Below are 71,633 nucleotides of genomic sequence, written 5' to 3'. Positions count from 1 at the left end.
ATAACTACATAACACTATACTTGTACTTTTACTTTCAGTACTTGAGTAGTACATTTTAAAATAAACTACTTGCAATACTTAAGTACAAAAAATGTTGAATACTTTAGTACTTCTACTTAAGTGTGGTGCTTCAACTTCTACTCAAGTCACTTTTTTGATAGAGCACTTGTACTTTTACTCAAGTATGGGTCTGTAGTACTTTATACATGTCTGATGACAACCAACTGAATATTACTTTCTAGCCCTTCCCATTCCGAGCGCGTTTCAACTGCTACGGTGGCCGAACCCGAAATGAGCTCTTAGTATCTCCATCGTTTACACGCAACTGTTCTAGCCACTCCAATATCAACTTTGGTCTTGTTGCGTTGTCATTTTAATTCTCTTTTTCCCTCCCGGCTGGCATTCGTCACAGTGCCACTGAGTCTAAAAGTGCCAAAGGCGGAGGGACGTCCCTCATTGGCAAATGTAGTTTAAAGATGGAGGCGCTACATGGCGGACGTCAGTCGAGCGACTCGCCCATGTATGTATTCTCAATGATTCTGAATGGCAGACTCTACACTTACGAGAATACTTTGATTAGTTGGTGGAAGTAATGACACATGAATGAGCACATAGTTGTGAAAGAACAAAGTTTTTTTTTGCTAAGAATCAAGTCAAAAAATTACACAATGTAGGTTTAAGTAAAAGTATCATCCGGAAAATGTACTTAAAGTATTAAAAGTAAAAGCACTCAATGCAAGGGTTAGGGTTAAACCCTCACATTTTATAAACTGGAAACGATGAAAACAGTTCTTTGTTGTACCGTCTAATCATTTCAGCTGTACTTGCAGGCTTGTATATTGTTGGGTAGTTTTAATTCATAATAAAACATTGTATTTTACAAACTACGTGGGTTTTGTGTGCAAAAATCTTATTTTGTAAAGTAACTAAAGCCGTCAGATGAAGGTAGTGGAGTAAAAAGTACAATATTTTCCTCTGAAATGTAGCGGAGTAGAAGTAGAAAGTGACATGAAAAGAAAATACCTGAGTAAAGTGCAAGTACCTCAAGTTTGTACTTAAGTACAATACTTGAGTAAATGTACTTAGTTACATTCCACCACTGCTGACAACTGATGCAGACGGATGCCCTGTGTGACTATACAGCATACACCAGCCTCAGAGCGCTGCGCTGTTAAGTCTAGCCAGATAGAAACCTGACGCCGTGTAAAGTGACGGAGGACAGCTGCTGTCCTTGCGCTTCCCTCCCCACCGCTCCACCACCAGGTGCAAACACACCTGGTGGTCCCTCTAAGGAAACCTTTTACTGGCACACGCAGATCTGCCCTGAAAGACAGGCTAGTGCACACAATATGATGACAGATGCACGCACACATTGTTTGGTATGGAATGCCGCGGAAACCACACCTGGCGTCCCAACCCCCACTGTATCAAACAAACATAAATATGTATGCATACACACATATGAGACCAAGGGGTTTGGAAAGAAAATCCATTCACGTTAGAGGATGGATACACGAACCAAGACGGACCGGGCCGGGTTCGGACAGATATTTAGAAATGATGTTCGGGTCGGGCTCGGTCACATCAGCGCGATAAGGCATTGAACATTTTAAATTAAAAAAAGCTTATTATGTAGGTGTGCGCCTGTGTTAACGTGCGCTTGTTGCCCCGTGTGCGCTGATGCGCTCATCTGTTGACATTTGAATGCCTTCCTACAGTTGCTTAAAGGTCCTATGACATGCTGCTTTTTGGATGGTTTTATATAGGCCTTAGTGGTCCTCTAATACTGTATCTGAAGTCTCTTTTATATAGGCCTTAGTGGTCCCCTAATACTGTATCTGAAGTCTCTTTTATATAGGCCTCAGTGGTCCCCTAATACTGTATCTGAAGTCTCTTTTATATAGACCTTAGTGGTCCTCTAATACTGTATCTGAAGTCTCTTTTATATAGGCCTTAGTGGTCCCCCTAATACTGTATCTGAAGTCTCTTTTATATAGGCCTCAGTGGTCCCCTAATACTGTATCTGAAGTCTCTTTTATATAGACCTTAGTGGTCCTCTAATACTGTATCTGAAGTCTCTTTTATATAGGCCTTAGTGGTCCCCTAATACTGTATCTGAAGTCTCTTTTATATAGGCCTCAGTGGTCCCCTAATACTGTATCTGAAGTCTCTTTTATATAGACCTTAGTGGTCCTCTAATACTGTATCTGAAGTCTCTTTTATATAGGCCTTAGTGGTCCCCTAATACTGTATCTGAAGTCTCTTTTATATAGGCCTTAGTGGTCCCCTAATACTGTATCTGAAGTCTCTTTTATATAGACCTCAATGGTCCCCTATTACTGTATCTGAAGTCTCTTTTATATAGGCCTTAGTGGTCCCCTAATACTGTATCTGAAGTCTCTTTTATATAGACCTCAGTGGTCCCCTATTACTGTATCTGAAGTCTCTTTTATATAGGCCTTAGTGGTCCCCTAATACTGTATCTGAAGTCTCTTTTATATAGACCTTAGTGGTCCCCTAATACTGTATCTGAAGTCTCTTTTATATAGGCCTTAGTGGTCCCCCCTGTTAAAGAAGGAAAAGAAAATCGCAATAATCAATACTTCTAGAAGCGCAATAAATGAAAATCCCAATACAAATCGAATCGGCACCCATGCATCGGGAAAGAATCTACTGTAATCAGGACAAAAGCATATCGTCCTCGCCCTGTTTGAGACGCCGTGGAGAAGAATGTGTAGGAATCAAGACGATCGCCGTCGCTAACCGTCGCGACAAAACAAACCTGGCTCCCTACCTGAGTCACTGGGGAGGACCTCCACGCTCCACGCCTCACTTGTGGTCTCCGAGATGGTGGAGCCGTAGGGGTCCAGCAGCACTGAACCCGAGCCAGGAAGACACAGCAGGCTGCCGAGCATGTTCTCCGCAGCTGCCCCTGAAAAGCACAGACGCAGAGTGTTAACCTCCTCTTCCACAGAATGGACCAGCTTCTCTTTTTGGGGGGTCAGGAAAAGTAAGAAGTCACCTCTATAGTCGCAAAGTCATCTAGAAGGCACCTTTTTGCCCTTTACCCAGCCTTTATGTGTTGTTATGGAACTGGTTTTGATTCATATTAGGTAATTAGTTCTACTAAATTATTCAGATATTTGAAATATGAGCAACATGTAAAGTTGAGAGGGCCACTACAGAAATGATGCCTACAACACATTTTTTTAAGTCTACAAAATGCTTTTTTTTTTATGTCTATTTCAACTTCTGAGAGCCCTAAGTGAAAATGAAATCTTCAAATTGCTAGTTGTGACAAACACTTCAAAGCTCAGAGATATTTAATTTAAAAACAACATAAAAAGAGAGGAACGTAGCACATTCACACATATGTAAGCTGGGACCAGCATGTGTTGACCAATCCATAAGGTTTTTGTCTCTCTTCGATCCACGTCAACGATTTAGCGAGTGACTGTTTCTGTACTATATGGCACCAATGCATTGCTCTCACGTGTTAATATCTTAATTAAAAGCGGAGTTCCATCACGTTTACAGTATGCCTTCAGGTCTGACTTTCAAACAACACTGTGAAATGGTCCGAGATAAGCAAAAACACTCGGGGGGAGGAGGAGGAGAAGAGAGCCTCTCTGAATGGTGTGCGGATGGGGCTTCAGAGACATACAGAGACACAGAGAGTTGGAGGTCGCGTGCATTGCATGCTGGGACCCACAGGCACATATACCACTGTGCAAAAGGTCAGAGGTTAATGGTAATATCTCACCCCGCCCCGGCCTCCAGGGCCATGACTTTGAGCCGTTGATTAAGCCGAGCATTACTCACGACCAAATTACCGCTTCGCCCACCCGCCCCTCCCAAAAAGTCCTCAGCACCGCGTCCCTCCATCTCCATTTGAGAAGCCGCGGCTTAACAAGGCGGAAGAATGCGGAGGGAGCTAGCAGGTGTGAGTGGGAGTCAGTGGCCAAGGCTCAGGACCAAAAAGTCGACCTGTGGTAGACGAGCCCCCCGGTATGTCACGCTTCCACTTCATCGCACGCGCGCGCACACACGCCGTGAGAGCGCACGTGTGCCAGCATCCAGGCAACAGTGTGTACTGAAGTTGGCGGGGGCAGGGCTCTCTCTGGCGGCGGGAGAGCTTCTATCCCGCTGTCCGTGTTTACAGTCTTCAAGGTAGGGGCGCAGAGTACTTGTCTTTCAGGTGGATGATTAAATGAGTGGCACAACAAGAAGTGAAACAATTAGAATTTCTGCCTCATTATCATGGTAATCTTATCAGTGGGATAATGAGGTATTAATGGATATTTAATGTGCATCTCATAACCCAATCCCTTGGAGAAAACACATAAGGAAATCGCTGTAAATTCACTTAATGATGGAAAAGTCCCCCAACGCCATATTCCGAGGAATGAAAAATGGTGGATGCAAATGAGAAGGAACCAAGGTCAATAAGACTGCAGGGACTGAGTGAATGTCAGAGAGACAGAAGGAGAGAGAGACAGAAGGGGGGAGAGAGAGAGAGAGAGAGAGAGAGAGAGAGAGAGAGAGAGAGAGAGAGAGAGAGAGAGAGAGAGAGAGAGAGAGAGAGAGAGATAGAGAGATAGATAGATAGATAGATAGATAGATAGATAGATATGGGCACGGGGAAGGCTGTGAAGGAAAAGACAAGAGGCAGAGGAGACCGGAAGATAACATGAAGACTCAAATATTCCATCTACTGTACAGCTGCTTTCACATTAGATGAACCGGTTATTTTTTTTACAACCTGGGTTTTCCTGTCGTTGCTCAACAGAGTGCAGAGGCTGAACTTGCACTCCTCTATCTCCTGAAGATGTTTATCTTATACATCAGCATATTATGATTATGCATGTACTTATTAGATACTGCCACTGCGATAACGCCAGCTAACTTCAGGATATACCCCAGAGACGCGTAGAAAATAACTTGTTTCGCCCCTAGAGTCCACTTTCTATTTTCATGCGTCCACTTCATTATTTTATCAATTAGAGGATGATTGCGTATGCAGTCACATCTTGGGAGTCAGTGGCAGTAGAATGAAGAAGAAAAACAGACAAACAAACCACATGAAATTGGTGAATTTTTTTGCTTCATCCTCAATTACGATTATTATTCAATGAATATATTATTCAGTGTTTTGTTTTTTTTCTTTGATCGCAAAAGTATAAAAAAAAACAGACTGAGCATCGTTTAAAAGTTAACATTTGGCAATGAGGCAGGAAATTGCATTACAGCAATACAGCGCTGAATTTAGAACACATTTCTATACATCCACCTAAAGACAGAACACATAACATTGTATTAAACCATGTGCACCAAAAACAACTAGAAGAATCTGGCCTATGTTATTACTTTCAGCTCAATTAGGTAACATTATTTTATGATGTGCACTTAAAACGCAATTGCCTTCTGATGCCATTTACCACACATACCACAAGGTGATGACATTTCCCTAAATCTACTTCATCAACAGTCAGGAGGACCCCCTAAGTGCAGCAAATCCATCCCATCAAATATGCAATGATCACACAGGCTGTGTAGATCAATCGCCCCGCTTACTGCTGCAGGGAGGGAATGTGTGCAAATACAGGTCAGAGAAGCCATATTCCCAACCTGCTATTTCCTGCAGCCGGTCTTCATCCATGTTGGGGTCAAAGTCACTGCCGAGCACATCGGTGCTCCAGGTTTCGCTGACCGTCTCGGAGATGTCCCGGTCATCTGTCAGACCCATCATGTCTCTGATCTCAAACTTGCGCAGTTTGTCGTCCAGGTTGTCCTGAGTGGTGGCTGAGGGAGACATGAAGGGTGTTAGACAGGGCCTGCTCATGAATAGCAGAATCTGAATCTGTATTGCCGCAGTAAGTTACACCTACGTGGAATATATCTTGGTGAATGGTGCGTACATACACAAACGAATAAGAAATAAACAAATACAGAAACAAGTACATACAAAATAGCTGTTTAGCATAAGAAAAAGGAGGCCGAGTCTTTCATCTCTTTCGTCCGTTTACTTATCTTTAAAAAAAGTGATATTTATATTCAGAAACACACACACACACACACCCTGTTCATGCTCCAGAAGCTGTAGAGCCTCCACCCCGTTGCTCCCCGATGGTCCGGCTCCTAGCTCCGAGACAGACTCTCCCTCCAGGTCCAGAGAAGACACAGAGTTAGAACGATTGGATGGACCTGAGGGGGGGGGGATTGGGGTAATTGGGTCAGCCAGTAATTCAATCAGCTGTCACACAAGTAATTATGACCTTTTGACATTTAAAGTATATTGGAGTGTCAAAGTGAGTTCTATCATTTTCTCTTTTTTCAGTTTGTTTACTAGTAGATGGAGACCAGAGCATGGGAGCGGAGTGTGTGTTCCCTCCGCTCTCCCTTCTCAAAGCCGCTCCACTCAATGTCACTCCGGGTTTAACTCAGATTTCACCCCGCTCCACTCAAATCTAATCTTCACAAAAAAAGCTACGTTGTATTTTAATTTTAGTTTAAAGTGCCCATATTATGCTCATTTTCAGGTTCATAATTGTATTTAGAGGTTGTACCAGAATAGGTTTACATGGTTTAATTATCAAAAAACACCATATTTTTGTCGTACTGCACATTGCTGCAGCTCCTCTTTTCACCCTGTGTGTTGAGCTCTCTGTTTTAGCTACAGAGTGAGACATCCTACTTCTGTACCATCTTTGTTGGGATTCGCACATGCGCAGTAGCTAGGTAAGGATCACTATTGCTAGCTAGCTGTTTCTCCAACTTCGGCCTGTACAAGGCAGGATTAGCCGGGAGACTTCTTCTAAACGAGGGCGCACTTCCAACTTTGCGTGGAATACCTGCAGAACAGGGACATGTAAGTAGTTCTTTTTGGTGAACTAGTGTGTGTTGTAGCAGTGTTTTGACATTGAGAACGAGGGGGCCTTTCGGACATGTAATGTATTAATTTATGTCGTATATGATCATTTGTATATTGAGACTGTTATATATTTACTGTTCGGTTTATTGTTATCGTTTTTTTTTTTTATAAAATCAATCAAAAAGTCCTCCCACTCGCCCTCGACTCACATGCTCTGATGGAGATTAATTCATGACAATGATGCGCTTCCCCCAAAACCAAAAAATACTTTTTACAACTTTTTGCATTGCAAGTTTTCTGATATTACTCAAATGGTTGTTGTTTTTTTGTTTGTTTGTTTGTGTTTAGCTTTATGTGTGATCAGACAGAAGACTGACCCTCTGAGATGCCTTCCAAGTTGTCACTGCAGAGGGAGAAGCGCAGGGTTTTGTCTGGTTTACCATGCAGCTTAGTATCATCAGCATGGCCGTCCCCCTGGGCCCCATCAGCCATCTGCAGGTTCAAGACCTACAGAGCAGTAGAGAGAGGAAGGGCATACGTACAAACACTTATTTTTGGTTGCGAACGCGCTTTGCCATGAGTCATTCTTGCTCCAGGCATTATCTCATCCAAAGACATCAGGAGACGGTTCAATTTAGATCAGGGAGTTAGTTATACGTGATGGTTTCTCATCAATTGCATAACATTGCATAAAACACTGGAAAATGCATGACGCTGGCTCCAAGAAGCCTTACTCCCCTTCAGTGACAGGGGAAAAAAATATGACATTACATTTATCACATCATCATCCTCCTTCCTGCAAATGAGTACATTCATTCCAGTCCCATTACCTCATTCTCTGACATCATCCCAGGGACAGACTGAGGACCAGTTCCTAGTGAAATCACCAGCACCTCCTCTGGCATCAGCTCCTGCAGGGACTCCTGGGAGCTGGCCTCTGCCTCCCCCTCCTGGGCGATGTTGGTACGGCTGCGGCTTCGAGCCGCTGCTGGTTGGTGGGTTGAAGGGGAATTAGTAGGGAAAGCGCTGTCGTTTTCTGATTGTTACATTCAGAGGACACTTAATAACAACATGTATTGCTACGTTTTGAACCCCAAAAATGTTGGGGAATCAGGAAATTCTGTGAGAATGAACAGCTCTAGCCTAAAGCTTGAAACTAGAGAAGCAAGACTCGTCTGTTACGTCACACCAATACGTTGCCTGTGATAAAAGTTGTACTGTAGGCCTGCATGATAAATAGTTATAAAAATCGCGATCTCGATTCACCCGTTTGCGACTTCATTTTTAAATGACTTCGACTTTTTTTCCTCCTTCAATTAATTTATTGAAAGCATTTGACATTGACATGTTTTAATTATGTTAAGACGTGTTCAAGGAGTTCAGATAGAGCCTGTATCAGGGCCATATTTAGTTCACTGTGTTATATGTCACTATTTTTGGTAGCCTACTGTACTTAAATGGCCAATTATGTACTTTATTTTCTTTATTCCTTGAAGCCTCTATGTTTACAGGCTTGTGGTGATGAGCAATGTGCTATAGGTGCCAAAAAAAAAACTCTGTTTGGTACTGCCAATTTGTTTTGTTTTGTCATGATTCAAATGTGCAATAAACATTTTGCAAACGCGAGAATCGTGATATCAATTCTAAGCTAAAAAAATTGTGATTCATATTCCCCCTCCCGAATCGTGCGGGCCTGTTGTACTACCAAATGTGCTAATAGTCACAATGGCTTTATCAGTTTCACACAGAAAATGTCAAAATTACCTTTTGAATGATTTCCAAGTTTTTGCTCATGGAGCTATACAGTACACTGGTGTGACACCAAAGACGAGTTTATCTTTTGCATTTAGATGTTAGGCGGTAGTTTGTTAATAATAAAGGCGTAGCTTTCTTTGAGCATGAAAGTTAAGTTTTTGTTATATATTCCCACTGTTCATTGGTTAAGCTGAAAACAGACACACACACAAGCAAGCGCATAGACAGCTTTGCTGACGATGTCTCTAGAAAACAAAATATGCTTCATCTGCCATATGATTTGAACAAAAATGTTTTAGCAACTCTAGTATATAGAAGTTCTAAAACACTGTACATAGAAATATTAACAAGAAAAATGATTTAAGTTCACTCTTGATCAGAGATGGGGACTCAAGTCGCTCAAACAGCTGACTTCAGACTTGACTTGCGACTCGACCCAAAAGACTTCAGACTTGACTCGGACTCGAGTCCCCATCTATTGTCTTTTATTGGCGCATATATGTTGGGGAAACGTATGACGAGCTGCATGTCCCCTGCCCGTTGCCATAATGTGCGGCGTAACGCATGCGCTATGCCTACGTGCGCGCACTCGCATATCAAAAAATGCATTGACGATGGAGGACATGCTTCGAATTCATAAGATTTAACAATACAGTAACAAATAGTGTTAGGGACAGATCAGATGGCCAGAGACTTGACTTGGACTCGTGGAAAAAGACTTGAGACTTGACTTGGACGAAAAAATGACTTGTGAACGTCTCTGCTCTTGATATCATTTGGTAGGTCTTGCGCTGAAACATGCAACTCTGTGGAGAAATACCATCTGGCTTCTTTTTCACAATGTTGCTGAATTAAAATGGCCGGCCTGACACAACGAAACACTTACGCAACACATGACATTCACACCACTCGAAAGACGGCTCTCTGACATATTTCAGCTCAATGTTTCTGTGGCTGCAGCGCACACACACACACACACACACACACACACACACACACCTGATTCTTCAGCTCCATCAACTGGATATATTTCTAAAAAATGTAAAAGAACAACTATGTACAATTTCACTGGGGTGCTGGATTTGCATGGGATGTCTGGTACTCGCTTCCAATCATCTCAAGAGAATGACATAAAGGCCATCAAGACATTTAACCATATTACACTCATCCTGCGTTTCCTTCTTAATAAAAGTGCGGGGGGGGGGGGTTTTATGAACACTGCTTCCATCAAAGCATTAATAGGTAATGAACCGTTTGAAGGACATGAAAAAGGGTGCTGGTCATAGCACACAGTCTTCAATAACGACACGTTATCTCAGTTGAGAAGAGATCTGAAACACTAACCGTCTTTCAATTCATTTTCAAACACAGGGGGCCAATACAATCACTCACTCGCCTTGCTATTGTCAATTGAATTGCTTTTGCCCTTACTTTCTCAGAGATGAGTGGATGCCATATGTGCTATTGAGTTCACAACTACGCCGTCACAGAGCTACCGTCATTGTGGGGAGTAACTACACTAGTGTCTTCTTTATTTTTGACCACAACTCAGGCACAGACAAGAGGGACGCTACCTGGTAGTGAAAAGCCATAATCCGCTGAATGAGGAAGCAAAAGGGCGGAAAACAAAATGAGTGGATAAAACATTTTAGCTCCAATTATGAGCCAAAGCACTGCGCAAGGCAAAGCAAGCAGGGTGAGAGCACACGGACAACAGCAGTGCTAGGTATAGGGCTGGGTACCCAATTTGATACTTTTTTTTTTTTTTTTAGGCACCGACCGTACTGGCTCTGAAGTGTCAAGTATCGAAAAAAATGCCTCGTCATTTAACACCCAATTTTAATACCTAAGGAGTAAATCTCATCAGCGTCAGTGAGCCAATAAGAACACAGCGTGCTTCTACAAAGATCTCGTAACGCTGGTGATTGGCTGTCTGACGTTACACGTCGTAGAGACACGCAGGAAAAACTCTACGTTACGCACAGAGACTGGGCTCACGTAGTAGGAGCTGAAAAATAAATCTAAAGATTTGTGCCGTATTGGGTTATGTTGTCATTTCTTTTTGCTTTTCTAAAATTGGTATCCAAAAAAAGTATCGTTTAGGAACCGGTATCGAACGCACGGTATTGCAGGGTCTCTGCAGGTTTCACCAAGTCAAATATAAGACTTTTTAAGACCTTTATGAATGAAATTGAAGACCTATATCACAACATCAAAGTAATACGGAATGCAGGGTCACAAAAGTACTTGCAAAGTAAATAAATGTATTCAAATTGAAGGGGGAAAAAAGCGACACAGAGTAATAATAATCTGTACATATACAGCAAATATTATTTGGACTAGCGAAAGTAAGAACAACAAAGCAACAAAAAAAAAAACATTTCAGTGAGCATTAGAGGTAGCGTTACATGGACGTAGGAAAATTAATGATTTAAGACCCAGATCACAATACTTGTGTCTTTTTTTTTTTTTTTAAGACCCCGCGGAAACCCTGTATTGGTATCGGTACCGGTATTGAATATTTTTTTAACGCTACCCAGCCCTAGCTAGGTAACATTGGGCGAGCCGGGGTAGGGGGGGGGAATTGTTACTGTTCAGCTAGGAGCATGGACTGGATGGGAGTTATCTAGCACGCAACTTGGTGAAACAACAGCTGCATGGGTTAGGTTGTCTCCAGCTCTAACACGAGCGACAGGCTACCCACCAAAAGGGGTTACTAATGGAATGTGAGCAGACAGAGCGGTGGTGGTGGGGTCCCAGGACGTTATAGCGGCTAAGTGTTGTCCTGGTCGTTCAATGGCAGCACGGGAGGAGAAAGGAGAAGGACAAAGTAGGGAGTTGGAGAAAGAATGCAGAGTACATCTCAGAATGTTTCAAAGTATTTCAAGTAACAAGTCAAGCTTGTGTGTGTGTGTAAATGTCATATTGTCAGAGTAGCAAAGCACAAGTGGTTCATTTCTAATTAAGGGGGTGTTGCTACAGCATCATTTGTCTTGAGAATGCTAATGAAGGGAGTCTATGCATCTTTTTCCATCCATTCCAATTAAAATGAGTTCATTTATATTTGGTAATTTAATTGGTTGTCATTTCTGTAATTGAGCCTCAATCCAGGCCGCGCTAATTATCTTTATAACAAGCTGAGAAGACGCTCATTAGCTTCCTATAAAACGCAGGCCTTTTCACTAGTCATCACCACTCGGCGCTACTTGTTTATTTGCTTCTCATTAGGCAAAATATTACACTTCTGTCTTCTAGTTCTTGTTTCAAATTGTGATATTCCTATAAAGCAAAATATCCTTTAGATGCTGACATCTGAAAATTACAAGAGGTTGCATCACTTTGAGCACATAGATACATATTCTTTTTCTAAAAAGTGACAGGGAGACAGCGGCTTAGAGGCCGTGGAGGCAGGTACCTATGGGGAGCCTGTTCTTCTTGTTGGCAGGAGTGGTAGCCGGGGAGAGCTGGGGGGTGTTGGAAGGGGTGAGCTCCAGACTGTTGCTCTTCACAGTTCGAGACTGGGGCACGTTGGCCAGCAGGGTCTCCAGAGCCATGTGCTCCTCCTCCCGAAGGTGGTCCCCTGCCATCACATTCCGCACAAAGTCCACCTACGTATGCAGGAATTGGGACACGTTTACTCTCGAGACCATCACAATAAATCAATCATTAGACGTCAACAGTTTTTTTTCCTCAGGGAGGGTGTGAGATGACAAGTTTGCACTCGCCAAAGTCTGCGTGAACCCTAAACTGTTCCCGGTACAAACTGTATGATTACACATGGCTTCATAAGAGTCCAATGACAAAAGGTATTCTGTAATGAATGGAGGGAAAGAATCAACACAAAAGCCACACATCAGTCCCTCCAGAAAAACGTGATTATGCGATCGCATAATTCAATGCATAATCAGCCAAAGTCCACATATTTATGCGGGGGCCGCATTTATTTCAAATACGCCGCAATTTCATAATCCACGCATTGTGGTTGCAAAAAAGTCACATATACAGTCATGTGAACAAATTAGGACACCCATGCTAAAGTTGACTAAAAAGAGGAATAAAAAAAGAATCTTTTGGAAATTGATCTTAATGCCTTAATTACAAAAATGAGGAAAAATCCAATCTTTAAGGACACCAATTTTCTTTGTGAATGAATAATGTATCGTAAATAAATAAATGTTCTTCCTTAAAATACAGGGGGCATAAGTAAGTACACCCCTATGTTAAACTCCCATAGAGGCAGGCAGATTTTTATTATTAAAGGCCAGTTATGTCATGGATCCAGGATACTATGCATCCTGATAAAGTTCGCTTGGCCATGTCAATCTCTAGGTATGGTGAAGGGTATGTGATGATGTTGGGGGGGGGGCTATTTTAATTCCAAAGGCCAAGGGAACTTTATCAGGATGCATAGTATCCTGGATCCATGAAATAACCTTTAATAGGCCTTTAATAATAAAAATCTGCCTGCCTCTATGGGAATTTAACATAGGGGTGTACTTACTTATGCCCCCTGTATTTTAAGGAAGAACATTTATTTATTTACGATACATTATTCATTCACAAAGAAAATTGGTGTCCTTAAAGGTTGGATTTTTCCTCATTTTTTTAATTAAGGCATTACGATCAATTTCCTAAAAATTTTTTTATTCCTCTTTTCAGTCAACTTTAGCATGGGTGTCCTAATTTGTTCACATGACTATCTTAGCAGAAAGTTGAAAAATGTTGCGTTTACTTCACACAAGAGCAGCCATTTTCCCCTGTTGCTATGGGAACGTTATGAAGTGACGTAATTACGCGACGTGAACATCATCGAAAAGCTGCAAACGCCGCGATGAAACCACAGTTTTTGCAAGTTCCTGCAATTTCATCGCATAAAAATCCCGCATGTTCCATCTCATAATCAAGGATTTTTGCCAGCAACAATCACAAATAAACTCCGCATTTTTCTGGAAGGACTGACACATGGCTATTACACACAAATAAACCAAAAAGGCACAAAGCTGAAGTAACACTAAAGTCATGAGGTAAGTTAATACATAAGCTTTTCCTCTTGCCACATTTCTGCTTTTGTTTGCGACTGACTCATCTGACTAGCTGGCTAGTCTATTTTTTACCTGTGTGTAGGTTGCTTTGGCACGTTACCTAGAAAAACTGCGTTTGTCACACATCTATTAAAAGCTTTCACATACCGCCATTGGCATTCAAGTGAAAGTGACTCCCTTTAGTAGTTCCCTTTTTAAAATGTGATCTACATAGTCCTAATTGAAACTAGTAATGTACTCGTAAACACCGCAAAATGTACTGTGACAATAGGTTAAGAACAACAGAGTACACAATTACTCAAACTTTAAAAAAAATGGTATGCTTATGTCACATCTGGATATCAATTGCAAAAGAGCCTACCAGCATGAGCAGCTGATTATGTGTAATATAGACCGCAGTCCTACTGAGGCCTTCTAGAAGGTTCATTGAGGACATGGGTGGGGTCTCGACTGCTCTTCCCCCAAGCACCACATCCAGAAAGGCGGCTACACAACTCTGCAGACAGAGGGGAAGAAGTGTCAGTTAGTACGAGGAGAAATATGTTGCGCTTGGGCTAGAAGTAACTACACAATGGTTCACACACACACACACACACCTTATCAAATTTGGACAAACTGCTTTTCCGCCTTGGGTCTGCATCATCGTCGGCCATGGCCAACTGCTGCAAAAGCTGCCCAACCTGTGTAACAAAGAAATATGCAATTTCAATTTCGATACCGGGGGGGGGGGGGGGGGGGACTGACAACCTCAGCCCATCAGTTAGTGAATAGGGCATAGTGAACACAGTGGTGCCTGCCTGTAACAGAGGAAGTCTAATGTTAACCCATACCGTGACAGCTTTCACCTCGCCGTTATATACGCTGTCTGCGTGGAGTTCTGAAAAGTTTAAACACACTTGCAACCGCTTTGCCGGCATTGCCGTGACTCACCGTGACTTCAACTAAGTCAACGTTGTTTCGCTCCGTCGGCACCACAGCTCTGCGTGTGTGTGTGTGTGTGTGTCGGCAGTCGGAGCGCTGCTCTCTGTCAAGATGCAGGGACGTCAGATAAGCTCGCGCTAATGTGCTCTCGCGTACCAAAATTTGGCACCGTTTGATTTAAAGTGAACCTGTCCTCGGTAGTACCGACGTGCCAATAGTTAAGGCGGCAGGCGTGTCTTGCTAAGGCGGCCGCCTAAACTGCAAAGTGCTGCGGGAAAACCTGCAACTATGTGACGCAAACTGTAGTCAAGCCTCTCAAAACATGCACACACACACACACACATGTTCGGTGTGTTCCGTGCCGTCGGCCTTCATTTTGGCTGATTTGACATGTATAATCGGCGGGGCGGCCACTGCCGGCAGTCTGACTCAAATGACCCATCTGATTGGTGGAGTGCTAACCCGGAAACGGGGAGCAGAATGAGCGTGACTAGAGTCTCTCAAAATCTGACGAAAATCTTTTAAACTGACCTTTGTTGATCTGAAATGAAGACAGATTCAGTAACTGCACGGCCTATTTCTCTCTTAAAATGTTTTCAGAAACCCGTTTCGGTGAACTATTTTAGTACAATATGAGATCGTATTCTTAACGAGCCGCCATGACAGTCTGTCTTTGAATTTCCGGAGAAACCAGACCCACGTGACGCGTTCGTCCAATCAGCTGCCGGTTTTCATTTTTGGGCGACAATACAGATTAGCGCCGCCTGCAGTTCTGGAGACGTATTACGTCTCGTCGCATTGGTGTGTTCCGAGGCATTTTTTGACGAACTCGGGGAGACTGATCAGTCCGCCTTTTCTGCCGAGGGTCGGCCGTCTGGTCAGTGTGTCTGCAGCTTTAGGTATTGAAATTTGGTATTTTTCAATAACAGATACTATGGAGGCAATTCGGTCGATGCCTAAAAATATCAAAGTAGGGTACCCAGCCCTACTGCAGAATGATTCCCACATGTATGATGTGTAAACAGAAAGCACGCTGTGCCACCCACCTGCATTAGATTGAAGCGGGCTACTTCGTTGATGGGTGCGTCTGAGATGATACCATACTGCTCGGGGTTGACTATGGCTGGGCAGATGAAGCAGGTGAGCAGCAGGTCTGTACACATGGTGCGCACCTCGCCCACCTCGAGACGCTCCACGCACGACAAAGTCTTGTACATCTGCGACACGATCCAGCGCAGGCTGTGGGGGAAGCAGTAGGTGTTCTGCTTCAGGTAGCCGATGAACTTGTTGACCAGAGCGACCAGCTTGGCTTCGTTGGCCTCAACGGCGGCCTGCACCCTTTGCTTGTATCCCTCGGAGCCCTTCTCTCCGAAGCGTTCCTGCTGGGCCGGAGTGAGGCGCTCCGTCACCTTGGCAGGGTCCGTCTCCAGGTGGTCCTCGTCTTCCACCAGCAGCTGCATAATGGGTTCGTGGAGGGTGGCGGTGAGGAAGAGCTTGGCCGAGTACAGGCCCTCGGTGAAGAGCTTGAAAAGGACGCTGAAGGCGCAGGTCCCCCGTCGCAGTAGGCGCCGAGGGTTGTCACTCTCCTTCAGCTCAAACTCCACCAGGTATCGCAGCACCTGGGAGTTGGCAAGACAGAAAGTCGCACCAAGACAAAAGAGAGGCTATTCAGTTATTTTGCAAATGTGCACCAGTGGTGGAAGAAACATTCTTAGGCTTAGGAGGCAGTTTGGGCTTTAGCAGAAAGGGGGGGGGGGGGGACTGAGAAGTTGTCGATGTTCAAATTCTTTGGCTAAGTCCTGGATCTTCACAATCCTACCTACAGCACCTTTAAGTACAATTACTAAATACCACACAGTAAAAATACTCCGTTACAAATGAAAGTCTTGCATTGAAAATGTTACCCACAGTAAGTAAAAGCATGCAAGTATCATCAGGAAAATGTACTTAAAGTATTAAAAGTACTCAATGCAAGGGTTAGGGTTAAACCCTCACATTTTACAAACGATGAAAACAGTTCTGTCAATCAACTTAGTGTTTAATCGTCTAATCATTTCAGCTGTGTCTATATTGTTGGGTAGTTTCATTTATAATAAAACCTCACATTTTATAAACTACATGTGTTTTGTGTGCAAAAATAATGAATTTGTAAAGTAACTAAAGCTGTCAGATGAATGTAGTGGAGTAAAAAGTACAATATTTCCCTCTGAAATGTAGCAAAGTAGAAAGTGGCATGAAAAGAAACGACTCAAGAATTCGTACTTAAGTACACTACTTGATTAAATGTACTTAGTTACATTCCACCACTGTGTGTAACACTTGAGACAGGTAGGGCCACTGACCTGTAGCAGGTAGCTTTCATCCTCCTGCATAATACAGTTGCCATAAAGTGCGGTGAAGACGGTATGTGTGACCGCCTGGGTGTTCTCCTGGTTCAGCCTCTCTCCTGCCACCAGACAGGAAGCCACCAGTCTGGGGTTCTCCCATAACCTGGCCAAGAACTCGCCATAGATCGTCTCCTGGAAGCCCAGAGTCTTGTAGCCATCGACAAACTGTGTGTCTTCCAGCATTTTGGCATGTTGGCAGCATTCAGCCGGAGAGGCCTCCGCACTGTACAGACAGAGTTTTTTCATTGGTAAATAAATATCAGACGTATAAAATCATTCGGCTTTTTCCTAAGTGGTAGAAGACACATTGTCCAACTTGTTCTGACTGACGTATCCACCTTTAGACAAGCAAGTACAAGCATTAGCTCACAAGCTCAAAGATCAAGGGGATGCTCTGGCTCCGCAGACTCCTAACTGACAACTGATCTAAACTGTAGTGACAGGGTCAAGTGCACACGCAAACACCATACAGCATCAAACTTGTTCTCGGGTTGGTATCGTAGCACTTGTAGCAGCACAATAGAATTTACACTTAGAAAATGCTCAGCACGTCCTCAAAATTGTGAAACATGTTTTAGCATTTGAATATAATAATAAAGAAAAATCTTTTGCAATAACCAGTGTTTTACTATTTCCTGACAACATACTGTATATTGCTCTCCGTCATTCATTCAAAACTGCTTTCTGTTGACAAGAGTAAAATAAGATACAATAATAATAATTGACAGGCATGCTTAACAAAAAAATTGGTCTGCATTTACATAGCGCTTTCTACCTTACCGGACAAAATGCTTTACAATTTGCTTCTCGTTCACCCAGACAGACACACACTGTGTTAATAAGTGAGTTAGATGGTGGTAGACACATACATACATACAGAAAAATACTTAGCACATAACGTGAGACAGGTGTGTCAGAGGGGGAACGAATAAGTCAAAAGTTCCCCCGCACACTGTCTAACTTGCAAAGATAGATAGATGGTGTTACATACTGAGAAGCCATCTTTTATAGGTGGTGACTGTTTGTGAGTGACACATTTGTTAACCATGGAGAGAGCCAGGCTACTGTAGCCGTTAGCCCCCTGACTTATGCTCAGCAAGGCTAACCACATGCTGGCTCCAGCTCTGTACATCATGCACAGACATGACATTAAAATCCATCTTCTCCCTTCTGAAAAGAAATCAAATACCCTAACCCTATTTCCAAAAAAGTTGGGAGAAAAAAAAAAAAAGGCCAGAGTGGATCGTGACGGTAGGTCTGACCTGGTGAGAATAAGACGGTCGAGGTTGATCCTCTGCTGCTTGGCGATCCACGCGGCCCGGTACAGCCTCTCGGCTGTCTTCAGCACATCACTGTTGAGCCTCTGGATCAGCTGCTTCTCTGATGCCACGTACAGCCGCTCCTGCTTCAGGTGGTGGGCCAGAGTGTGGATGTCTGGCTTCACCATCTTCCCCAGCTCACACAGGCAGAGAGGTCAGCGACTGGAGCACAGGGGGGACAAAACTGGACGGAAACAGGCGAGCGAGGTCAATGTGTGGAGACGGAAACTAAACAAAAGCTCAAATAACCTTTAATCAAATGTTCAGCCAAAGTCAAAACAAAAAAGTTTCTTAAGTCAGCTGTGTTAAAGATCAATGTACTTGTCATGGATAGCGCTACTGTGACTCTGGAGATTCATGGCTTTTCTCGGTTTTATATCATTGTATATTGAATATTTTGGGGGGTTTTGGATTATTGGTCAAGATATGACAGCCATCTGCTACTTCAAATTTGACCAGCCTTTTTTAATTCTGTTTCCCTAAATCCCCAACGTTACGGAAGTGGAATTATTAAATTGCTGTCATACCCCGTTGACAGCTTTAATACAGTGAACTGGGGAGGATTTTTTTTCCGCAGGCACATCAATCAAAGAGGAAAAAAACTGCATTTCTTCCAGCCCTGTTATTGCTGTCAGTTTTTCAGAATGTCATTGTTGTGACTTTATGGCATGGGACTGGTTATGATGCTGTAGGACAGTCTAGCATGTGTACCTCAATGAACACACTCCAATGAACACCCAAGGAAGTAAGCATTCAGAATTTATGGATGACATCTATTGTGTAGTAGTTTAACTTACCATGTGCAAATAGTATCAGTATTCATTGTTTTCCCTAGGTTTGTGGAAGACTTAGGTGCACATATTTGGCTAGAAGTTTAGGGGTCTTCCCTAAAGAAAAGGTTACATTTAAAAAAAAAAAACTATTCAATTTCACATCCTTTTGGACCATTATTATTACCATATCGGTGTTTAAAACATTGGAAAAGCTAGAGCCAGATAATAAATAACTTTCAAAAAGCTTAAAGTAGAGCTGGGCAATACATCGATATTATATCGATATTGTGATATGAGACTAGATATCGTCTTAGATTTTGGATATCGTAATATGGCATAAGTGTTGTATTTTCCTGGTTTTAAAGGCTGCATTACAGTAAAGTGATGTCATTTTCTGAACTTACCAGACTGTTGTAACTGTAATATTATTTGCCTTTACCCACGTAGTCTTTATATCCACATTACTGATGATTATTTATCAAAAATCTCATTGTATAAATATTTTGTGAAAGCACCAATAGTCGCTACAGTATCTTTGCGTTATCAATATCGAGGTATTTGGTCAAAAATATCGTGATATTTGATTTTCTCCACATCGCCCAGCCTTAGCTTAAAGACAAAACTTGCTAAAGTCGTCCACCGGGGACCGACTACACTCATTCAATCTGAAAAAAGTCATTCAGTTAAATTCACTTGGCTTAGGTGGTGCCCAAATCGGCTTGGGTGCTGGGCCTAAGCCATATAATAGTAGGGAAAACTCTGGTATTCATGATTTGAGCTATGCTGCATTCATAAGAAACTGTATTTAGGAGGAGAAGTGAGAACTGGTTCACTTTCTGTAAAGGACTGGCTGAACGCTAACTCACACATGATGCTTGTGTCATGCAAAGGCAAGGGATCATTTACATTCTATGCGCTTCACACGCTGTCCCAGCGACAACAACAAAAGCACGTGTTTCCCAAGCTTCAGGAGACGCTACATAGCAGAATATGCAAATCACGCTTCCTTTTTCCAGATACACACAGCCAAAACATACCAACCAAGCTGAGTGCATGAAATCTGAATGATTTCTTGGTGAATCCTTTGCACAAAAGCGTCTTTGTGGCAGACTGCAAACATAGCAAACAGGGATTTAACTGTGGAGTTACGGCTCTGGGAGGAGAATGAGACTAGACTGGAGAAAACTGCCTCAGAGCGGGTAGGACTGCAAGGCACTGTCATTGTTCGCCAGCTAACAGACAACCACAACGTTGGAGTTGATGTGTCTGACAAATCAGATTGGTTATGCAGATTTAAACACATAATGATAGGCTTCCCAACTCCCTTGGCAAACCAAGAATAAATAGTGATTACTGGTCTCCAATTACTGCGATAGATCATAATTTTAAGTTCAAAAACCCATTTTAGTGAAATAACGCCTCTAATATAAAAAAAATAAATAAAAAAAACATTCAGTATGTTATTTTGTGTGTTTGGGGTGGGAAAAAAAGGTCTTCACAAGGCACAGCTGCTCCATATCACGTGAGAAACATGATGGCCGCCTGCCTGGACCCAGTCCATCAACACAAAAATAACAGACAGACAATGTCATGAGCAATTCATCATTTATCAGTAAAAAAAAAAATAAATAGCAAACATTTGCTAATAACAGATAAACACATTCAAATTAGTGGCTTCGTCATTTCACATCATTAGAAATTGAATTATTTCGGTTTGCTTGTAATGTCCCCTTATTTAGCATGTATAAGTAGTATTTATAATACACTATAATGTTTACTATACACTATAGTGTAATTGCAAGCAGATATAACTTTGTTTGTTAATGTATTTTGTCGTCGACTATAACTCATCCTGCGGGCCCCAATGAGTGGATCCAGGTGTACAGATATGACACTTACTGAATCACAGTTGTAATAGTATGAAATATGTCTTCATAGGAGGTTATAATTGCTGATAAATACTGCACATTAATAAACTTAAACGTGTCATTATAGTTTCTAACAAAGTTCTACATTATATTCTTATAAACAGTGTTGGAAATTAGCACCAGCCACTAGACAAATGCTGGTAAAATATGCAAGTGGTTGCTGGATTTGCTTCACTCACCAGCCAAAAAAAAGAAGCTTATCTACTGACCTGCTGGTAAATTTTGGAAACGACCAAAAACGTTAAAGCTGCAGTGGGTAGAAAGCGAAAATAAATAGCAGAATTTGAAGTAGAGTGAGACCTCCTCCTGCAGCTCTGCCTCTCACAGGCTATGCGTGTGCAAAACAGCCAATAGGAACGCACTCTGTCTCTGAAATGACCTGTGATTGGCCAAAGTCTCCCGTCACGGGCTAGATTTTGCAAAGCCTGAAAACAGAGCCAAGAGGCGGTGCATAAGTCTTGTTTTCCCTCAGACCACTTGAATTGCAATATGCTGAAAGATTAGTATGGATTTTTTGCCCAAGAATGAAAAAATAAATTGCCTACCACAGCTTTAATTTCCAACCCTGGTTATAAACCATTTATTAAATGTATGGCGCTTATAAATGCTAAAGGGGGGCTTAAAGTGTAGCAGTTTTGGCCCAATCTGAAAATGTGTAGTCCTGCTTTAAAGGTCATGAGGGTGTGACAATGAATGGTGGCGACATCTGTTTGGTTTTAACTGGGGCTGCAACTAATGATTATTTTCATTATCGGATAATCTGCAGATCATTTTTTCCTATTAAATCGACTAAAATCTACAAAGTGTCCGAAATTTGTGAAAAAATGCCAATGACAATTTCCCAGAGCTGATGATCTTCAAACCGCTTTTTGGTCCGACCAATAGTCCAAAAACCTCAAAATATTATTTCTATCCTACCACCACAGACAATTAATCAATGATTATTAAAAGTAGTTGCCGGTAAAGTATTACTTGAAATCGTACAGAAGGGGGCCACACTATAACCAACCTCTTGGTGGGGGCTTTAAGTTATTGTTACCTGATCTAGGCCTAGGCCTACACTTAGGACTTTCTAGATTAACAGATCCGGATATCTTAAAGTGCCCATATTATGAAAACACTTTTTCTGGGATTTGGGGTGTTATTTTGTGTCTCCGGTGCTTAATATGGGCACTTTAAAAGGCAAATACGAAAGGAACATTTTTCTTTCGGGTTTCCATTTTACATCCGCTTTTTTAGTGGAATTCATTGACAGGTAACTGGCTGATGAGGACACTCAGGGTGCACTTCCATGTATAGACTCATGTCCTTGATTAAGCACATTCCTCACATTCTTGGAAGGAGGTGAAAAAACAACCAGGCTATTAAGTGGCTAGCAGAGAGGTTAGCTGCCATTTGTCACGGCCTCCTGTGCCGTCAGCTCCAATACAATCCACTGCATAAAGCCACCTGGTGAGTCAGTCATGGAGAGCACTGAGGAACTCTAAAGCAGAAGTGAAACCAAACAGACAGTGTGAGGGAAAGCATAATCTGCAACTTTCGGAGTTGTGTGAGAGTGATCAGAATTGTGGCAGGATAGCCAGTGAATACAGTTAACACGAGTGACGAGATGACCAACCGTTCAACCATAACATCAGTGTAAGCACTTAACTATCACAACAAGGTAGCATAAGACACGAGAGGCAGGGCAAAGACAAGACAAGTGATTTAAAATGCAAGGCCCAACCACATTAAGTTCTCTTTTCTTTTTTTTTTTTAACCCTTGCGTTGACTTTCAATTTTTGTTTTATATCAGAAAATATGGGACGTAGAAATAAGCGCTGGAAATGTGTAGAAGAAAAATTTAACAATTTAAAACGTTGGAAAAAGCGAAAACAAACTGAAAAAATGGCGTCAAAAACGTCGGGGAAAAAAAGTGTTTTTTTCAAGGTTGACGGGAAGACAACACAAGCACAGAACACTACTTTGTGAAGTAAACATATCATAGCACCAGACTAAAGGTATTTGAAACACAGCCCACTACACACACAGAGCAAAGTGCTTTTTATAGATATTCACAGGTCTTCACTTTCTACAAAAGGTATTCATGTTTCTGAACCAACATCCTCTTCACACTTCCCTTTCAGGTCATTTCTTTCAATTCTCAGCAAGCAGATACTGTACAATAAGTACACGAGGTTTAAGAGAGACCTTTCCCACCATCCGGGCTGGGTACTGAACCTCAATGAGCGTTTGGTCCGATTCTTAGAGTTGGTTAGTTGGGGAGGCATTTACTCTCTCACTGCTCCCACCCACATTTACCCTGCTAGGCTGGGGTTCAAAAAAGCAACCTTCTGGCCACAACGTCTCTACAACTTCTCTAGCCTTGAGGCTACCACTGGTCCGTAGGAATGTGTGACAATGTCCACTGTAGGGATCGACCAATACTGCTTTTTCAAGGCTGATACCGATACCGATTATTAGCGGTTATACCATGGTCTGTGTGAATACTCGATTCTGATTGGCTGCAGGGTGTCCATAAAAAAGTGTTATAGGACACCTACTAGAAAGAGTTCCGGTGAAACTGACTGTTTACTGTTCTAAATGAAGGCGCTACATTGAAACAAAAAGGAAATGTGAATCTGTTATTTCCAACACTGTGAGGTGCTTCAGTGCCTCGTCCTCTGAACACCACAGGATGGCGCTAACACACAAGCTGCAAGAAGTACGTTTTAGTGCCCCTCTGAACTGACTTTGTTTCACAGCGAATAACGTTATCTCACGTCCCGTTCGCTGTTCAGGTCGCTACTTCAGGCTGCGGCCGACAGCAACGTTACACATCGCCGATAGAATTGTTCGTAAAAGTCGTTGTATTGTTTTGGGGACAATGACAAGGCTGGTAGCTAGCTTGTCTTGTTGTTCAACATACTGTCAAACTGTCAAAATTATTTGACGCTGCGCATCGGACAGTTCACGCCTCGCCGTCGTCCATTAATACCCGACAATGGACACCTCGTCGGGCATTAACCCTAAACTTGATAAAACCGATAACCGATATTTGGAACTGAATATACTGTGAAAATGAAAATCTTTAAGTCAAAATTAAGATTTTGAAATGTTACCAAATCGAACACAAACTTTGTCTAAATGCTTTAAGCAATTATTTAATAAATTAGAAACGATCAACATAATACACAGTAAAAGAGAGTCAGATAGTGTTGCGGGCGGGACATTAAGTCAGACTCAGTGGTGAGTGGAACCGAAGCAGAGGGACAGACACAGAGCTGTAGCAGAGACAAAGTAGACCACTTTTTAAATGTATTAACTTTACCGGTTATCAGGCAAATAAAACGCTGACACAGATCATCTGCAAACAAAAACGAGCCGATAATTGGTCTAGCCCTAGTCCACCGCCTCTGACACAACAAGCCGTAGTGGAGGCAAAAGAAGAAAAACACATTGTCCTGCATTGGGACACACAAAACGTGTCCCAATGCAGGGGCAGTCTTCCTAAATCCATGTTTCTACACCAAATACAGTATGAGGGGCAGATGAGACCTGTTTCATGTGGCTCCACCTCCATATTCAGTTGAGAAAACAGTGTTTAAGCTGGAATTCATAAATAAACTCTTTGTCTTTGTGATCAGCTTGGATATGGAGTTAATCACAGGATGCTACATGGAGCCATTATGGATAAACAGTATTTGTCATTAACATGGACCACCGTTTTCCCAGACGTCCGTCATGTGCTGAAGTTTAATGTCACGACTTGTCCTGTAGACTCGGGTATCATGAAACTTACCTCGGTTTACCACAGGTGCTGTCGCTTTCTGTTGTCTTGAGGGCAACTTCCTACTATTAAAGACGTTTTTGACTTTGCCGGTTGATGAGGTGCACTAGAGTGAACCCTTAGATTTTGGTCTCAGTCAGGATAGACCTTCTCAACTGAGCCAGAGGTGCAAGTCCAGCCTAGCTTTCAGGCCCTCGGACGGACACCGTGAAGGTGGGTCGAACCATGTCTTGTTGCCCAAGACGTTTAATCTACATTACTGAGTGAAATGGCTTCGAGGAAATGATGAATACTCTGGACACGCACATTTGAACCCAACCTAAATCCTTCAAGCTGCATTGTGTAAGAATTTCTCCCATCTAGCGGTGAAATTGTATACGACAACCAACTGAATATTACTTTCTAGCCCTTCCCATAACGAGCGCGTTTCAACTGCTACGGTGGCCGAACCCGAAATGAGCTCTTAGTATCTCCATCGTTTACACGCAGCTGTTCTAGCCACTCCAATATCAACTTTGGTCTTGTTGCGTTGTCGTTTTAATTCTCTTTTTCCCTCCCGGCTGGCATTCGTCACGGTGCCACTGAGTCTAAAAGTGCGAAAGGCGGCGGTACGTCCCTCTTTGGCTAATGTAGTTTAAAGATGGAGGCGCTACATGGCGGACGTCAGTCGAGCGACTCGCCCGTATGTATTCTCAATGATTCTGAATGGCAGACTCTACACTTACGAGAATACTTTGATTAGTTGGTGGAAGTAATGACACATGAATGAGCACATATTTGTGAAAGAACAAAAGGGTTTTTTGCTAAGAATCAAGTCAAAATATTACACAATGTAGGTTTAAAATGTACATCAGCAGTCTGACAAAGTGAAGCAAACACAGATATACACACACACACACACACACACAAGCTCTGCAGTTCAACATCCTCCTAATTTCAATACTCCAAATTGCAGTCATCTCCTTCAGTGACCGCAGATTGTAACACATGTAACATGTGACACATATAAACCAAGCATCAGGTTAACACCAGAGCTGCAAAGATTAATCGATTAATCGATTAGTTGTCAACTCTTAAATTAATCGCCAACTATTTTGATAATCGATCGGTCAGTTTGAGTAATTTTTTCAAGACAAAAGTAAAAATTCTTCTTCCAGCTTCTTAAATGTGAATAATTTCTAGTTTCTTCTCTCCTCTGTGACAGTAAACTGAATATCTTTGAGTTTTGGATAAAACAAGACATTTGAGGACGTCATCTTGGGCTTTTGGGATCCACATTTTTCTCCATTTTCGGACATTTTAGAGACCAAACAACTAATCAACAGATTAATCGGCTATGAAAAGAATTGTTAGTTGCAGCCCTAGTTAACACCACTAGAGAAAAGGAGACAGATGGGGGTATTAAAAGGGGTATCTTAAAGAATATTAATATTGTCATCTGCATCAACTGAAATATTTTGCGGTTGTCGGTTTTCTGCAAAGCTTTCAGTAGCGCGCATCCTGCCAAGTAAAGATGGACCTACTTCTAAGTAATGAATCACTTGGTCACACTTGAACTTAAAAGTCATTCCACTCTCAAACCATACAGTGGGCTGATCCCACTAAAGCAGAAGAAATTCCTGCTGACTGAGCCTCAATCTGAGCTGATTAAGACTTATTAATCATACAACAAAGTGAGTTACTGAAACTGATTTCTGAAGCTATAATGTGAAGGCATGATTTGCGGTGTAATGTGGCATTTGGCACTGGGTAAAAATTGTGTTAAGTCTATTTGGATACAGTTAGGATAATTCAGGAAAATGGTATACTATGACCCCAGGTATTGTCAAAGAGGGAGGCAGTGACTGTATATTTGAGTTGTAATTAATTATTATTTTACATAATTTTTCATCTAAGCCACAAGTTCACTGAGCCTTCTGGCCTTTTATTAGCATGTTTTGTCTGGTAAGGAGTATAAACACAAAAGTGTTCAATTTGATGATATAAAATAGAGAAAAGCAGCAAAATCTCACATTTGAAGTGGTAACCAGCAAATGTTTAGTATTTTAACTAACAAAGAGACTTGACTAATTTAAATCTATGACTAATTATTGCAGTAATATTGGACAAAAAGAGGAGATAATTACCTCTGTGATACAAAGAGTTAACAGTAATATCCCGTCTTTAAACATTAATGATGTTAAATGGCTGTCCCACAGTCTTACAAGCCTCAACGTTATAAACACGGTGTGAGTGGTTATGCTATTAGGCTACAACTTTAGCTAAACATCCTTTTCACAGGCTTAATTGGTGGGTGTGGGCACATTTGCCACAAAAAGCTGAAACATGTTCATGTGCTGACGTTAAGATGCAAATGTATGGTGCCCTTTATTTGATGGTGTAAGGTTACTAGCCAACTGAGATTTAGCCAACAAATCGACATGGGTTAGGTTAAGTTAATGTCTCTTACCGCTTGCTATAGCTAGGTAACCTTGGCTTAGATAACAGTCAACAATCTAAGAAACATATCATATAAACCACGTAACTAACGTTAGGTCAGCTAAATGTTGTGAAGGAAACGGACACCCAAGACACCCAAGTGTTAGCTAACGTTAGCTACATTGGTTAACGTTACAAGTGAGGACGGGCTTGTGTTTGCACTAGCTAATTAGCTAGCTAGAGAAGGAGCACGGGCAGCAAACTGAGCTGGCTAACTCTAGCAGTAGCCTGCTAACGTTAACCAAGTTAAACTCGGCTAACGTTTGCTAGTCAAGCAGGGTAAGCTAGCCATAAGCTAGTTAGCTACGTTAGCCTAGCTTTAGGCTGCAAGCTCCTGGGTGACCAAATGTGATCAACAGAACATGCTAACATAAATTCAGCAACTTACTTACTGTAATTAGCGTGTACTGGTTGTTCACTATTTCTCCAAACACAGCCGATCATGAGATTTCTCGAATCAGAGGAGTTGTTTGTTGGCGGTTGGCCGTCTCACACTGCTGGCTGCTGCAGGAGCGAACAGTGCTGTCATTTGCTGTCATCACGAGGAGACATGCGCAATCCGCATGCGCAAAGCCTTGTTAAAGGACGCTTTCCCACTAACTAAGACACAGGCCTCCGTGTACACATCATGTTATGTATGTAATAGTTTGGTGCAATTTCTGACAAAGTAGTTTTAAATCAGAAATATATACACTTATAACCCAATCTTTTGTGGATTTCTGTTTCACACGCTGTATGTCCTGTCTTACTGGATCATAACAACATTTTCACATCAGTTAATATCCTAAATTCAGGTTTTTTCTGCTAACTGTTGCCTTTGGGTTTAAAGCAGATTAGTGTGTACACACTTGTTGAAATAACAAATTGTATTTTTTTTTCGTCATGGTTGTATAGCAATGTTTCTTCATATTCTCTCCAAAATGTCAGTCTAGGCTACTTAGTGAGAAATAATGGTATTTCAAATACTGCAAATACCTGAGTATTATCTGTCTGGATCCAGTGTCACACGAATAACCTAATTTTGTAGCACTAAATTTAATTTTTTTATTTGTAGAAAACAAAATTTCTAGGCCTAGCTAGTTATAACACTTGTATCTCTATTCCTGCATTTTAGGTTTTTATTTTTGTGTACGATGCAGTGCCATGGTAATGCATTTTTAAATGTTCTGCATAAATAAAGATGGTTTAATATGGTTACTGTACTCTGCTGGATTTAGCTGATGCAGAGAGCCAATATGAGACCATTACAGGATTACAGGACACGATTTAAGCTGGTTAAAGTATAGGTTCACATTTTTTTCATGTGTCCTTTTGAACATTGAAATTGGCTTTACTAGCTGTAATCATGTATCATGCGTCCAGTTCTATATTGACCGTAAAGAGATTCTCATCCAATGTAAGTAACGGTGGATAAGCTCCTCAGTAGTAGAAGTAATACATGCATTCTACCACTAGGTGGTGGTCTAATAACATAGAAGAATGATTGCAGGAAAATCCTTGAGTAAGCAACTTGTTGCAGTGACACATATTAGACATGTTGCAGCACATTTATAGTGAAATAAATAAATAAAAGAAACAGAAAGAAAGGATAAGGGAATCTGCCAGCATCAGCCAATTTGAAACTCAAACGAGTTCCTCAACACAATAGGCCAATGAATCAGGATATAGAGGGATGTGCTTGGGAGCCCACCATAAGCTTTTATTTAGCAGTAACTAATGTTTGGCCATACCAAGTCTTCATCAGAGGGAATTTATTAATGTAGATTTACATGTTGTTTGTGGAAACCTTATTTGCTGCTTCTTTTTAAAAAGCTGGAAGTATAAGTCTTAAACCTGTATTTACTGCAAAGGATGATGACTACGTACGTGGTTACACTGAGGAAATAATTTAATTTGTATTATGTAATACACTCTTGTATTAACGCTGACAGACTGTCAATATCAATATATTCAGGAGCATCAAAATAATAAGACTCAATTTGTAGGATTTCAACCGACCAGCATTTTGTGTTTTGTTATAGTTTTTGCACTTAATCCAAAGCTAAATAGTTATTTTTTATTCTTATGTAATGTACATAATCCATTTCTACCTTTTTAAGGTAGGGGGTTGATTGGTATATTTTTTCTTGTGAATACTCCTGCATGTGTGTCATAAAACAATGTAAGAAATCTTAAGTATCCTAGCTGAAGAGTGAATGGGACACGGCGGCTGATGTCTACATGTTGATCCATATTCCAGCAATTCTATTGACGGTCTAATTGTACCTTGTAAATGCCTAATAAGGAGTACTATGGAAGAGAGATGCAAAGCCACAAAGTCACTCGTTAAATTCCATTTATTATATATTCATATATGGGTTATAAACATCACAAAATAGAAAGTTGAGGAAGGTCTTGCACAAAGATATATATATATATATATATATATATATATATATATATATATATATATATATATATATATATATAAAATCAAGTAAAAGAGCTATCTCAGATTAGTCAATAATAGCCATGGAAACTAGCAGACATAGCATCACATCTGGGTTCAGGGCTGCAGCTGTGTTAGGAACATTCTCATTTTATAATTTATGTTTTAGTGCAAACAAAGTCTTTACAGCTCTTGGCTCCAGGGAATTATTCAATATTAATAACAAAATAGGATTTTACAATACAGATTTTAAGGTTGCTCTTTTATTGCATATTGTTTAAGAACATACTGTGGTATTGGTTATGATAAGGTCTCAGGTCATGATGCTTAAATTATCTAATATTCAATATATATTATATATATATATATATATATACCTCTTACATTTCTAAGCATCAAATGGTACTTCACTAACATAATAAATTTAATTATACGCAATATCCATATTAAAATACCTAAATATAAATAACATGCATTGAGCAAAATAATTGTTCTTTTACAGTGGTAGTTCAAACAACCTTAGTCAAGAGCTGTGAAGCCTTTAGAAAGAGATAAACCTATACATTGCTTTGTGTCAGATGCTTCTTTATTTTCGACTGAAGGCCACTTTCAAACAAAGCAATTTACACAAGAATGACATCAAGTCTTATCACAAGATTAAATAAGTTCCAACTAAAAAACTTAAAATAAACCTAATGAAGTGGGAAACAAATAGCTGGTTTGATTGTACTTCTTCGTCCATCAAACAATAATTAATATGACAATAATAATAAACACAACTACAGTATACTTAGGAAATAACGTACTAATAAACAGTTGTAATATTACAACCACTGGTATAATATAAATCTCTGATATAACATTTGTTGGTGAAATCAAAAATGGATGAATGTTACAATATAACACCTGGCTGTGCCTACTATTATGGGGTGGCAATGAGATGTGTGTACTTCATAAATATTGTGTGCTTCATACGTTGTCTGCAGAAACTGCACAGATCATACATGTTCACATCTTAAACACCTGGATAACTTGTGCCTTGTCGACATGCAGGCTAATAACTCTTCTGAGTGCAACAGGATCAAAACAAGCCAAAAAAAACACTTAGGGCAACCTTTAGGAGTGAGTGTGTGTGTGTGTGTGTGTGTGTGTGTGTGTGTGTGTGTGTGTCATTGTGTGTGTGGCGACAGAGAGAAATAAGAGGAGAGAGACACAAAGAGAGATTGGTCACATACAGTATACGCACATTATTTCCATATCAACGCTCAATTTGCTAAACCACGCCATGTATTTACAGTATGTACATTTAGTGTTGCTGACATCATTATCATTTAGTGCTGTACTATATTATATCATCCAAGAGATGAGGGGTACCCACCCAGTCCAGTGTCCTTGGCTCGGACGCAGCCATGATCATGCACATGAACTGTTTCCCTGTTCTCTTATCTATTGGGTAAATTGTAGTTGGCGTGAACCCTTTGTTGCTCTCCACAAACCCACACAGCTGATTATAGATTCTGGGGTACTCGTGACGTAGGAAGACTCCCCTGGTCCTGAGCTCACGCTGGATATTGACGAAGCACACCTCTCTGGCTTTCCTTCCCTCCTCCCCCTCCTTGTCAATGTCCGGTGTGCCTGGAGGCGGAGTGAGGATGAGGGTTTCCATTTCGCTATCCTTCCTGAGTACCTTTTTGTCAGGGCTTGAGGAGGCCAAGGACACCTTTGCATATTTTCGAACTGTTGGTGCTTGGACCCTTGGTGAAGGTCTGTTAGGCACTAGTTCACCGACAGCCACGGATACATTCAGAAGGAAACATTCATTGGGGTCGTACTCATTACCTGCGTGCTGTAGTTCCTTGCAGTATTCACCGAGGTTGTCCCTGAAGCCATCCAGCTCTCTGAGAGACAGGTATGTGGGAGACATGAGGAGGCTCTCCAGCCCAACTTGGAGGAAGTTGTCAGCTGTCTCCGGATTAGCAAAACCCAGAAAGAGAACGCCTCTCCCTCTGGAGAGGAAGCCAGCTTTAGCAACGCGAGAGAAGGCTTTGTGGATCTCGGAATTCTCTCTGCAGAACTTTAGAGTGTGTCGACACACACTGTTCACGCGGCCGTACAGACAGGTATCTTTGTGGATCTCCCAGTCATCCCTGCGACAGTTTCGTGAGCAGTAGAACGTGTAGCAACTGTGGCACGATTTGAAGTACAAGCAGGCGTTGAACATACTCTCAATCCGGTTGCACTTCTTGTTAGAGCACACCATAGTGTCGTCGTCATCGGTGCTGTGGTCTGGAGAACATTCTTCTGCACTCCTTTGTAAAGCGTCAAACCCACTGTCGGGATCTTTGATTGTGTCCGGGCTGGATTTAGAGGACGGAAGCTGTGAGTTCAGACATCCTACGTTTTCAAGTCCAGAAGATCCCCTGTCTTTGTCGTCATCTTCGGTAATGAGTTGTTTCAGCTGGTCTAAAATGTCTACGCTTGACTTTCTGCTCGTGGGTGGTTTGTAATCAATAACCAAATCAGCTAAGAGCTCATCCAGTTGCTCAAGACTCTGCTGGAGGGAGAAGTTGTTGTGTTTCCTCTCTTTGGTTATGTCCGGTGTATTTTGTGGCTGCTTGTGATGCATCACTCTGGGAGACGGTGTCTTTTCCTCGTCCAACGTATCCCAGCTGACAGAGTGCACGTCGCGTCGCTTTCTGTTGCCTGCACATATGTCATTGTCTGTTATGGTTATCTCAGGAGTTACGAACCAGTGCCCGCTCTTGGTATTCCTCCACGGATTGCTTGAGCCCCTCTCTAACGAGCTTTCAGAGAGCGAAAGGGCGGCGTAGCGCCTTGGTGAACTCGACAGGTTAAGTATAACAGGTTGAGATGTAACTTCAGACGATGCTGCTTGCTTTGCTTGGTGAAACAGGTTCTCATAGCTCCGTCCACGAGGCACAGATTGCTCTCTGTCCTGCCGTGGATATAGAATATTGTCCCAAGACTTGGAGTGGTTTCTGACCTCTGCACCTAGTCTACTTGTCTCCGCACAGCTGTTAGTAAACCACGGGGGTAGATTGGGGTCTTGCCTTACTCTCAGTGGTGTGTGCTGGGAGGACTGGTTAGAGTAACCAGATATACTTGAGCGATACCAGTCATCTGATAAGGCCTGCGACATTCGAGGGCGTCGGCGACCCTCCGTATGGTATGGCCTTGGTGGAAAGTACTGCTCCTCAGGAGAGCATGGTTTGGAATAAAACAACTTTGGGTTACTCATATGGTATGGATTGAACCGGCTGTCCTCTCCATAGAAAGATCTAGTCAGTGGGCTTTGAGAAAAGTATGATCCTGCCTCACTGGTGGAGTAAGGCCTACTATATACAGAGTGTGCTGGCTCTCTGTTGGAAAGGTTTTCGGTGTAATACGACCTGACAGGAAGTGTGTGCACCCATCGAGTCCTTGGATCATACTGACTAGTCATTGTACTACCATGGCTGGTCAGACTGGACCGGTCGTCCTGAAAGTATGCTCTAGAATAGGGATGGACTGGATACCGAACAGGGTCCTCTGTATAGAAAAACTTGGTTGGTATGTTAGGATTTGAGTAAGCTCTTTGTTCCTGACTCAGATATGGTGCTGTCGGTGACGGCATTCTGTGCATGTCTAGATGCTGGTATGAGATGGGAGACATGCTGGTGGTATAGTGATATCCTTGTCTAAAATCTCCACTGTAGCATTCGCTCGGAGTGGGCGTTGGTGAGGAGGCAATCTGTCGAGGTACATACAAACCTCTACTGCTACTGGCCTGGGAGTATCTCTGCCAAAGATGCTCAGGCCGAACATTGGGAATCTGCCGAGATGTGTGCTGCAGTACAGCAGCATCTGGTTTAATGTCCACACGGCACCTGACGTGAGGGGTTAGGGCTGGTTTATCTGGTTTATCCTCCTCAAAACAGTCTGAAACATAGAGGGGAGACTGAGGCTGCAGTTTGCTAGGATGCACCTCATTTAAAAAAGCCCTGTTTGAGGAGGAGTAGGGTTCTCGGTTTGTTTCAGAAGTCCTCAAGGTATCTGACGCAACCTGAGGCGCATCCCTCCCCTTCCGGGCTCCTGGAGGAGATACGGAGATGGGCACAGGAGTGAGGGTGGACTTAATTCTTGGAGCGCTTCTAGATCGTGTTCTCTTTTTAGAGTCTGACCACGTAAGGTGGCTGGTTTTGTCCTGGGTGGTGTGCTGCTGGAACAGCCTGGTGTTGAACAGATCGGGAGAGGAAAAGCGAAGGTGCCCCGGTTGATCTAGTCCATTCCACATTAGATCTTTGTTTAATGTCTGATGCTCGGCCCTCTTGTAAGGGTACTCCATTGAGGAAGAGAGGGACTGCGGGGCATCCAGGGACTCAATGAAGTCAAAGCTACGGCAGTGTCTTTTGTTGATGATTTCCGGTTTGTCGATCATTTTCAAGTCACATTGCCGGGAGGAGTGGAGAGAAATGGAGGGGTCGGGGATGGGATTTAGAGTGAAGTCCCGAAATAGAGTCGATGCCAGTATATCAGGGGGATGCGTTCGTGTCATCTTAATGAACCTTTGATGCTCTCCATTCAGTGTGATTCAAGATCAACACAGCCTGTGGAAAGAAAGAGAGAGAGAAAAAAAACAAAGACACTTCAATGCAATTTATATGTATAGACGTGAGGTAAAAGGCAGTAAGTAGTTTACAGCAGTAGTAGGATCAGTTTATGTTTGATTAGTCTGTAAACCAAAATCTCTATACACATTTTTAAATCATCTTAACACTTGTATTTAAAAGCATCTATAAAGCTGAATCGGATGTAAGTGAATCTGTAAAACGACCTGACCCCGATATACAGACGCCTCTGTAATGAGGAGTGTGTTTGAATTTAACAGTAGTAGTTGCTTTACTAACCAAGTTAATGTCATACCAAAAGCCACAATACAACGTTGTATCTGAGCAATGTGAAATTATTTTGAAACCTTGAGATAATGTAGCATATTTGAGAGGGACGTTTGTATCTAATCAAAACCTCGGAAACTGAAAAAAAGACGTGACCTTTAATTTGACACTGTGTGCTAGAAAAGGTTTTATAAATGATCTTACACTGCTAACTAGAAGGTGTCTTTAGTAAAAGAAAATGCAAAAACATAGCTCGCATGATATAAGGCTACACACTGGCTGCGTGGTGTGAACGTGTCAGCTGCGTGGCATGTCCGTTTTTATGTCGGCTCCCATGTTAACAGGTTAGAGCGTGCACGCTGCCTGCGTGACACACGCGTCTCAGGCGCGGCTCGGGCCGCACCGAAAACGCGCGCATGCTAGAAATAGGACCAACGCCTATTTTTCACGCGACACACGAGCGTGTTGGAAACGTTTCCAGGCAAAATAGAATAGGAAAAGATGTTTATATGTCATTTTGACACAAATACATATTAATAAATGACATGTTGATGTTTGAAAGTCTCTATGTTTTGACATAAATGCAGATATAAATGTAATTTAAAGAAACAATAATAAATAATTATCGATTTTCAAATATTGCACCTGTCAATTACATAACAAAATATTCTGTACCCTATTTTGCCGTCAATACTGCCGCCGTTGTCTTTGCTGTAATCAAATCAGTCTATATTTATGTTTAACATGAAGTATACTACTGCTTGAGTGCAGTAAATCAATGGGAAACAGACAGACAAGGCTAGCAGCAGCGCCGCGTCAGACACGTTTATGGTGTGAAAAGACATAGAAAACGCTACGTAGCCGCCACGCAACTGACACACCACGCTCACGCCACGCAGCCAGTGTGTGGCCAGCCTAATACCAAACTGCTGGTATTGATTGTTTTTTAACTTGCTCAAAAGATGAATCATTAACCAGGGTTGTAGATAATAATATTAAAGCTATTTCAAACTATTTCTGATGAAAATATACCGTAATCTGTGACAACTTGCATTGCATTACTGCAGCATGTCTTGGTTTACAGTTACATATTAGAGACCTCACAATGTAAACAAAATTACAATAAAAAGTTAGTTTGAGTTTCAGTAAGTGGCTATCCTTGTTTTTAATTGTTGTTGTTTTTTAAATGCAGTGCTACAAAGCATTTCTGTTTTCCACTGTTTGAATTATTCACATCTTATGAATAAATAATATACCGACAACTGCGGAACCAATCTCAGCTCGAACATCCACAGTATTTTCTTAAGGCCTTTCGGATATTTTTCGTGGACAAAATGATTCAGTTACAATGGATTTCTATGTCACACACACACATGGGCTTCCTTGTTGGCACCGACCCACGAGCTAACCCTGAGTTACCATCTGTTCATCGTGATGAGAGAAGACCGACCAACCATCTCCCCGTCACGTCTCCACAACACACCTAAATACCCCGTCCTTTCACACATGGCCGAAGCGCGACCCTTTTTCCAATTTCTTGTTTCAAAAACATATTATAAGATACCTGTGTGTGTGTATTTTGCTGCTCTTAATAAAAATAAAACACAGCAGCTACAGTTGCATATAAGGATTATTTATTTAATTTATTTAAGATGGATTGCCTAAGTTTAGCATTGTTAGTGTTACACACAGTATCAGCTTTCCCTTATAATTATCATGTTGATTTGTCCATTTACATGCAGTATAGTAAATACCTTTTGGATTCCTGTTATAGTGTTTCACCTGCAATGCGTTGTAGTTTGGGAGCAAATTTCCCCACCTTTTAAATTCTGAAAATAATGTTTCCTAAAAGTCTGCTGTTTATTAAAAAAAAGACACACTGTACTATTATCAGCTGTTGTATCACTGTTGGGACTAATGGTCACTAATGTCTAATTGATGGTTGAATGTCATACTATCTGGGACTAATTTTGTGTCAGTTGTGCCAATATAGCAAGAATAAATTCATTATTAATATCGTATCGGTGAAGAATATGTAAACGAAGATGAGCTGCATACTTAAGTTAAAACTACATGCCACTAAAAAAAAAAAAAAAAGTTCCTTAAATCCATCTTACTTTCAATCTTCCTATACTCTAAATTAATGAGGTGAGGTGTCAGCAGGATGGGAAGGGCCTTAATGACACTTCATTTTATTACACAGCATAAAAAAAAATAGGCCCAATAGGGTGCAGGATGTGAAGAGTGAACATTCAGTGAGTAGTTCACTTCCACAATCTATCTGGCTCAAACAGCTACCCAGCTTTAATACATCAGTGGATATGAACAATAGCTCCCCATTTCGTTGTATCAAATTATGTTGTTAAATGAGATATGAATGGGTTTGCAAGGATACGGTGAAAATAGCCCTGCAAAGCTGCTGTACAAGCCTCGATAGGAATGCTTCAGTTTATAAATGCCACAAGAGATTAATAAAATACCAGAATTAATGATGTGGGTCTACAATAGGCCACTGTAACATCACTACTGACCACCGCAGGCACACTTTTAAATATCTGTGGAAAGTGTTAATGTGTTAATGATCTAGGACTGAAGTTAAGACAAAACAGCACATTTGTTTTTAAAATTAGACTACAGGACAAGAAGCTGAGACTAACTAAAGGCATGCATTCTTCCCTCTGCTTCCTCATGGTCTGAGGCTGTTCTGGAATAGATGGACTACACTTTCTTGCACAAACTGTATAAAACCACATGCCACATACTGTCTCCATGGCTACAGCACTCAGCCAAGAAACCATGAAACACTCTTGGAGTTGCACACCAGGGCACAATTTCAGTCTGGAAAAAAGAACACTGCCAACATTACGAATTGCTTTAATATTGTCTGAGTGGGCAAAATATGTGACACACAAGTGCGGCTTTATATTGACCCTATTACAGGAAGCACCAATGATATTGATAATAGCTTACTTATAGAGCCAACGGCTGTATTCCTGTGCTATATTTTGTTGTAGGAGGTTATTCTGCATGCGGTTTCATATTATTTGGGCTTCTATTCATTTCCCTGCCAGTTTGTGACTAAAACTTCGCCTATTCTGCCATTTTGCAGGCTTTTCCAGACAATAACAAATGTGATGGAGATTCGCCTGAAACCTCCCGATGGGGCCACGCCGAGGCACATTCAGCCTTGAAGCGTTACCAAATCGCCTAACGTTACTTGCTGTAACGCACTTCGACCCCCGCCCCCCGCCCCCCTTTTATTTTGGTGCTGCGGCACTATATCGGCCCTCCATCCACCGTAGCTGACCGACCTAACGCCTTTGAGCCCGGAATGGCATCATTTGCGGAGAAAGAAAGAAGCAGGTTCAAACCAGGACAGAGCCCACCGGAAAAGGGGGGATATGAGTTCGCACCGAAAAGGGGGGGGGGGGGGTATGAGTTTGGCCAAGTTTGGAAATTAAAGGTTTTGCGAGTGAACGAAGGGCCTTACCGTCTCGCCAGAGAGTAGTTGGGATGCGGTGAACATGGTGAAGAGGCAGCCTGTCCTCCGCGAGACCGTGCAGCTTCAGCCGTAGCCTACCGCACCTGCCGCGAGCCGAGGACTTGTCCTTCCCGCTGCCTTTACATGTTGTCTACTTCACCCGGCGATGCTCTCTTGTGTGTTTTTGTTTGTGTGTGTGTGTGTGTGTGTGTGTGTGTGTGTGTGTGTGTGTGTGATAGAGGGGAAGGAGGAGGTGTGTCTGAGCCTGCGCTTGTGCGCGTGCCTCGGGAGGCGTGGTTGTGCGTGTTTTTATGAGGAGCGAGGGAGGAGGGGTCGGGCTTGTTGGAGGAGGCTGGGGTGGGTGTTCAGTCTCGGAGCAGCAATGCGGTCCCTCCGTTCTTTTTGAAACATGGAGCCCTAAGGACAACGGGAGCGTGCCTATGTTCCCACATTTCTAAGATTTTTTTTTCACTGAAAATTAGACCCTATGTTCCCGCAGCCCTATGTTCCCACATTTCTAAGATTGTTTTCAAAATTAGGCCCTATGTTCTCACAGTTCACAGATTTCTAAGATATCTTTTTCCAAAATTAAGCCCCATTTTCCCACATTTACTTTTTCATAAATTTATATCAGATTTTAGCCCCCTTTCTCCCAATTTGGTAGCCAATTACACCCAACCTATTATCCAGTAGCAATGGACTACAGATAGAATGTAACCCTAAGCCTAACATAGGGCTGTGGGAACATAGGGCCTAATTTTCAGTGGATAAAAAAATTCTTAGAAATGTGGGAACGTAGGGCTGTTGGACCATTGGGCTGTGAAACATAGGGCTGACCCCAAGACAACTGCATGGACATTTCTGGTTTTTCCCCTGGTTGTTTGGTCTTCTTCATGCAGTGTAAGGTGCTTTGCAATCAGCTTCATCACAAGGCAAAGCCATTCTGGCATTTACATTTTTAGAAAGTTTGCAGACAGATACAAAAAAAAAAGAATTGGGCCTCTCCTACACTTGACTGGTTACTCTGGTCTTCCTCCACACTGTTGCACACTTGGTCTTATAATACATCAATGGTTGCATATCATGCATTATAGCCTACATGGTGTGAGAAAAATCAGTCTTGTGCCAGTATACTGTAATTTTCCAGGACTTTACTGTGATGGAAGTAGGGTCTAGTGTCTGTGTCATGTAAGGCTGCAACTAAGTCCTTATCCACTTATTTTCTTCATTAATCGATAAATCGTAAGGTCTATTTAATATCAGAAAATTGTGAAAATGGCTGTTATTATTTCCCATATTTAGTTTAAAGTCACATCTTCAATTGCCTTGTTTTATTCTACCAACAGCACACAACCCAAAGACATTCATACATCTATCATGTATGTACTAAGAAAAGCATCAAATACGCTAGTTGCTCTAATTGTGATTGCCTGTTTATCAAAACTTGACTTGTAAGGCCTAGGGTTGCTCCTCTGATAATGGCCTGGAGTCTGGACAACAACTCCTCAGACTTACTACATCCAGATTGGCACCTGAAAAAAATCCTTTCTTGTTCTCCATGAAAACCTTCCTTGATCCAACATGATTTTGATACAACACATCGTCTCTGTTGTTTGCAATCTTGCATGATTAAAAATCAGTTGTGCTTCCCCCATCACCACCCCTGTGCCTCACACATCTGCCCCAGAAGTCTCACCTCGCCACAGCCTTCTGCATTGTCTGAATTGATGATGGGGACAGCTGGCTGTGAGCCCCAGCGGGGAGCATGTAACTGCCGCTGGAAAACTGCTGACTGAAGCACTCTCACCGCAGATAGAAATCACTACAGACAAACTCTGCTGATCGGGCTGAAGATCGCAATGATATTTAGCTTTGACAGAGCTCGTTTTGTTACAGGAGAGACAGCTTTACACTGCGTGCACACTGTAGAGGATTGCCAGATTATTTTTTTTTCTTTCTGTTATCTATACTTTTCCTGCATCCTGGTTACAAAACACCATAGTTAACCGAGACTCCATCTGTGACATAGCATGTGTATGAGATGTGATTCAGAATGACAGTACAGTGGATCTCACATTGTGCAGCGTCCAGCATCCTTGAGAGTGGGATCTATCTGAGCATGTCTGACTCACCCTCTCCAACACAGTGCATTGGCATCGGTTTGTGTCAGCTGTTGGTTAGCAGGCATAAGTGTCTGTCAGCTGACTGCTAGCAGGTGTCTTAGGCACCTTGTAGGCTCTGTGGAGAGGAAATCAATGGCTCTCTGTTGATTAGAGGCCCCTCTGACAGGGATCAATCAGGCTTATACCCCAACAAAGTATACAACATTAACGCAGAACTGCACTTCACTCTGCCTCCACTGCTCAAACAGGCTCTCATACTGCATATCAGCCATAATGAGCCATGAGGAAGAATCTGGACATCCTGCTTTGTTCTTACACTGTTCCCGGCTCATGCTGGCACAGTAAACAATCTTCAGTTCTCCAGCTGTCTCCAATTAACTCCATGTAAGATTAAGTGACTCTCTACAAACTTTCTTTCTGATTTTATAAGGGAAGGGAATTACATAAGCGATGCAGGGATGCACACACAGCCAGGCCCCCCATTGCTTACAAGGTCTAGCCCAAAATAGCCAGTGTGGCAGGCTAATACAAAGCAACTCTCAGGTTCAGTTATTTACGAATGTATTGATGTGTCAGAGGAAACAAGGAAAATACATGTTAAATGTTAAGGCAAACGCATTGCAGCTCCACTGTTTCGCAAAGGAATCCCCAGAGAAGCTAGGGATGTTATCCACGATCCCTGCTGTGGTTAATATTTCACACAGCCAGAATTAGACCTTTCTAGATAGACACATGCCTGAACGAGGGTGGTTCCTTCAGAACTAACAGGACATTCCCATGCCTTGTATAAAATATGTAGATACTCTGATTCAGTGGACTCAGAAGGGAGGGAAATGCAGCAGCTGTAAACCTGAAAACTCAGTGGGAGATGCACCCAGTCGTCCCTTAATTCCAAATGAACCATCCTCAGTCCTCAACAAATTAAACCACTCAATCCTCTCCCTCCAACTTTCTTGCCCCAGACTTGATTTACAGTTGTGGCGGTCCATGCAGAGCTAAACATAGAGGATTTAGATGCAGCCAAGTGAAGTATTTGGACGCTTTTTGGGCTCAACGGGGAACTGAAGAATCCACGTTGGCGTAGCTTTGATTTGATTTGATCCCGGTGGATCAGACGAGATTATATTCAGCGGATTTTTAGGCTTTTCCAGAGTGCACTTGAGTTACCGGAGACACTCTTACTCCTCATGTAGCTGATACTGCATGTTGTCAAGGTGGCAAATGTTTGCACAATATATAACTGCTGGAAGGAACTTTGCTCTGCATCTTGAGACTTAAAAGAATAGAATAAAATAATCATTTGAATGTAATTTCCCCATGCTTAATTAGCAAATGATGTTTACTTTGGCTGCACACACACACACACACACACACAAAAAAAGAAGAACACTCCAATCCACTCCAAGTAACACTCATAAACAAATTCATGTACGAGCCAAACCATTTGGGAGCTGTATCCATGGTAACCCACTCTGAGTAGGAGCGAAAGAGACTGAATTGATTTCAAAGGGAGTGAAGTAAAGTGCTGTACGGGATTCTTCCATGGAGACCATAAAAACCTACGTCACGGCGATGAGACGACGGGAGCTGAAAATTGCTCGTAAACCTTCAGCAATCTGCAAATGCACCGCGGGAGGGATTGAGCTGTGCAGCTTCATACCCACTGCACATTTAGTGGAAACGTAGGCTACAATGTCGTTGTCTCTTCTGTTCCAGATTATCTCCAGCAGAGATTTAAAGTTAAAGTTAACATAAGGTTTACCATAAGGAGACCCCCCACCCCCCTCACGGTGAAAATAAGACAGGAAAGAAAGACTCATGTGGGCATCTTATTCTCAGATCCTCCTCTCAGTACATGTAGGTCAATGTAAGAATAGTTTAGATATTATTCACAGCTGCACTGAGCAAACACAAACTCCTCTGTCCCGCTCTCGGGAGTCACAGTAAGACATCCCATGGCGAGTTTTAATTAAATCTTTACTACACACTCCTCTCTCATCCTTCATCATCTGCTGTTTTGGCTGAGGAATCACTCAGTCATGTGTGTGTGAGTTTATTAAAGGGGAAAACACAGTTGGAACCAAGACTCGGGCCTCTCTGCGGGTGCAGCTTCTTTCTCCTGATGCTGTGAATTATTGGGGGTTGTGCGTTGTCACTGCCATATTGTTATGTAACGACGTGGAAACAGAAAGCAGTTATATTCAATCTAGAGGGTTTCATCAGATTCTTTTTTGAAACTGCGATTGAGGTCAGCAGGAGGTTTTATAATGCAGTGCTGTCATTAAGAGTCCCACTAGTCAAGACTGGATAGACAACACTCTTTTGTGCCTCGGTTAGGAAGAACCAATGAGGTCCTTCTGAATATGGATATCTCTCGCTCTCCATCCCACAGCAGGACAATGCAAAGCAGTACTGAGTTGCACTAATTGTGCAAGGCTGTAGGCCATTTATAATAGCTGTAACAGCCACTGTTTCCCATTCAAAGACTACCATCAGATTTCTATATAAAAGGGAACCCTGGATTGACAATAGCTTTTCTTCTTTCCTTCATAAAAGAATAAATAGATACATAGATAGAGATAGAGATAGATAGATAGATAGATAGATAGATAGATAGATAGATAGATAGATAGATAGATAGATAGATAGATACTTTATTGATCCCCAAGGGGAAATTCAAGATCCCAGTTGCTTAAAGACGTCACACACAACATACACATACATCATAAACAGGATGATAAAAAAACAAATCCGCATGAATAATATGGACAATGAAAGTAAAGATACTAAATAAAAAATCCACATGAATGTACTAAGAGATGTATAAGCATGAGATGCTTGCAGTGACAGGGCAGGGACTGACCCTGTGATTCAGTATGCATGGTAAGGTGCTCTATGAGAGTGTGTGTCATGGTGGTAGTGCAAATAAGTCCAATAGTGCACGGATAAAGTCTAGAGACCAGCATTAAATATGGACAATATAAGAGAATGATGTAGACATAGTACTACTATAAAAACTATAGCAGTGCAAGGATAAAAAAAGACAGCATTAAATATGGGCATTATAAGCATTAAATATGGGCATTATAAGCATTAAGCATTAAATATGGGCATTATAAGGGAATAAAGTAGACAGTTGGATAGACACAAATCAACAGCCAATGTTAGAAGTCACGTGTATTCTGCTCAAGTATTTGAAATGCCTGGAATCTTTCTCACACAAATCCTTTGCATCCACTCGTCAAATGATACGTGCAAATCAGTTTTGACAGTTAATGTATGTAATTACGCATTCTGGCTGGCAGTTGCAGCCATCCAGATGCACCTGTGCTCGCAGCTTCTCCGGGCTGTTTAAATGGGTCAGCTCTAGAAATATCCTGGCTTAGAGAAGAAGTCGTGAGTGCCCCTCCCGTAACAGAACAAGACTATTGCTGGAAATACCCTTGAATCCTTTGTTTGTGACCTGCAAAGGCACAGGAGTTGTATTAGAATGATTACACAACACCTCAAGTGTGTGACTATTAGGGGTGGGGGAGGGGGGGGGGAATCGATCATCATATGTATTGTGATATTTTTGCGACGATATTTTAAAATCAATTATTTTTCCTAGAATCAATATTTTATATATATATATATATATATATATATATATTAGTGCTGTCAGTTAAACACATTATTAACGGCGTTAACGCAAACCCACTTTTTACAATTTTTTCATCGCGAGATTAACGTTCTTTTTGGCCTAGCAAACTTTGTAGTTTTTTTTCACATGCTGTTGCAACAACTAGTAACGTTAGAAAAACTACAACACCACACCGGATCTAGCTAGACCGGAAACAAAACAACCAGTACGCTTGTTTGGGCTTGCGAGCCGGCGAAAGAGTAGTACGCTAACGTTATGTTTTGAGTGGATGGCGAGCGCGAGACGCCGAAATGGATGGCAATAAGATTCTGAATGGAAAGTTTACTTTTAAAAAGTTGCCAAATGGTTCCATTGACAAGACCACAGTGATCTGTGTGTTTTATCGTTGTTAACTGAGCTATCATCGCAGCACGCCAGTCTGAAATACCACTTGATGGCCAAGCACACAGCTGATGGCCAAGCACACGGGTGATGGCCAAGTACACAGCTGATGGCCAAGTATACAGCTGATGGCCAAGCACACAGCTGATGGCCAAGTATACAGCTGATGGCCAAGCACACAGCTGATGGCCAAGTAGACAGCTGATGGCCAAGTATACGGCTGATGGCCAAGCACACAGCTGATGGCCAAGTATACAGCTGATGGCCAAGCACACAGCTGATGGCCAAGCACACAGCTGATGGCCAAGCACACGGCTGATGGCCAAGCACACAGCTGATGGCCAAGCACACGGGTGATGGCCAAGTACACAGCTGATGGCCAAGCACACGGCTGATGGCCAAGCACACAGCTGATGGCCAAGTATACAGCTGATGGCCAAGTATACAGCTGATGGCCAAGCACACAGCTGATGCTAATTCTCCGCTCCGTCAAAGCCAGGCGACAAAAGCACAAAGCAAGCTGATCCACTTTTCCATGTTGATAAATAATTAAAATGAGAATAAATAATGGGACAAAAAGAAATCTAGGGACATTTAGAATAGATAAAAATGTGTGATTAATTGCGATTAATTGTGAGTTAACTATGCCATTAATGTGATTATTCGCGATTAAATATTTTAATCGTTTGACAGCACTAATATATATATATTTATATTTTATATTTTTATTATTTTTTTAACCAATGATTCACCTAAATATTTTCTGTTTATGAGGCACAGCTGACGGTGACTACACTATATCTGTTTCCAGCAAAAGCATAAAATATAGAAAATCCATGTTATGTACTTCTTTACAAATGAAATAAATGTCAGACTGACTGACTGACATGTGATGGGCGGTCTTCTTAGAAAACAATTAGTTTTTAGAAATGTCTCATGCTATATAAATTGTCTCCAGAAGTGTATTATTCAACTTTTCTTTTTGTTAAAGAAGGAAAATAAAATCGCAATACTCAATCCTATCGAATCATAATATACTTCTAGAATCACAATAAATGAAAATGGCAATACAGATCGAATCGGCAGCCATGTAAATGAACAATAGCATATCGTCCCAGTCCTGGTGACTACAGTGCAAGAAAATCACAATCTTTGTTGTTTCGTTGTGAATGGATGATGTAGTTTGCCAGCTAGTGACAAACCAACAGCCTGCTGTCCTCTAAAGTCACTTCTTTGCTAGTGGAGGATCAGAATGTAAAGTGGTATGTGTGAAAGAGGATGAGATATACATTTTAGATGTGGAATGTAAAAAAAGTGGAATGTAATTATCTTCCAGAACATGTTCAATATGAATTCATGTCTTTCCTGAACAGATGAGCATCTGAACTGCTAACCAAACGGAGAGAATGGTACGGCCCGCTGGGCAGCTGGATAAGAAGTGCAAGCAAGCAGACAGAGCTTTAAAAAAACCACACTGACCTTTTTGTGAGCGAGCTGCTATATAACATCCTAGCTGCAAATTGGATTTTGCACCCCAGACATTTTTGTCTGCAGTGAAAACGTTCAAGGGGAAAAGAAATTGATCAGTTTGGTGATTAAAATTGAGCTACATAAACCCAACCAGCCCAACTATTTAGACAGGGCAAGTCATTTTTAAAGTTGGATGAGGGAAAGTAAAACATCTCAATTTTAATGTCATTGATTTGTACAATGAAACACAGTCTGTGTTGCAAAATATGATCGGCCTCTCTCAGCTGCAGCTGCTGCATTTAGATCTGCAGCCCTAATGAAAGCTATTATTCAAAGAAGAAAACTATCATGAGTGGTATTCAGGAAGCCGTTTGTTCATAGGTACCAGATTACTTTTGTTTAACAGGAATACACATGCACACATTGGTATTTGTGTTTTCTGATTTGTGATTATGCCTCAGACTCATGTAATTAAAATATGCTTCAGAAGACACAATGAAAATGAGACCTCATTGCCATTTATAACACAGTAAAAGACTAAACTCCAATACAAGTATTCTTACAAGTAATTACTCAATCTCTCTAATCTCATTTCTAAAAAAGAAGAAAAAATACATCATAAATTAAACTGTAGCACTGAACATGTTTTTACTTGGGTGGGTTTTTGATATCTAGCTCATGTTTCTATCTAATTTGAATGCACATATGGTACGTTGCTCTAATTAAAAAGGATTTGCCAAATGAATGTAATGTAATGAAATGAACAGTTCTGATCAAACAGATAGAGACATCAACATGTACGCTCATTACAGCAGTGTAAAATGGATTATATAACCTGATTAATCTGGTGCAGATCTGTAGTCTACAGTAGTCAGACTGCAGGCCAACACCACCTTGTGGTTATACATTAGTAAGACTGCTATTACAACTACTGTGCAAAACACTGTCCGGCTGTGCAAAGTGTACTTAGTTTACAGTTTGCAGCATGCCTTTGATAGCAGGTTTTCTTGCTTAAACAATTAAAGGATTTAGATACTTTTTTTTTAGCTGCTTCCTGACTTCACATTTTAGATATTTATATAAAAGGTGTTACATATAGATACATATAGACATGAGCATGTCAAGCACAACTCCTACCTGTTTAACATGGGCCGTTCCAAAACCAAAATGATATTCTCAATTTCTTGATCTGGATGTCATGTCGGGTCAAGACAGTTTTATTTTTCATAAAATCCTATAACATACAACAATTTTATCCTTAGATCCTCAACTTGGAAAATTTTAAATCTTTGTATAAAAAAAATATATTGAATAGTACAATAATAAAGATTGAAAGTGCAAACAGGAGACACTTTAGGACCGAGATCTTCAACAGGGGGTCCGGGGCCCCTACGGGGTCCTTAGAGTTAGTACAAAAAAATGTACACAGAGAAGATAATCTTACTATAGGTACGTTAGCCACTATGGAGTCACTGTGCCTTCCAGATGTATGTTTAACATTAAAACATGATGCATAAATAATATTCATTTCTTTTCATCCATTCTGCCCAGTTTAATATGCAACTCAATTGTATACAATATATGCGTTAAGGGGTCCCTATACGCGGTCTCTCGTTCAGCTCAGGGGTCCCTGGCCCTAAAACACGTTGAAGACCCCTACTTTAGGAGGATCAACTCTTTCAGGATGGACAGACATGCTAAATGGGCAGACACAATGAAGTCAAGTTTGAACCCAGAAGATTCAGTGTTACTGTTCTATATTCATTCAATGACAAATAATACTGCCATTTTTGGTCATAGACTTTATTAGACATGTGCATGTTTTAATAACATACTCATTTTCACAGAATATAGCTACATTGCATATAACATCAAATATTTTTTTCTCTTACATTTAATTAAATAATCCACCATGATTTACATTGTGCAGTATTTTTTTTTTTTTTTTTCCGGATTAACGAAAACCTCAGCTTTTTGATTTTTGCGATTACATTTATGATCTGGCAGGGATCAACTGACAATCAGTTTTTACTCAAATTTGTAAGGACTGAATCTTTTCACAGCAGTTATACGATGCATTTAGAAAACAATAAAACTAGCTGTAACAAATAAAACGATGTACATTCACAGTCAGATACTGTACATCCACCATAAGTAATGTAATCATTTAAAAAGAAATCTGGGAATATCAAAAACATAAGTACGTCAAACTGCTTCTTTGCATTGCTGTCACAGCTCTCGTGCGTCGCCGTGGCAAACGGTGTATGTCTTAATATGACTGACGGGCCTCTGAGCGACAGTATGACATTTTTCAAAGTTAACCATCCATGCTAATCGTGGTGGCTCGTTTTAATAAATTACACACTTGATAAAATTCTGTTTCACTGTCACTGTAAAATTGACGAAATGAAGCCCTCAATCACCAATATATAACATGACAAGATAGCCCTGCCACATAGGAACGAACGAAGCATGTACAAAATAACAGAAAATAAAAAGGCACACATTTAAGAACAAAAAAAACACACATAATATCAACAAGCACAATAGCAGCGAGGCAATAAAGGTGACAATCTGCATCACTCAGAGCTCTGTACAACACATCTATTTGGTCTGACCAGTTACTGAACGACATTCACACATTGATGCACTATTGAGCACAAGGGGTCACTGTGGCTACACAAAACACAGGCAGCATGGAGAGAATCTGCAGGGGAACCAGGACTGCTTTATACTTTTGGCTTTTGGGTCTTCTCTAAAAAAAAAAGCATGATATTGCCTTACTACTTCGACATTGGAATGGAAAGCACTCCGCGTGGAAGACATATGTGGTGCCTGGAAACAGAATAGTTTTTTTTTCAGTAGTGATCAAGGAAAGGGTTGTCAGTGCGAGGCAGGATATGCAGGAAGTACTAGATTTACTGCAGGGGTGCATCCCACAGTCGACATTCCTATACTTTTACATTGTGTTTTTATTGTACAGCCTCTTGTTACAGACAGTGACACCTGTTGAAACCCGGGAGGCATACTGTATATGGAAGCAGAAAGCTGCACCGTATGATGCAGACTTGGGTTTGGAGTGACTTAAGTGCAAAAAATCACGACGACGCATTGATTGACTAACTGCTAAATCAACCTGACATAATCCACTTCCTTATTGTACATCCACTAAAACCATAGCTGGTTAACAGTCACGAGTTCTTTTTCATGAATTACATTGCTTTGAATATCAATGGAAACTGTCCTAAATCATCATATTTGTCACTAACTGTTTTCCTGAACAGTTGCAAACCCCTGCTTATGCTGTGTCCTACCGTACCGCACCTGTCACAGACACAGCAGCACCCCAGGGTGGGAACACCGAAGTTGTTGCTTTGTCAAATGGCAAGTGAACAAACCTGAAAAAAATATAGACTTCATACAGTCATCAGTCAGTGCCACTGGATTCAAGTATCATTTTGCAGTAGTATTCTCTTGTGTGCAAATGCATCTGAAATAAAAGAGACATTCAACCTCATTAAAATGCATGCTTTTCCTTCATTATTAGTGAACAACCACAATTAAACTGTAATGGAAGACCCTCACCCACATACAAGTGTCACAATCAATTGGACATCCCTGAGACAACTCCATTTGATCTGACCTTCTTGTCTGTGTAAGGCATGCTTTCAAAGGTGGAGAGCTTCAGGGCATTTGTTCTAAAAAAAAAAAAAAAAATGGGAAGAGAAATGGCAGCAACAAGATACTCACGACACCTACTAGGTTACTTGACTAACTAATTCAACTACGTGTGACGACACAGTTACAAGCGCCAATGTCAGGGGGTTGGAAAATGCGACCATTGCCTCCTGTTGACATGCAGCTAAGACATCACCATGAGCGGTCAACAGCTCGAACAGATCTAGCATTAGCTAACACTGGACATCCTATGTGTGCAGCTGTGCTGAGTTAGGGACTGTACAAAAATGTTTCGGAGCGGACGGTGTCAGATAAGGGGGGAGGGTATTGTCATTTTTTTTAATTTTTGCTAAAGGGAGGTTAGTCTAAGTTATTTGGGAGAGCGGCCTTTCATTTTTTTTTTATCTTACCCCATATTTGTATTTTGTCATATTTTATGTTAGTGACATTGATTTTTATAAAAATAGAATAGTTGGTAAATCAAAAAGATGGTTTTCATGTGTGTGATGGAGGTGCATTGTGTCATATACAGAGGATATAATAACAGTATATTTTGCAAGCTCTATATTCAAAAATAGAGAGTGGCTGCATTTTCACTATTTGCCAGAGATATATTATTTTGAACACTGGGGAGGGCCATGCTTCTTTAACAAAATCAAATATTAGACTCAGCACTCCCTCCCCGATCATTTTCGTACAGTCCCTTAATTCATTGGGTTGGTCAGCTAACCAACCAAAATTCAAACATAAAGATCACACAGACATTACGGCACCAACAAACAAGTGAGAGCAGTATTTTGTTGTTTTGTGTCTTATTCTTGTGTCCGTGTGTTCATGCATACACAGGCTTTGTTTTGCGTGTGTTTCGTTTGTGTGACACGATGATTAGATGCTTGAGGCGAGGCAAGGAATGTTTCAGATATCAGTGCCTACATTTACTGTGTGTTCTACTTTTGGTTCATTTTCAAAGGTGTCAACTACTCAGGCAGTGGGTGTCAAGTGTTTACATTTTCATTATCAGGGCCAATGTACATGAATTGGAGACGGCATCCTGTTGGTCCTTGTTCGTTGGGAGAATCTGCCCTTCAGTTTGCCTGTCCATCTTTCTGTCAGTAGGAGGAGAGGAAAGGGGGGCTTCTGCCGTCTCAGTCTGAGAAGAGACTGGCAAAAGATTTGCGTAGATTGCGAATGGTTTCAGCCTTCACCTCATCCTGGCTAAGGCTGGCTCGTGGCGCTGGGGTTTCTGGAATGTTGAAGGTATTGGTAAGAGACTGGGACTTGCTATAAAGAGAGGAAAATGGCAATAGAGGAGAGGAAGAGGCTGTTAAAGTCATGCAGCAAACCCCATGGAATGAAAAGACTGGAGCACGGCAAGAGAGAGAGAGAGAGAGAGAGAGAGAGAGAGAGAGAGAGAGAGAGAAGCAAGAGAGAAAAGGCTCAGTAAAAAATGAGAGAAGCGCATTCCATTCCTTCTCTTTGGTCATTCAGTATTACCTTATCATTTCAGGTTAGCTTTGATATGATATGAATAGTGAATGACTTTTCTGGATGCAAAGAGAGGCATGTATTTTTTTTTTTTTTTTTTTAACAGGGATTGACAACAAGTGTTTTATGTCTCTAATATAAGAGAGCATAATGCAATCTGATTAATATAATCCAAAATTAGAATTTTTATGCGAGTCGTTTGTCCATGAAAGCAATCATCCGGAGAAGGTATTGACAACACACATCTGTACAGTTTCATTCATCGCGCGATTGTTTTGATAATATGTTTCCTGTTTAAAGTATTGGTTCAAATTCATTAAAGTGCTCATATATGCTCATTTAGAGGTTGTACCAGAATAGGTTTATGTGGTTTAATTTTCAAAAAACAGCATATTTTTTCCATATTTTTTCTTTGTAAACCTATAACGTGCACAAAAAAGATATATAACACAATAAAGGAAAGAGAAAAAGCCAAAAAGCTTCATATGAGCACTTTAAATATGTTGTTCCATTTTAAATATTGTGACTGAATGTGAATCAGAATAACAGATCAGTTAAAAATCAAGATAGTTGATATTTCTTTGTCATAAAGGAATGCTTTATATTACAGCACACCGACTGAAGAAGTTTGATATTTAATAACCAATTAATAACCAACTCAGTTTATGAAAGTTAAAAAAAAATAAAGAGTAATTAGCTATATCAACAGTTATTTAGATGATTCTGCCAATGCCTGCTTGAAGTAGAATTTGGACAATGTGGTCACCTGTGTCCTAGAATATGGATTGTGACAGATGTGATAAGTTCATAATGGTTATGAACAACTGCAAGCCAGTTGTTTTCGTGTATCAATCTCCCCAGACAATCTGAAATGCTTCGTGAAACGGCTGCTGAAGTACTGAAAATGTAAGAATCAATAAATCATGCACATCCAAGTGGATCGTTTGTCAATAAAGAGCATGAATAGATTTCCAAGGTTGCATGCATGCAGTCTCAATGCAGGCAAACAGTAAGAAAGGATCAGCTGTAAGGTTTGCTTTATAAAAAAGGACAGGAAGCTGATTCCAAATTTATTTTGGATATTTATCATATGCACTTACTTACTTTAGTTGTGGGGAGCCACCCATGGCCTGGTTGTCCTGACTGGGCTTTTGTGGGGGCGGAGGCTTTTGCTGCAGTGGGGGTCGTCCTCCTGGGCCCCCCTGGCCCTGAGCAGCAGGCCGGGGCTGCTGGGTGGTGGGTCCTCCAGGGCGACCCTGCTGCCCTGGAGCCCTCTGTTGCTGTGCCGCCCCCAGTGACTGCTGCCTGGGGGGCTGGGCTGGCCTCTGCTGAGGTTGGCCTGCCGCAGGTTTCTGGCCAGGGCCTCCTGCAGCTTTCTGCTGCTGGGAGACAGACTGTTGCCTCTGAGCCTGAGGTGAACCTCCCTGGCTCCGCTGAGGAGAGCCCTGGCCAGAAGGAGGTCTCTGGCCTTGAGTGGATCCCTGACCCGGTGGCCGTGGCTGGGCTGCAGGTCCTTGGTTAGCCTTAGCCTGGGCGCTGGGCTCCCCGGTAGCAGGGTTCGCAGCAGATTGCTGCGCCTGTGCAGGAGGTTGGCCTTGAGGCTGTGGGCGCTGCTGAGATGGGGGACTTTGCTGAGGACCACCTACAGAAGAAATACGATACCGTCAACCAAATTCAAATGCTTTTCCAATCGTGGTGGGGCTGAGCCAAAACCTAGGGGGGTCTGCAGGCTACCCCCATGGGAAGATTTTTTTCCCATTGTGATGACCCTCCCACTCTGAGGAGGGTCTGGCTAGTCCACACAGCATTCCGGTATGGGAGAAAAACGTGCTCTGGTTTATTGGCATTTCTTTGAACGAATCACAATTGTCTTGGGCGGTGTTAAGCACGGTGCCGCTGCAAAATAGCCTCTGGAAGGAACTTGTTTTGGTGGAATGTTTATTGGACAAATAGTCTAGCTAGCTGTCCGGATTTACCCTGCAGAGATCTGAGAAAAGGTTAACCATAGTCCTCATAAATCGACCGGAGTTTTAAATGCCAACACAAAGGAAGCCCAAGGCAACGGGTATCCGGCCTAAATGAGTGAAATCCGGCGGAATTTCCGTCGGCAATGGAGCAATCCCGGAAGTGGAACGTCAAAGATATAGACTAGGAAAAATGTCATAAAACTATAACACAACAAATGTTAAGGATGACTAATTTTCACTCCTGCCACCTAAAAACAGCCAGACATTGCCTGATGTAATATTTTTAAGTTACACCATAACATAGGTAGGGTAGGAATGGGGCATGAACAGCATTACTAATCTTGGAACCTATTTTTGTTAAACTATGCTGGAGTAGAATCTGTGGCTGCTCTTATTGCAAATTCAGAATTCCAAACAATGGCAAGTAAATGTGGCCTGCAATACTCTGAATTGATTATTAGGCCAATAGAAGAACATTTACTAAATTAGATTATTAAGATTTCTTTAAAAACTCTTAAAGATTCAGGGATTTTGAAAAAACATAATGTTATTGTTTAACTTAGTTTTTTGTTATTGTGAAAAGGTCAAGTTCTTACCTTGAGGTGAGGGGCGCTGTTGAGCCTGGGGTACTTTTGGCTGTGAGACAGGCTGAGGAGACACTGCTTTCTATAAAACACATGGGAGTTAAAAGGGCAGAGAGTAAATGTGTAGCAAACAAAAAAGGAAGGAAAATTAGCTAAAGATAGAAAATAACATTTAGAGAAGAAATGTTCAAAGGATCCGTGCTTGGCACATTACTATTCATTTTTATGTTGTCTCTTGGATAGCCATAAATATGACACAGATCTCTACTGCTACGCTGATGACACTCAATTATATGTACCCAATAAGTTTGTCTGATAACTGAAAAGTATATGTCAGCTCACTCAATGCACCTGAAAATACTGTAAGACTGAATGCTAAGTATTCCTTGATGGCTACGAGTTCACATAGTCAGATAACCTAAAAATGTAGGCTTCTATCCTTTGAAACAATAATATCTTAATAACTTAATTCTTCAATTTATGTTACATGTCCAGGGTCTTTACTATGCTGTCTTTTGCAATGGATGGTTTCACCAATTGCCTTGGGTTTGGTCAAAGGGGTAATGTTAGAAATCTCACTATATCAAAAACTTCAACCTCATACACTCATTAACTGTATGCCTAAAGCTCGTTGCTTTGATATTGAAAGTCTTGCGACAGGCAACACATACAAATGGCCACATTTGTGTTTTACTATGTTTTACTCATTATAGTATTACAGTATAGTATTATAGTTTGTATATGTATCTGTAACATCTGCTGGAATGTGGAATTGCCTTAAATCACATTGCACTGTGACATTTCTTTTATAGTCTATGGTTTTCGTGGTTGCCCTTTATTCAAGTTTTATGCCAACTATTCCTATTGTATTGTCTGTGCTTTGGTTACATGTCCTCCTTTAAAGTAAGATGTTCTGAGTAACCTTAACTGCACACCCTAAACAAAAACAGACCTGACTCGACATATATTACTAACAAAAGTGTTGGAGATTACTGGAGCAAAAAAAAAAAATATCTGTGGTTTGAGCACCTGTGCTGGCTGCCCTGCTGTGGAAGAGCTTAAAGTGCGTGGAACAGCCTGGTTCATCTTAGAAATCACCAGATCTGCAATCTGAACGCGATCCTCGTCCTGCTGGTCCCCAATCAGTGGCATTGAACAGTCATCAACCTAAAAATCCACATATGATGGATTTAATGGATTTCCCATATGATCACAGACAAACTCTCTGAAAATTCTCTTGATACCATTACACAGCCTTTTAGTACCTCTATAATATAGTCCTTGCCATCTTTACCATGTAGAGCCTCCACAGCACAGATATCCAACCCTCCAAAGATGTCTGCACAAGAGTCCACCCACATTCTGTACCTGTAATGATGTGTAAAACCAGAGCTATATTAGTGCAGTGAGACATTAGAGGAGTCACAGTCTCATCTCCTGTGCATTTATAAGCTCTTACTTGTCTGACATGGCCACCTGTTCGAGCATAGATGAGCCAGTGTTGGTTTTCCAGTTGCCAGAAATTGATGTTCTCCTATTCATCAGAATTAAAAAATCATGTTTAACCATTTCAATTTGTTATAATAATGTGTTGGCTCTTTGGTAGTAGTCTGACACTCACATGTAAGCTTTGTAATTGTTGCCAATCTTCTGGATGCGGACATCATACTTTGCATCAATGAAGGGCTCAGATGTGGCATAAGTCTTGGTCAGCGCCACAACACTGGCAATATCTTGAAAATCATATTGATTGTCCACTTTCACCTGGAGTAGCAACGGTCAAAATATAAATATACAGGCATATATTGGTCCCAGATATATTGAGCTTACATAAAATTGAGTTAACCCTTTAGCACTCCAGTACTACCTTTCCCATTCCTGAGTGAGCATGGCCCATCTTTACCACTACAGGGAAGCGAGGGGAGGTAATCTGCAACAAGAGCATTATCACATACGCAGATTTATTTTTTTTCAAAGTAACTTACATGTAATCATAGCACTCTATTTATTAAAACGCCCATTTTTGAATGCATTTCAGTCAAGCAGAAGTGACACACAGCATCCCTCCTCTTTTTCTGCAGGAGATTCTGATTCATATTGATGACTTGAAAGCCAGCCCAGTACTGTCAGCCTGTGACTGCAGGGGTGGAGATAACTGCTCTGCAGCAACAGACTCAGTGTAACAGTACTGTCTAGAGATGCACTGATTACAACTTTCTAGGCCGATTCCAATTTCCGATTTTCTTTGAGTTAGGCCAGCCGATCCAATTTCATTTTTTCTAACCACTTTACAGCACACACAAATATTTATTTTCTATCTTTCCTTTAATAGAACATTTTGCACAGAACATAGAACATTTTTTTAACAGATAATGGATCAATATAAAATAGAACTATATAAATTATTCCTGGTGTGGGAAATTCACACACATCTAAAGGTCAACGTTAGAACCATTTCCTTCTTTTCACATCCTATATCCAACTAAACAAATGTGATTTTGGTTTTTGGTGTAGTCCCTCCACGCCCTACTTTTTCCTTACAGGTGTTGCATATTGCAAACGTGTTATCTTCTGCACACACGCTGAAGAATTTCCAAACAGCTGACATGTTGCAGGTTAATTCACGCGCTTCACACCGCGAGCGTGTACGCGCGACACACGGCGGAAAAGTTGAGACAAAGGAAAAAGAGACTGTGCTGTCGCATCTGTTGGCAGAGGGATAATCAAAAACTCTGCCTCTACCCGGAATGTAAAAACAAGACACTCCCCAGAAAATTAGATTGGTCTAAGCTGCTGCATGAGACAGAATATTGACATGGAAGTTAATTACCCTGCTGAAATGTGACCGGTGCAGAGAAGGATGACCAGACCTGTGTGTGTGTGTGTGTGTGTGTGTGTGTGTGTGTGTGTGTGTGTGTGTGTGTGTGTGTGTGTGTGTGTGTGTGTGTGTGTGTGTGTGTGTGTGTGTGTGTGTGTGTCTCTTTAAGAGGTTCAGCATTAAGACATACCCATCATCACAAGTGGTAAGGGGGAGGAGAGAGAAAAGAAAAGGAGAGCAGATGGCGGAGAACTCACCATTTCCTTGTGGTTTGGATAGTAAACCTGCTCTATCAGTGGGAACTCCACTGGGCCCAGTTGCTTGCAGAGTCGAGACATCTGAGCGAACTAAAACAGCCACAAATGTTTAGGATGGAGCATTTGTAATCCAAAATAATTTAAAGTGGTCATATTATGCTAATTTTCAGGTTCATAATTGTATTTAGAGGTTGCACCAGAATAGGTTTACATGGTTTAATTTTCAAAAAACACCATATTTTTGTCGTACTGCACATTGCTGCAGCTCCTCTTTTCACCCTGTGTGTTGAGCTCTCTGTTTTAGCTACAGAGTGAGACATCTGACTTCTGTCCAATCTTTGTTGGGAGTCGCACATGCACAGTAGCTAGGTAAGGACTACTAGCCAGTCAGAAGCAGAGTATGAGGGCGTGCCACGCTAGCAGCTAGGCGATCATTATAACGCGTGTTACAAAGTGACCACGTTTGTCTCTGAAGTAAAGGCTGGACTACAACAGAACTGTTTGGAGCAGTTTGTGAACAGTGTTTTCTGTTGGAGATGGTAAGTCCCTTTGGGGTGGACTTTGGGCTTTTTCACTTTTTAAACCTATAACATGCACAAAAAGATATATACCACAATAAAGGAAAGGGGAAAATCCAAAAAGCTTAATATGTGTATACAGTGTATGTCTTTGCGGCCGAATTTAATGTGCAATGTGGTTTCAAATGAATGACACAAATAATACTTACCACCCATGGTTTGTCACAGAAATTGTAGACAGAGTGCAAAGAGTTAACACTTGGCAGCCCAGCATACTGCAGTCCAATCACTATGTTCCGGTGGTCTCCGTTCTTGTCCATGCTGAAGGCATGCTGTCTGATCAGCACAAAGTCTGGCTTTAAGGATCTGGGACAGAAGACATTAGCGAAATATTAAACTGCATCGCAAGACAAACGGAACAGTTATGAGGCAGATTTCGACATAACTTCAAACTTGCAGCAGCACTGTGGATTTTAACTAGAACTACTTTGCAGAGTACTTACTTAGTAACCTTATGCCCATTCCTAATGGCATCAATGTCCACATTGTAGGTACCCGTGGAATTGACCACCAGGCTGATTTCAGAGAATTCTGCCTAAAAGGAAAATGTCAACGTCAACTCAACTCCATACAGAACACTGTAAATGCAATCACAGCAGGAGGACAGGGAAGGAGCAGCTATTCTACGTGCGGCAGGTTAAACAGGGTACGATTATAAGATGGCAGACTTCATCTGAAGTGTGTTCTTCCTGTTAAGAGGCCACAGGGGAAATAATGGAAACGGCAGCGCAACGTGAAGTCGAGGGACAAAAATAGGACGGGAGGAGAATGCCTCAGGCAACCGAAAAGATTTAAAAACTTTCAGGGTGGCCTCAAAGTGCTGTTGGGTGGATTACAGCATCCGTAGCCACTGACACAAACTGTATTAATAAATGTTCTGATAAAGCCACTTTTCACAGATTTAGCACATAAACAACTGATGTATCTACATAAGAGATTACAATTAAAACTGTGCATCACTCAGAATGGCTTTGTGGAGGCATGTGTAGAAACATAACATGTTTCTCTTAATCAGAAGTCAAGAGAGCACACTATCAATACTCCCTCAGTAGTAAACTGGCCCGTGGGACATTTCATTATTCTAAGGGCTCTCTATGACCACAATAATATCTCCCATTATACTGGATGACTCATCTGTTATTTATTTAAGAAACCATGAATCATTTTATGTTAATATCAAGCCTGCTGTTGATCAGCAGAACCAAACGGAATCTGTGGATCCTTTTAATCCAGGGGGTGGAGATGTGTTAACATTCTGAGAAAATCTGCAGATCTAAAAATCTATGAAAATTGTGTCTGTTTTGCGTCCGCAGATTCTGCGTGGCCTGTTAAACAGTGAACCTAAAATGAAAGTTGATATAATACTAAGATGTATCCAACAAAATGACTCACCAAGGGACTTAGAGATGACACTGCCTCAGAAAATAAAGATATGAAACCGAAGTAGGATCAAAGTGAAGAAAAATTACGCAAAATGCGGATCAGGGGTACATTTCCCAAAGATAACAACAAAAACAATGGACTTGTCCTATAAAAATGCCAGTGGCACGTCCTAATAAACCTGCTGTTCCAGTTACGTCTTGACATAAATTGATCGGAAACTGTGTAATTCATCAACAAAACACAAACTATTTATTTCTTATGAAAGATTGATGTTACATTCCTCTAACTGAAGTTAGGCTCAGTAGTATAGTCCAGTCACTATGGTGACCTGTCCTCCTAGTAAGAAATAAAGGTTAACGCTAACACAGAATAAAGCAAATAGTCACATGTGCAAAACCTACCTGTTCAACCTTGATGTCAAATTCACCGTGGACCTTTCTTCCTCTGAAGACCTTTACCCTGCATGTGAGATGAGGATTTGAATCCAATTTGTATCCAGAAACAAAACATGAATTTCATTTTGCCAATTTCTCCTGTAATTGGCAGCTGACATTTTCGCCAGCATTTGCAGAACATTTTCAGAAGAACAATATTCCTCCTGGTCAATGAAAAAGTGTTTGTGTGTGTATGTCAAACACATAAAAATAGGCTGACATTAATGGAACAAAATGCTATTTTTCACAGATATTTATAATATCTGTTATATCTATTATATCTATTTATGTATGTCTATTAGTGGCAGTATGCTGCACACTAACTGTAACTGCAAGCACCATGCATAAATAAAAAAGATAATTGAACATGGTTTTACCTGGTGCATAAAGGGATATGAATTGGACAAAAGGATATAAATATCGATCTAAATGCATTTTACATGCAACCCACTAAGCATTTATATCCAAATATCCAAATCTACTGCCTATTGTGACTCAGCGGGAGAACCAAAGGGCCTCTGTACTGTGAGGTGGAAGGGTTTTGATGGGGATGATTCACACATCTGCATATTTTATTATCATCCAGGGTATCATTTTGGGACAAGAGTGCCATGTTTTATCACCTTTACCTTGTGTGCAAAGCTTAAATAAGCATGCATAATGTATAGCCTACTGTTGGTGAGGAAGACTAACCTGATGCATGCATTTTTTTTCTTGTGCACATTTTGCTCTTACATCCACTCTACTTGGAAATACCTGCATCATCATAGTGGCATCAGCCCATAGCCCCATACACAGTGCATTGGCCTTCTTCTTCTTTCTTTTTTTGGCAGAATGCAAGAGTACTTCGACAGTCATAGCTGATCGTCAAATGAAAATGGCTTATCTGCCTTGCGCTTTTGCCATGGCACTATCAGTAAACAAACATACTGTAGGTGTTTGAGGTCTGAGCAACAAGCCGACGGCTGTTACACGTGATAAAGCTATATCTGAATCATATGACCTTCGAGATGTTAGGCCACTGCAACCCACATTTGAGTCTAGACTGCCAATGCGCACTGACTCTTACCAGTCGGTCTGCTGGTCATCGATAACCAGGAGGATCTTGGCACTGCTGGAGACTCCTGCCCTGTCCGCTGCCTCAGATAAGGTCGCAGCCGCAGCAGCTGTGGTCTGCTTGACAGCATTGGATATGGATGAGAAGAAGCCTCCGCCTCCACCTCCACCTCCACCTCCAGGCTGCGGCTGCTGTTGAGGCTGCTGCGGCTGCTGAGGCTGCGGCTGTGACTGGCTGGTGGACTGGCGCCTCTCCGTCGGCCCGGGCGACACTGCGGGGCTTTGCGGGTCAGGACGTTGGAGGTCGGTCATGTAGCCATTGGGCAGGTTGGACATGAAATTACTGTCCGAGAGTCGTCGACGCAGGTAGTTCATGATGGAGACTTACTAAAAATGCCGGAAAGAGGTGTCCAAATATCCTCCAACTAAGAGGCGATTTACAACTTGGTGTTCAGTAAGAAAACGGAATGACTAGGCTACTTTTCCATGTGCAGAGGCGGGAGTCAATGTTACCTAAAGAGAAACAAGGCTTGTTTTATCTTTTGGGAGCAGATTTTTCATATATGTTACAGTAGGCTAGTAAGGAATCGTGACAGTGTAGCTTGAGGACAAGCTAAAGCATTCACACAGCCTCACGATAATAGCTGACAAAAATGAGGGTCCTACACGACTGACAAACGAAATAAATATTTTTTTTTACACTTAAATCTGATGTGTTAATAAACCGCCAACGAAGCCATTGTAGTAATCAGTAACTGTCAAAACAAGGCATGATGAAGCCTACCTGGGACTGTGTCCAAACTGATCCGCCCCAAGGATGAGGTGGTGATGCCTTCTTATTATTAATATCTCTCAGAGGAAAACCTACATATAGGTGACTCTCATGTCCTCTGTGCACGCGGGCAGGCCGTGCCGGCTTGAAGCTGTAAAATGAAAGCTAAAGTCCTTCCAACATCCCCGCCGTTCTCCCTGTCCTCACCATAGACAGCATACGGTCCTCACCCTCCAGCCTTAGTTTTCTCCGTCTGCTCTGCGTCACTCCCAGTCATCCTCAGGAAAGGAGGCGCGAGAAGCAAATTAGACAGTGTGCCGAACACGACTTCCGGGAGTTGCTTTCAAAATAAACGCAAGTTACCGAGGACTTTTTATTTTATTATTATAATTAGAGATAGTCCAATACCATTTTTTTGCTTCCCGATAACGATTCCGATACCTGAACTTGTGTATCGGCCGATACCGAGTACCGATCCAATACCAGTGTGTCATATATTTTATTATGTTTTAACAACTGTGTACTACTATCCCTGTATGGATGTGATATTATTTCTATCTTTGTTGTCGGTCTGGCTCAGGTTAAACTCTTTGTGAAACATGAACGCCCCAGAACTTTCTTTTATTATCCAGTTTGACAGTCAGTTATAACGGAAAAAGAACATAAATAAACTACTTTAACGTATTTTTTCTTTAGGGCTTTATTACGTGGTATCGGATCGGTGCATAAACTCCAGTACTTCCCGATACCGATACCAGCGTTTTAGGCAGCATCAGAGCCGATACCGGAACATCTCTAATTATAATAATAATGTATTATTATTATTATTATTATTATTATTATTATTATTATTATTATTTAATATTATGATACTATAATACTTTAATATTACAAGAAAAAAATGCATCTTGACAATATAAATACAATTGAATACATTTTTTAAGGTACTATGTTTAATTCCAAATTAATTATCTTTTGTGAACCAATAGTGCCTTTTTTTTATTATTGTTTCACGTAATTATGTAACTGTATATTGTATTGGCAACCTTGCGGTTCGGTGTGTAAAGCTATGTAAATGGTGATTAGGCAATCAACAGGAACTCGGCATGTTAAAGTCATAGCCTATATCAAGTTAAGATAGGCTACCAAACTTTTGCTGGATCCAGCATCTGGAATGTGAGGATGTATTGCCTCTTTTGTATGTTTTAATGTAATTGTAGATTCAATATAGCCTATGGGTTATGGGCATATTAGTTGTATAAAAGAAGCCCCTTGAAAAAAAATCTCGCAGGTTTTGGTAAACAATGAGAGGCTTTTTTTTTTACGCGTTATCGACCAAATGATTAATCAGTTTAAATAAAATTTAAAAAAAAAAACAATCAACTGATTAATTTTAAAATAATTGTTACTTTCAGCTCTAAATCAACATATTTAAAGGAGTGGCAGCTGAAATCACTTGTAGGCTATATCTTGCTATTGTTTCAAGCCTTTTACGCTAAAAGGACTATTATTAAACTTCCTGTATTGCTCCGCGTTCGCAGCTCTGTGCTGGGATACGATGGTGGTGCTGATGAGAGCAGCCAGGGTGACAGGGGCGTCGCTCACTGTCAGACATGAGCATGCTGTTGACTCCACGGGGGCTTATGGGTGTTGATGATGTGATATTGTATCCTGTTATGTTTAATAATGCAGCTGTGGCACACTTACTGCTGGGCTCCCAGGCTTCTGACACAGTGTGTTACTTTTGATTTCCAACAGTGTCAATACAGATTGGGAGAGATGCGCCATTTGTTGGTGACACCCAGAGTCAGTGATCAACACAGACCCACAGGGAGTCCCAGGCCTTTGCTATGGAAACTGTACTGTGTGGTGTGGACTGAACCATGTTCCCTGTGGACACAGATACACATGGATGAGTACTTGTTTTACCCTAATCAGTATTATAATGCCTGGTAGAGTTAGGTACAGTATTATAGCCTGTTATGCTGACAAAATAATGAAAATGCATATGTTAATGCGAAATATTTGGAGGCTAAAATGAGATGTTTAATGACCTTTTCTTCATATTTAGAGATACACAATTTAGTGATTGAGTTTTTTGATTGATTGTTAGACCCGACACCTTTTTAAGTTACAGTTACAGCAATGTGTTTATTTCTGAACATGTCTCAATATTGACTGCTGTGCATGGATTGAAAACAATTCAAAAGAATAACAAGAAAAAAAAGCTACAGTAAAATAAGACAGGTATGAAATAGAAAAATGAAACTTACAGTGCAGTGTTTGAAATGAGCAATTACTTAATTAAAAAAACAACAACAATGCAGCATCAAACAGAACAGTCTTCAGCCGTGATTTAAAAGCGGTCCTTCCAGAAAAATGCGGGGGGTTTTTTTTGTGATTGTTGCGGGCAAAAATCCTTGATTATGTGGCATGTTTTCTTAAAAAATGCGATGGAATATGCGGGATATTTATGGGATTTTATGCGATGAAATTGTGGGAACTTGCAAAAACTGCGGTTTCATCGTGGCTTCATCGTGGGGTTTGCAGCTTTTCGATGATGTTCACGTCGCGTAATTACATCACTTCATAATGTTCCCATGGCAACAGGGGAAAATGGCTGCTCTTGTGTGAAGTAAACGCAACATTTTTCAACTTTCTGCTATATGTGACTTTTTTGCAATGAAAATGCGGGGATTATGAAATCATGCAAGCCCCGCATATTTTGCGCGGAAAACGGCAATTTATGCTCCAAAAGTGCGGCGTATTTGAAAAAATGCGACCCCCGCATAAATATGCGGACTTTGGCTGATTATGCATTGAATTATGCAATCGTATAATCACGTTTTTCTGGAGGGACTGTAAAAGGACTGAGAGTTGCAGTGGACATGTGGCTTTCTGGGAGTTTGTTTCAGATATGTGGTGCATAGAAACTGAAAATTGCTTTTCCAGGTTTAGTTGTGACTCTGGGGACTGAAAGCAGAGCTAGACGACCTGAGAGCTCTGGGTGGTTCATAATGTAGCATCAAATCAGAAATGTATTTTGGCCCCAAACCATTCAGTGCTTTATAAACCAACAGTAGTATTTTGAATTGAATTCTTTGAGAGACAGGACGACAGTGTAAAGATCTCAGGGCTGGAGTGATGTGATCCACTTTCTTGGTCTTAGTGAGGACTCGAGCAGCAGCGTTCTGAATCAGCTGCAGCTGTCTCATTGATTTTTTTAGGGAGACCTGTAAATACACTGTTAGAGTAGTCGAGTCCACTGAAAATAAAAGCATGGACAAGTTTTTTTTTCCAAATCCTGCTGAGACATAAATCCTTTAAGCCTTGATACATTTTTAAGGTGATAGGCTAACTTTGTAATGTCATGTAGCTGTTGAAACTCAGGTCGGAGTCCGTGACTACACCAAGATTCTTTGCTTTGTCCGTTGTTTTTGTCATTGCCGATTGAAGCTGAGTGCTGACTTTTAATTGTTCCTCTTTGGCTCCAAAAACTACTACCTCAGCTTGTCTTTGTTTAATTGAAGAAAAAAAAAGTTCTGGCACATCCAGTTGTTGATTTTGTTCAATGCATTTACTCAGTGTTTGTATTCGACCATAGTCCCCTGATGATATGGTTATGTAAATGTCTGTGTCATCCGCATAAGAACAATATCAAGATTGTTATCATTATTAACTATATGATTAACAATATCAATATATGGCCTATGGTTTTGTAACACCTCTTGAGCGCGGGGCAGTGTTGTCAGTTAAAGTATCCTTAAAAACAGGATAAGTGAGACAATGAAAACATGCTGCCGTTCAATGTAGCTGCTCTCATCAGAACTTTTTTTTCAACTTCATTTCACTCCACGTCTGTCACAGTACTTTCTGCTTCACATTTTGTTTTGTTTATACCTGGTACCTTCAGTACCCATTTGATTTAAAATAAAAAATAAAATAAATAAAAAATAAAAAATAAATGGTGCTCTTTGGATGCTTTTATATAGACCTTAGTGGTCCCCTAATACTGTATCTGAAGTCTCTTTTATATAGACCTTAGTGGTCCCCTAATACTGTATCTGAAGTCTCTTTTATATAGACCTTAGTAGTCCCCTAATACTGTATCTGAAGTCTCTTTTATATAGGCCTTAGTGGTCCCCTAATACTGTATCTGAAGTCTCTTTTATATAGACCTTAGTGGTCCCCTAATACTGTATCTGAAGTATCTTTAATATAGGCCTTAGTGGTCCCCTAATACTGTATCTGAAGTCTCTTTTATATAGGTCCTAGTGGTCTCCTAATACTGTATCTGAAATCTCTTTTATATAGACCTTAGTAGTCCCCTAATACTGTATCTGAAGTCTCTTTTATATAGACCTTAGTGGTCCCCTAATACTGTATCTGAAGTCTCTTTCCCGAAATTCAGCCTTGGTGCAGAATGACAGCCACTAGAGCCAGTCCCACAATGAGCTTTCCTTAGTATGTGCCATTTCTGTGTCTGTAGCTATTGAAGAGGAGAGGGGGTGGGGGGATGGAGGTGTGGCCTTGACCAACTGCCACTTTGCTCGTTTGAAAGATGTCTCTCTGTCATGGCTGGGCCAAATTCTCTGGATGAGCAAAGCAGAGAAAGGGGAGGTAACCTTGCTCCTTATGACGTCATAAGGAGAAGATTCCAGATCGGCCCATCTGAGCTTTCATTTTCTCAAAGGCAGAGCAGGATAACCAGGGCTCGGTTTACACCTATCACCATTTCTAGCCACTGGGGGACCATAGGCAGGCTGGGGGAATGCATATTAATGTTAAAAAAACTATAAAGTGAAATTTTCATGCCATGGGACCTTTAAGCATTTACTACGATTGATATATCAAATTATTAGCTGAGTGTGATGTTTATGATAAGCAACTCTTTGCTTCAGATATGTTGCAGTGTTAACACTTGAGTCTTATGCTACTAAGAAGATCCACTGGAGCATTTACAATTTGTCATATGGGAGTATTACATTATATTGGGGAGTGTGTGTGAACAGCTGTTTTAGACACAGTGCTATGTCCTGTGCATTGAAACTTAGTGAACAAGTACACTAATAGTTCATTGAATAACATTTTTTTAGGGCTATTCAAACTACAAAGTGGAAGTTACCTTTCGTTGCACTGTCAAACAGGAGAAGCACATTCTTAGCTGTTTGGCATGCAGACATGAGGACAATGGACCTTTTTCACAGCAGACATTTTGACTTGTCATAGTAGGAAAAGCACAGCTGAAATTGATCACCTTAACGGTGGCTCAATTCCATCAAGTGTCCCAGTGAGCTATTTCAGTGAGTCAGCATGCACAATACCAGGACCTCTCCTGGAATGCAGCCATCATTAATGGTTTTGAATACACCTTCCTCACCACCTTTCCTACTATGACATGTCTGCCGTGAAAAAGGTCTATGAATGCTACTAAACTAGAAAACCACGGTCACACAGATTCCATGCATTCACATTTTAAAATGTTAACACTGTGTGGAATGTGTCACTGAGCAAGACTAGTATATATATCAAGCAGCACGTTATTTTTATGAGGCTACCCTAGTGTAGGTTTTGATGGCATGTAATTGCAGTGTATGACTAAGGGGGGGCACTGTTGATCTTAAATTGAGCTCCACATAACACATGTTATGCATGTATTCACAGTGAGCTCTTTATATGTGTAGCCCTTTTCATGTTTGAACCAATCTTCTTAAGCAGCTGCTATCACCCTGTAAGGACAATAATCACTATTTTACAGGCTTATATATCAGACAATACCAGGATCATTTTTGTATTGATTCTCATTGCACATTAGTGTAAACAAACACATCAATTATGTTCATATGATTGATGTGTTTGAATATATCATGTATGTAAATATCAAGATATTAATTACACTACACTCTTAATGATATTTTTCCAGCAGTACCAATGTCACAGTAGTGAGTAACTAGCCTCCGAAGACTTTCTTTGTGTGGCCAAACTCCTCAGTGTGCTCAGGCAAGATTGTTCTCATGGCAGCGGCATTTTCAGGACTTAGGAGTCTTTGTCTAGCCATCAACAAAAGCCTTTGGATTACTGGTAAGGCAGGCTCACAGTACAGCTGCATGCGTGTATGGGCAGGTCAGTGGAATGACTGGAGCTCCGGTGGGCTAAGAGCTCGAAAGAATGCAGTTAGGTGAGATTGCAGATTAGGGGGGAGGGAGGGAGGGGAGTGGGGACAGGTGGTGATTCCATGGAGGGAACCAAAAGACACACTTCACTTTCTTCATAGCTCAGAGGAAAAATCAAAAAAAGAAAAAGAAAATGTGTGAATAAAGTGATTTGTAACCAAAGAGTTGTATTCTTGAACAAAAGAAAGTGTTGAATAAAGCAAAAGCTTCTCTAATCAGAGTGGATTATGTGGTACTGTGACATTTAGCAACTCCACTTTCTACCTTTGCAACTGGTTGTCCTACCTGTGAGCTCATTCCGCCTGCAGGACAATAACAGCGCTGAAAGAATGAGGGCCTTTGATTGGCCCAGACAGCAGCCAATCGGAATGCAAAGAATGAGTCACAGGGAAGCCACTGCACCTATCTGCACTCACCTGATACTTTACCTGGCCGAGCTCAGACCCAGCATCTCATTACCTTTCCAATACAATCTATAACTGAGGCTCATTGTGCTCTGTACGCTCCAGCAGTCAAGTTGTTCCTTTTTACTGGCTTCACTCAGACAAAGACAAGAAGCCATGGCTGTGGCTAATTTCCAGTACATTACCCGGATGAGCAGTGGCTTCAAAGTCTACATTTTAGAAGGTAAGCTTGAGTTCTTTTATTCCCTTATGTTGCTTTATGAGACTGAATACTTGTAGTATTATGTGTATGCTGTGGTTTCTTATATGTTTAGATTTCATGTCATGTTACAACCTTACACACATGATATACAGTTGCAGTTGCCTTTGTTCTATGCATGATATAGAGAATCAGGTATAAAAAAAATCCAATGTGATGACAGTCACATGGAAGATAAACACTAAGAGCAACATTCAACTTTTAAAATAAACTTTGTGAAATATGTTTTTTTTGTCTTATATAAAATAGCTTGTTTGTTCATAAAGAAAAGATAAGTCGGGTGGTTCATATAGGAAATCTAAAGAATAAATAAATCCTTATTTATACTTATTGTCTTTGAAGGTCCTCACGGCTGAACTAAGATTTTGTAAATTGTGTTAACACTCACAACTGATATCCATGGGTATCCATACAATCTGAGTAAACACAGCAAAACAGAAGGTCAGGACGCATATTATCTCTGCGAACAAGGGAGAAATATCCATGCCTGAGGCATTAGAAAATCAGCATAGGTGTGGCTGTACCTGCCCCCCTCCCCTCCACAATGCCACTATGTGTGAATGAGTAACTCACAGGTGTTGGGAGTGCTCAGCCAGCAGGAAATGTGGATTGGAGTGAGTACTTGGGGTGTGAATACAGTGGACAACTTTCAAATTGTCCTTCAATTCAAAACACATAATCACCTCATTGTTTGATTTCAATAGATGTTGTTGTTGCGGATTCTTTAAAAGCACTCAACAGCTGATTTGAATACAGTTGAAGGAGCTTTGAGGGACTCCTGCCTGCCACATCCATGTGGATTTTCAAGTGTTAACTGAGCATATAGTCAAACAATAGGCCCCAGGATAATTGTGCTGCCATCACATTTTCAAACAATGCTTGGTGTTTTGACTGTATGAGTGACGGTTTTGCACATTTGAGCTTGCTGATGTGAGACAAAAGCCAGGAGAGCAAATAGATTTAAAACTGTTACTCCTGTTGCTTGGATTAAGTTGAATAAGTGATGGGTGCCCCGAAATCTCAGTTGGTAGAGCGGGCGCCCACATATAGAGGGTTTACTCTTAGACGCAGCGGGCCTGGGTTCGATTCCGACCTGCGGCCCTTTGCTGCATGTCATTCCCCCCCTCTATCCCCTTTCATTTCTTCAGCTGTCCTGTCAATAAAGGCCTAGAAATGCCCAAAATTATCTTTAAAAAAAAAAAGTTCAATAAGTGATGACTACCTGCATTTATAAAAAAAAAACACGAAAAATAATTTTGTGGGTGTAACTTGCAACCTCAACATACAGTGCATTTGTTTTAGTCAACACATCAATGGCATCATCGGCTGCATTTCGATGTGTTTCAAACTGTGTAATTGCCAAAAATCTGGTGTGTCTGCATGTGTGCTCACTTTGATGGCCCTTTCACCAATGGGTGCTGCCCGAATCAGGGTCCACAAAGACTAAAAAGCTGGTAGACGTGTGGCACCCCATCCTAACAAAGCCTGTTGATCGTGCCCGCTGAGTGATAGGGCTGAATGCCAACATTATGCAGAAAAACAACATTTACAGTTAGCACTGAATCAGCTATGTATGTTGTAACCCTTGCAGATCAGGTAGATCGGGTTCTACAGCTTAACTGAGTTAACAATTAACGGTAGCAAAAAAAACCCAATGTTTTCCCACGAATAGCTGTCATGCAGGTCCACGTCATGGATCAAAACAAGCAGTTACTCATCGCTGAATGTCACACAGCATTAAGACTTGTAGTAAAATCATCAGTGCCAGTAAATGGTCCTTAGATTTTCTTTCTGGCAAATAACCCATAGCCAAAACACAATGTTAAAGACTCATATTCTAATTCTGCGTATCATTTTGTTTTTCAGGTCAGCCCCACCTCAGGAGCGAAGACAGACACAGACATATCGCAAATGAGCGGCCTCGAGTCCCAACGGTGCATCCAGTCAAACGCAAGCATAGCCACGAGCGGGGTCTGACATTGGAGGAAAGGTTGGTGCAATTGCTTTATTCATGTTTACAATAGTAATTTAATATCATTTAAGGACATTTGCATTGTCCTTAAATGCAAATCGTGTCAAAGAGATGTGACATTTCCTGATGAATAAATGTTTCAGGCGAGAGCGGGTACTGAGCAGAAGCAGCATCAAAGCTGCCCAGAGAGCTGCACAAGCACCAGTGATGTTCAACAGGCCGCAGAGCCCCACATCTACATGGAGTCCAACACCCAGCCCCACCAGCCCCCTGCCCACCCACGTGTACTACGCACCGGTCATGGACGAACCACTTGCCCTCATCAAGAAACCAAGGAAAGACCCTGAAAGCACAGAGGGAAAGAATAAAAGCTCTGCTCCCTCTCAAATCCAGGTAATTCACCACAAAAACAAGTGCTGCTTGTGTGCACAACACATGTTCAATGTGCTTTTTCTCAGAGAGCATGTCGTAACTTATGAAAAGTGTCAGTACTGTATGTCCCTTTGTAGTCTCAGTGTAGCTCCAGGCTACCCACAGTGGTAGAACATCTTCCATCCCATCTGTAGTCAGTGTATCCAACTGCATAGGCATTCTTCTTCTAAGAGTGTAAACAGGCCTAAGCTTGTCTGAGCTATGCAATCCAGCCGGATTCAGGAAGAAAATGTGAGCAATGGAGGGAGGAAATCCATCAACAAGACCAGACAGACAGCTCTGTCTTTGACCTGCATACATATGCCACCACACTGGGAGTGATCAGACTTGCATGGGCAAACCCATATTTAATCAGTTTTTTTTAATTTTTTTATTGTTTAGTTTTCAAATTGAACTCCGTACACTATTTTGTTGTAATTGGATGAAGACAGCCAGGTCTAGGTAACCGTAAGAATGTTGTGGGACAAAGAGGAAACCCAAAGCAGGTGTTGCTGTGTTATACTGTAAATGCAGAAATAAAGTCACTTTCTGTGTCCTATCATTCAGTTAATGACCCGTCTTGTTTCACCCCCAGATGCGGCCCTCTGTGATCACTTGCGTCTCCTCGTCAAGAAACCCGTCCTGCAGATCTGAGGTCCAAAGGAGCCCCTCATCAGGTCAGTCTCACACTCTCGCGAATGAGCTCATCCACCAGACGGTCACTCCCTAATCATCAACACGCCCATCATAATGTAGACATCCACTCACTTTTCCTGACTCACCGAGGTGTGTATTTGACTTTTGTTGTCCATCCCTTCTCTCCCAGTGATTTCCGAACGCAGCTATGACCACGTGGTTGAGGAGCACTTCCAGAGGAGCCTCGGAGTGAACTACCAGAAAGCTCGCTCCCAGCAGCTCTCCATCAGCGTGTCTGTGGATGACCACTTCGCCAAGGCTTTGGGAGACAAGTGGCTGCAGATTCAATCCAAGTCTTCCTCCTGTTCCTCCACACCTCCGAGCAGTCCGAGCGTCACTCATTCCCCCACCTACAGCCACAGCCTGAATCTGTCCCACAAAGAGTCCACCAGCAGCTCATCGCCCACTTCCAGCCGCTGGTCCGTCAATTAAAAGCAGAAACGACCTCTCATGTGAGAAGAAACTGTGACTTGTAACATTTCACCGCACACAGCTCGGCTTGTCGGGGCAATGGAAATGCCAGCGCTATAGTGTTGAGAGGGTGAGCTAACCGATGCAGGAGCTGTCACTTTGAACCTCTGTGTGTCCGAATTTAAGGCACGCTGACGCCGATGAATGTAGCAATAATTGGGATGTCCGTGCTTTGTTACATTTCTATCCTCTGCTTGTTGATAGCATCTGAATACATGAGGTACCGTAGGCGGATGATTGAAAAATCAGCCAAATAATCCTTAACATTTCTATGATTTTGTGTCGTTCCTTCGATTTGCAGTCTGAATGCCACATTTTCATTGTATTATATTTATGTTCGGATAAAACCTGGGTTCCTTATAGTCTAAAATGACTAGCCTGTCTGCTGTATAATATTGTGCTTATCAGCTGTACACAAGAGAGATTTTTTTTTTAAAGAAAAAAATAAACAATCTCAAATATTCCTTAATAGCTTTGTGTGTTTGTCATTTGTAAAAGCATATTTTTTGTAAAGTGTCATGTGACAAATCTGTAAAGAACAACAACAAAACACCCTGAATAACATTTAAAC

General features: G+C 41.4%; 4 protein-coding genes across 13 annotated transcripts in view; 1 reads left to right on the top strand and 3 right to left on the bottom strand.

Moving 5' to 3' along the window:
* gapvd1 (GTPase activating protein and VPS9 domains 1) overlaps positions 1 to 27,783 on the bottom strand; it is a 46,369-nt gene extending 18,586 nt beyond the window's left edge. For 2 of the 5 annotated variants that reach the window (XM_078250148.1, XM_078250152.1), the window contains exons 1-13: positions 27,636 to 27,783; positions 18,239 to 18,479; positions 16,932 to 17,199; positions 15,636 to 16,208; positions 14,265 to 14,348; positions 14,030 to 14,164; positions 12,042 to 12,234; positions 11,331 to 11,411; positions 7,702 to 7,856; positions 7,249 to 7,378; positions 6,079 to 6,204; positions 5,629 to 5,802; positions 2,795 to 2,932 (exon numbers count right to left, since the gene is read on the bottom strand). In XM_078250148.1, coding sequence (XP_078106274.1) covers positions 2,795 to 2,932; positions 5,629 to 5,802; positions 6,079 to 6,204; positions 7,249 to 7,378; positions 7,702 to 7,856; positions 11,331 to 11,411; positions 12,042 to 12,234; positions 14,030 to 14,164; positions 14,265 to 14,348; positions 15,636 to 16,208; positions 16,932 to 17,199; positions 18,239 to 18,423 — 2,242 coding nt within the window. In that variant the 5' untranslated portion in view covers positions 18,424 to 18,479; positions 27,636 to 27,783. Of the gene's footprint in view, positions 1 to 2,794; positions 2,933 to 5,628; positions 5,803 to 6,078; positions 6,205 to 7,248; positions 7,379 to 7,701; positions 7,860 to 11,330; positions 11,412 to 12,041; positions 12,235 to 14,029; positions 14,165 to 14,264; positions 14,349 to 15,635; positions 16,209 to 16,931; positions 17,200 to 18,238; positions 18,480 to 27,631 lie in introns of all 5 variants that reach the window. The other 3 variants (XM_078250149.1, XM_078250150.1, XM_078250151.1) reach the window with 3 other exon arrangements.
* A 1,955-nt stretch (positions 27,784 to 29,738) lies between these two features.
* unm_hu7912 (un-named hu7912) lies at positions 29,739 to 38,268 on the bottom strand. The gene is made up of 2 exons (XM_078250147.1): positions 38,057 to 38,268; positions 29,739 to 34,278 (listed from the first exon to the last, which is right to left on the bottom strand). The coding sequence occupies exon 2, from the start codon at positions 34,224 to 34,226 to the stop codon at positions 31,014 to 31,016; it is 3,213 nt and encodes a 1,070-aa protein (XP_078106273.1). The 5' UTR covers positions 34,227 to 34,278; positions 38,057 to 38,268; the 3' UTR covers positions 29,739 to 31,013.
* A 9,289-nt stretch (positions 38,269 to 47,557) lies between these two features.
* On the bottom strand, positions 47,558 to 60,971 carry syn1 (synapsin I). 6 transcript variants are annotated; one of them, XR_013501979.1, is made up of 15 exons: positions 60,689 to 60,971; positions 59,918 to 60,417; positions 58,816 to 58,873; positions 57,475 to 57,566; positions 57,181 to 57,337; positions 56,454 to 56,543; positions 55,246 to 55,308; positions 55,000 to 55,142; positions 54,838 to 54,912; positions 54,644 to 54,746; positions 54,408 to 54,545; positions 53,391 to 53,460; positions 51,932 to 52,469; positions 49,250 to 50,623; positions 47,558 to 49,154 (listed from the first exon to the last, which is right to left on the bottom strand). XR_013501979.1 is itself a non-coding variant. In XM_078250141.1 (14 exons), exons 2-14 carry the CDS (start codon positions 60,277 to 60,279, stop codon positions 50,488 to 50,490), a joined length of 2,025 nt encoding a protein of 674 aa, XP_078106267.1. In that variant the 5' UTR covers positions 60,280 to 60,417; positions 60,689 to 60,971; the 3' UTR covers positions 47,558 to 50,487. The 6 variants fall into 6 exon arrangements, 4 of the variants coding, with proteins under 4 accessions (XP_078106267.1, XP_078106268.1, XP_078106270.1 ...); XR_013501980.1 differs by having other exon boundaries at positions 47,558 to 49,362; positions 50,350 to 50,623; XM_078250141.1 differs by having other exon boundaries at positions 47,558 to 50,623.
* A 6,186-nt stretch (positions 60,972 to 67,157) lies between these two features.
* vgll4l (vestigial like 4 like) lies at positions 67,158 to 71,531 on the top strand. Its single transcript, XM_078250145.1, has 5 exons — positions 67,158 to 67,476; positions 69,379 to 69,502; positions 69,628 to 69,877; positions 70,491 to 70,572; positions 70,722 to 71,531. Exons 1-5 carry the CDS (start codon positions 67,410 to 67,412, stop codon positions 71,021 to 71,023), a joined length of 825 nt encoding a protein of 274 aa, XP_078106271.1. The 5' UTR covers positions 67,158 to 67,409; the 3' UTR covers positions 71,024 to 71,531.
* The last annotated feature ends 102 nt before the right edge of the window (positions 71,532 to 71,633 follow it).

This window comes from Sander vitreus, chromosome 5 (assembly GCF_031162955.1).
Source record: "Sander vitreus isolate 19-12246 chromosome 5, sanVit1, whole genome shotgun sequence".
Classification (NCBI taxonomy): domain Eukaryota; kingdom Metazoa; phylum Chordata; class Actinopteri; order Perciformes; family Percidae; genus Sander; species Sander vitreus.
Note: the sequence above shows the minus strand (reverse complement) of the source record. Positions and strands in the feature narration are given on the sequence as shown.

Bases quoted from the DNA above. Each gene is read 5' to 3' on its own strand.
- syn1 (XM_078250141.1), bottom strand. From the start codon at position 60,279: ATGAACTACCTGCGTCGACGACTCTCGGACAGTAATTTCATGTCCAAC. The intron at 58,874-59,917 runs GTAAGAGTCAGT...TCTCACATGCAG, and splicing joins GATGACCAGCAGACCGACTG to GGTAAAGGTCTTCAGAGGAA. The intron at 57,338-57,474 runs GTAAGTACTCTG...CTTCTGTCCCAG, and splicing joins AATGGGCATAAGGTTACTAA to ATCCTTAAAGCCAGACTTTG.
- vgll4l (XM_078250145.1), top strand. From the start codon at position 67,410: ATGGCTGTGGCTAATTTCCAGTACATTACCCGGATGAGCAGTGGCTTC. The intron at 67,477-69,378 runs GTAAGCTTGAGT...TTTGTTTTTCAG, and splicing joins CAAAGTCTACATTTTAGAAG to GTCAGCCCCACCTCAGGAGC. The intron at 69,503-69,627 runs GTTGGTGCAATT...TAAATGTTTCAG, and splicing joins GGTCTGACATTGGAGGAAAG to GCGAGAGCGGGTACTGAGCA.
- unm_hu7912 (XM_078250147.1), bottom strand. From the start codon at position 34,226: ATGACACGAACGCATCCCCCTGATATACTGGCATCGACTCTATTTCGG.